Genomic DNA, 71191 nt, shown 5'->3' on the forward strand with positions numbered 1-71191 from the left:
CCCTCGCTCCCTCTTTCACACTTTCTGTAACAGTTTGACTGAGATTTAAGTCATATACTACACAATTCACCCCTTTAGGTGTACCATTCAATGGTTTTTAGTATATTCACAGAGATGGGCAATAATCACAATTATGCTTAGAACGCTTCATCACCTCCAAATAAGAAGACAGCCATGTAAAGTCAGACGCACAGGGAGGATACCAGGTGATAACAAGGCGGAGATTGGAGGGATGTAGCCAAAAAACAAAGAACACCAAAGTTGGCCAGCAAACCACAGAAGCTGGGAACGGACAAGAAAGAATTCTTCTGTAGGTTTCAGAGGGAACATAACCCTGCTAACACCTTCACTTTGGATTTCTATCTTTCAGAACGGCGAGACAATAAATGGGAAAGTAGGGGCTGAGGGGCATAGAAATGAGAGACTTTTAGCATCTCGGTATTTTTTAAAAAAACAAACAGGTATTATTTTTATCATTAAAAAGAAAAAGGAATCCTATGCAGGTTGGAAAGTCAATAGCAAAAGAATTAGCGAATTCTTAAATTGTGTCTACATTTCATATGCCACTAAAATACTTTTTACACGGTAAGCTAGTCTTTGATAAAATGTGAACGTGTGTGATATAAGGCTCCAGAAACCATATATTCAGGTTGTGCCCATGTAATTATTAACTCCACACTCTTTCACTCTCAAAAGTGTTCCCATTCGGATGATAAATTGTCCGGCTACCTTACTAATGCCCTTTCAGATCCTGGTTTCCTGTTCAAGTCACCAAGAAGGATTTTCACATTCAAAGCTGAATATATCGACTGAGAACAGCTCAGCAAGCAGAGATGCCAGGGAAAGCTTTACTAGCAAAGAAAAGCAAACTTATAGTCACTGGGATTTTGAAAAGAATGAGCTATCACAATCTTGCAATTTCTGTGAAATTATGTTTTTTATCTATAAAATCATGAAAAGTTTGCATTCTCTACAATATTTATATTTTCGCTGCAATAGAAAAATAACACTTTTCCTCACTGTAGAATTAAATTAGTCAGCCCTCTCTATCCACCGTTTCCACATCTGCAGGTTCAACCAATCACAGATGGAAAACATTTGAAAAATAAAATTCCAGAAAGTTCTAAAAAGCCAAACTTGAATTCTCCCCATGAAAGCAACTCTTTACATAGCATTTACAGTGTATTAGGTATTATAAGTAATCTAGAAATGATTTAAAGTACAGTTAGCTCTTGAACAACACGGCTTTGAACTGCCTGAGTCTACTTAACATGTGAATTTTTTTCAATAAATGTATCGGAAAGTTTTCGGGACATTTGTGACAATTTGAAAAAACTTACAGGTGAAACTCATAGCCTGGAAATATCAAGAAAAATAAGAAAACGTTTACGTTATGAATTCATAAATTATATGTAGATACTAGTATATCCTTACATAGGCATAAGGTGAGTGATTTTTTTTTATTTATTTATTTTTGGCTCCCTTGGGTCTTTGTTGCTGTGTGTGGGCTTTCTCTAGTTGCCGCGAGTGGGGGCTACTCTTTGTCGTGGTGCGCAGGCTTCTTATTGTGGTGGCTTCTCTTGTTGCAGGAGCACGGGCTCTAGGCGTGCGGGCTTCAGTAGTTGTGGCACGGGGGCTCAGGCTCAGTAGTTGTGGCTCGCGGGCTTATTTGCTCTGCGGCATGTGGGATCTTCCCGGACCAGGGCTCGAACCTGTGTCCTTTGCACTGGCAGGCGGATTCCTAACCACTGCACCACCAGGGAAGCCCTAGAAGCTATCTACTTAAGAAACTAAAAGCTTCTTTTAAAATCATATTCTCTTTTAGTTAATCTTTATGAGTAGGTTGTAGAAACCAGGGAATCAAGGTTGGCATGATGTTCTGTGACATACAATCGACGAAAATATGAAAATTGATCATCTGACAAGCCAGTTGTTAAATATATTCAATGTGCTCATTATATAAACTCCTGCTCCAGAAGTTCAAGCCAGGAGGCCTTTGGTGAATTAGAGCCTGGGTATCAGCTGCCCATCCCAAACACTCACTAAAATTCACTCTTAGAATTCGTTGGGATTTATAATGGACAAATACGACTGCCAAAGTATGTCTCATGGTTATATTATGCAGGGAGATCAACTGTTCCCATGCAGTTTCACAGAAATGATGATAAACTGTTTCCCCAGTTCATTGGTATCTAGGAGGTCATCCCCTGTCAACCTTTAAAGCAATCGCTCAGGCCGTTCTATTCAGATCGGCGGAGCCCCTTATCCCTTCCCTGAATCTGTCTATCTCAGGTTGTTCAAGAATCCCAGGCACAGGCTTCTGCCAGCGGACGGTCTGGTCAACCGACACCGGGAGAAAGAACTGAGGGAATCTCATCAATTCTGACGACACAGGCCTCCCTTCCGCGGATGCTGTTTCTATTATGGCCACACGGGGTCACTGTTGGAAACTGGTGATTTCAAGCAGTGCAGCTCAGACCCCTCCAAAGCTGGCGTGAAGCCCTGCTTACTGTTGGGGTCTCAACGTCCCAGCAAAATAGCTTACCTTCATTTTTAACTTACTCTGGGCCCGTATTGTATGCTGTCTAATTGCATCGTTTAATTTAAACCTCACAATATGCCTGTGTTAAAAAAACAAAATTCCACCGAGTGTATTTGAAGCTCTGATTAGTTTCATTCAACGGTTCCTGAACAGGGCAGCACCCAACCTTGCAACTAAGAGGCACCCCAGGGGGTTATACAAAATGGAGAGTTATTATGGAGAGACGGGCGGGACAAGGGAGCTATTAACAAGAGAAAGGAAAGGATTATTTTCAGGCCAGGACAATTTTTTGGGGGGGCAGTGTGGGAAGGGAATAGCAGGGATTTTATCAAACAGCTGGCCTCTTCCTCTGGGGGGCCGCGGGGGGAATGGACAGGGCCCACGTGATAGAGGATGTCACTGGTGCTGACCGGGAAATTCCAGACTGGTTGATTAAGATTACATTTCCAGGGGAGGTCGAAACTGCAAACAGGTGAGGTATTAAGTCGAGGCTTGATATCTTGGGCTTTAGCCCAAGTGATGCCATTCTGGGCCTGTAGTTTTTCTCTGTAACACCCGTGGATTTTATTATTATCCCCATTTGATACCTGCAAAACTTGAGATGTAGAAAGATTACATAAAATGACTAAGATCCTTTGGTGATCCTAACCCAGGTTTGACTGACTTTAAGTCCGTCCTTTCAATACGTCCTTGCTTTCTGACCTGGTAATTCCATTTCTAGGAATCTGTCCTAATTAGAGGTGCACTTAAAGGTTTACATACAAAGATATTTGATGCAGAGTATAATGGTAGGAATAGTGGAGACAATCCAAAGGGCCACCAAGGAGGGACTAGTTAATTTATAATCCATCCATGGGTGAGAATATTAAGATTATATTTATCAAGTGATTAATTATTAGCGAGTCACAGTTCTAAGCATTTTGTTTTTTGACTCAGTTAACCCTCGCAAAACCTTAGGATATCCATATTATTATCATATTTCATCTAACCTAAGACATCCTCATTATAAGACACTCCATTATTTTATGCACCTCTAAGAAAAATCTGCCAATTAATGTAGGACACAATGCTTTTTAAAAAATTGTCAATGGAGAGGTGCACTCTGATTTCAGCAATATCAAAATATGGGGAAAGTGTTCATCTTAGAATTGATAAAATAAACTATTACCATCCTCATTTTATGGGTGAGGAAACTGAAGCATAGATTAAATAATTTGCCCAAGGTAAAAGAAAAAAAAAAGGCTGTGAGTAAAGGTAGAATAGTAATTAGGGTAACCAACAGTCCCTGCCTGGTCAATATCTCTTTCTTTCTCAAGAAAAAGTATGATATTTTAACAGTACTTTTTAAAAACAACAACAGAAGACCCTTAAAGAAAGAGTAGTTCAGGCACCTCCAGACACATAGAGGGCTTTTGTACAGACCTCAAATCACGGGAAATATTTCTATTAGGACCACAAGAATCTCTTCTATTAAGTGAACTAAGCAGAGCTCTGAGCTACAAAGTTGCCTTAATGGAAAGTGCTTCGTATCTTCATTCCCCCTGAGATGCTTTCTATAAAGCAGTGGCACTGACAGCTTTTCTCTTTCTCCTGTGACTTTTTTTTTAAGTGGCTGCTGCTGTCTGGGGAACATGAAGATGGAACATTAGGTTGAGAGTCCTGTACAAATGCTTATAATCAAATGTTTTCAGATGTGAACATAGGCTTTGGAAATGTGATACCAATGTTCCTGCAGTTTTACTTCGTATATTTCACACTAAGTGTTCTTTCTCTTCGGGGATGCTAGGATTTCTGAAGTTGGTCCAGGGACCTGATTCTTGCATCAGAAGCATTTGGTGAGCTTGCTAAAATAGAGAGTTCTGGGTTGTACCCCCAGACTTACTTAATCAGACTATCCAGGGGTGGGATTCAGGAATCTGCATTTTTTTACGAGCTGTTAGTGTTAGGTATGCTTGAGAATCACTGCTGTGTGTGCCTCTGGGTGTGTGTGTGTGTGTGTGTGTGTAGAATCCCATGGAATTCTACACTTTTCTGAAGAAGTTGTTTACCCCAGGAAAAAACACCTCATCTAATCTAGTCATTGCTAGAGTTACTATGTACTTTTCTCCACGGAGATGCTGTTTGCCATATTTGTAATGCAGGGGAGGAAAACTTCTCCTCTTTCCTTCTAAGTTCTTTGGCTGATCTAATCATTAAATTGACACAAGACACACCGAACAGAAGAAAAGCAAACTGAATTTTTGTATGGAAGGGAGTCCATAAATATATGAGACTCAAAGAAGTGACTAAAGCAAGCAGCTTTTTTTTTTTTTTTTCTTTTTTTTGCGGTACGCGGGCCTCTCACTGCTGTGGCCTCTCCCGTTGCGGAGCACAGGCTCCAGACGCGCAGGCTCAGCGGCCATGGCTCACGGGCCCAGCCGCTCCGCGGCATGTGGGATCTTCCCGGACCGGGGCACGAACCCGTGTCCCCTGCATCGGCAGGCGGACTCTCAACCACTGCGCCACCAGGGAAGCCCAAGCAAACAGCTTTTATACCTTTTAGACAGAGAAACAGTAATTTGTGAAGAATCCACAACACGAAGAAGTGTGGGCTTGGGGCAGTAAATTAGTGAGCAAGTGAGGTTTGTTTCCACAGCCTTCTCAGCCTTGAATTCCCTGTCTCTGGTGATAAGGATGTCTTTCTACCCTCCTGGTACAGGGAGGGTAACTTCACATGGGACACTTATTTCCTGCTTCCAGGGGGAAAAAGGAGGGTCAGTGTGTCTTGTACCAGCTGTTTTTCAAGTGAACTTAATTCAGTATAATCAATACACTAAACTGGTATATTTTGAGGTGGCCTATTTTACTTCCTCTTAATAGTAATAATAATAATGGCTATATTTGCCTATACTATTTTTTTTTTTTTCTGTGTTGGGTCTTCATTGCTGCACATGGGCTTTCTCTAGTTGCAGCGTGCGGGGACTACTCTTCGTTGTGGTGCGCGGGCTTCTCATTGAGGTGGCTTCTCTTGTTGTGGAGCACGGGTTCTAGGCGTGTGGGCTTCAGTAGTTGTGGCACACAGGCTCAGTAGTTGTGGCTCACGGGATTAGTTGCTCCGCGGCATGTGGAATCTCCCCGGACCGGGGATGGAACCCGTGTCCCCTGCACTGGCAGGCGGATTCTTAACCACTGCACCACCAGGGAAGTCCATGCTTATGCTATTTTTTTTTTTTACTTAGATTACAAAGAGTTCTACTGATTCACTTATAGGTGAGTTTTCATTGTGATCCTGTCTTTAATGATGAGGTCCATGACCTTAGATGCCAACAAACCCATGAACTCAGACACGTAGTCACCAGCACAGAAATATTCATTTTTATTCTTGCCACATTTAATGCTAACTCATATCTTATTTTCTTAAAAAAAAAAAAAAAAGGAAAGGAAAGAAAGAAGAAAGAAAATTTCTTTGAAGGGGCAAGAGGGAAGTGAGATGGCAGTACCAGGTTTCTTTCCTCTGCAGGCCGGTGTCCCTTCTCTGGGCCATCTGTCACTGGCTGCATTGCCCACACATCTGGAAATGTTGCTGCCAGCAAGCCACAAGAATGCCTTTTTCTGGGCAGAAATGCCTGCCAGGGGCTGCAGAGCAGAGGAGAGCAGCCTTGAGCTGGAGGGGGCTGGTATCTGGGAAGAGTGTGATTCCCATCCTTGGGATGCAGCCGCATCTTCTCCCCGGATCCTTCTCCCACTCCTGCTTGGTCTGTGGGATATCGCCAGCTGGGATAGGAAAAGAGCAGCCTGCCTGAGGAGCCTCAGAGCTAAAGGCTCAAACACATTAAAATTCGGCTTCTTCCTGTCTGTTTCAGTGTTCTAAAAAAATGAGCATTCCACGGAGATCTCTGAGACCTAAACATGGACCTTTAAATTGACCTTTCTAAAGAGATTCTTAAGATCTTCCTAACACCTCTGCAAACTCTGTAGAACAGTGGATGGTTTCTTAGTTGGGTATTTCCTTCAAAATGCCCTGGCTGTGATCAATTTCAGATAATTTTCCAAGAACCCCAGGGAGATTTGCAGAGGGATAATCCAGTTCACTGGTAAGAATGATACCACTACCACACAGCTGATGATGCAGTAAATAAAGCAAGTGTTAGAAACCAGGCACCAAAGAAAACCGGAAGGTTTGGTTACTTAAAGAGAAAAACCACAGCGATACAGCTTCGAACTGCTGGATTGGTTACCAGGTTTCTCCACACACTGACCCAGGGTTTCTGTTACTAACCTGAGCCCTACTCAGTTGCAAGAAAAACCCAACCACTGGCAAGCTTGACTCTATTTCCCCCGTGTAGAAGATGTTAACTTTTATCATTCTACGTATGCTATATTTTCCCCTTATAACCTCTCACTGTTTTCTCCATTTAAACATTGGAATAAAAACCACATTTATGATGCATCCTGGTTTCATAAGTAAGGACACTAAAGCCCAGAAGATTAAGTAGCTTTTCCAAATCACACAGCTAGGGAATGACAAGGAAGAAAAAAAAGAAAAGAGAGAGAGAAAGAAAGGAAGGAAGAAAGAAAGAAAGAAAGAAAAAAAAAAAAAGAAAAAGAAAAGGCATCCGGATGTTATGTAACTGACACTAAAACCCTTGTTCTTTCTTTCACCCCAGACTTTGCATCAGGGAAAAAAAAAAAGATACCAGATACTATGTCATTGATTATATTTGATTACAGTGTATTTATGGGAACAATATAGAGCAACATTTCTTTATATTATGCTTCTCTAAAAGGAGATGCATCTTATAGTAATAATAGATGGGATTTGTGGGTGACAAAAGTTAGCCTCTAGACATATTTCTTCTCTTTGCTAGTAACATGATTTTGGCTAAGTCACCGCCCTGACATCATCTTTATCATTTATAAAAGTGAAGGTGTTAAATTAAATCACCTCCAAGATCTTTGCTGACTTTGAGACTTGATCGACATCAGCTCATAACAAAATTGAAGCATGGATTTAAGAGATTAACAGCTACACCTACACGGTGACTTCTGACCTACATCAGGCTGCTGTCATCTACATCGTCATCTTTATGTGAGGGGCACATTCTCAGAAAGGTCCTCTCTGAGCTTCGCAAGATCCAGTTCATAAGCATCTTTCACTTCCCTTTACTTCCTCCACCTTGTTCATTTCCGTCATGGTACTTGTCAGAAGTTGACCTCTTATATGTGTTTGTTTCTTCAGTGTTCTGCTGTCCCCAGGCTACAGGTTCCTTGAAGGCCATTGAGTTTGTCCACTGCTGTTTCCCAGCACCTGGAGCTGTGCCTGCCGTACAGTACTCGCTCAAGTGTTTGGTGAATAAACAAATGAGTGAGCAAATTGCCTTCTGAATAGTGTGGTGGTTACTCTTTGCTTCTCACTTGCAAAGCTAATTTTAGAAGCAGTCGCCAGGGGTAAAGGCAACAAAATCTTAATTTCTGTGCATTACAAAAAAAAAAAATCAGAATGACGTTCCCTACAGTGTTGACAGTAGTCATGGCTGACCTGAGTATTGGGACAGGGGGCACATTCCATCATCTCTATTTACCAGAATGTCTTTACTGAACATAACTTGTCTTGCCATCAGATTGAAATTTTTACGAAGTACAGATTCTTGGTGTGATCTCTAATTTGGAGTTCTTTGGGGGGCAGTTAAAGCTACAACCTGAGCACCGGGAACAGGGGCGCCTACATGTGGTGTGTCTGGAGCTTCTCCGACTTTATTATCTACGGCTAAGGACAGGCATCTTACTTTACCAGCCCCTCTCAGAGGTCTGTGCCCTGGAATATGATCATGAATCTTGGATCTGGTGGGTGAAGCCCAGGTTGTTGACTCTCCTGCAGTTCAATTAGCTAGAACCACCCATAGTGGCAGGTTTCAAGCAACCAAGATGGGGTTTGGGGGAGGCTGGTGTGGCCTCTGAGAGCAGGGCTGCAGGCAGAAGTAGGGAGGACTGGCCAGCGGCTTCACGGACAATAAATAAAGAGCAGCAGATGCACGGTGAGGTTTGTCCCTGGAGTCTACTAATCCCCATAAGTGGCTCTTGAATGAATGACTTGTAGCCCCCGCTATGTCAAAGAATATCATAAATCTAATGGCTGCATGGGCTTTTGTTTTTTTAGTTTGTTTATTTGTTTATTTACTTATGTCATTTTTAAATTTATTTTTAAATTTTTATTTTATATTGGAGTATAGTTGACGCAGCGTTTTGAAAGTAGCAAGTGTGGGTTAGAATTATGGCTCTGTGTATTATCTGAGTAATCTCAGATAAATGACTTACTGTAAATTTCAGATCCCTCAAATGTCAGACAGGCCTAATGACAGTCACTTTCAAGGTTATTGTATGAATGATAAGAACTGACAAATATATGAAAGTATTGTGTTTTTCCTAAGTATTTTAGTATAAAGACACATAATAATGGATTTCACTTTGCTCCTGGTGTCAAAGCTGTGAGTTTTTGATAGCACTTGATGTTATTTTAAAAAAAAAAGGAAAGTGTAAAAAGCAAAATGAAAACAAAGTAATTTTTATTTGTTTCCCTTTCTGTAAAGAAAGAAAGAAACTAAAGCTCCATGAATTTATTGATTTGCCCACAGTCACACGGACAGAAAGTGGCAAAGCACAGGTGTGAATGCAGGACATGTTCTTTTTGCTTGCCCCATACTCCCCTTCCCTTGGAGCTTTCTGAAATTCATATCTCAGGGGCCCAAGCCCCTTTATACTGAACCAGAATTCCCCAGGGGATTCCTAAGAGGCAGTGGGCAACCCTGGTCGTAAACCCAGCCAGCATCAGCTTGGGAGTTTGGATTAGGAAGGAAAGTGTCCGCTGCCACCGCTCCCGAGGGGTCAGCCCAGGCTGCAGCCTCGCTCTCAGGACAGACCCTCCAGGCCCTTCTCCCCTTCCCATGGCTCTACTGTTAGAACAGAGATGGAGCTCCAGGAATGACAGAGAGATGGGGGCCCACGGTCACCCTTCATTGTTGGAGGTTTTGCTACTTGGGTAGAAATAAAAGTTATTCCGATGAATCATTGAGTGCTAGAAAGGGAGGGTAGGGCACAAACACGAATAACCTAGTGTGTCAGAAGTGCCCAAAAAGGGCGCCACAAGTACCTGGATGCAGCTCTGTGCCGGCAACGGTTTAACAGCCAACTTTGTGAAAGCCCTGCCCTGGTGTGTAGCATTTGCTGGTTTCTGTGGTGTAAATACTCCCACGATGGCCTCTTTTCAGTTGCTAACTCGAGGCCACCTAGTGCAGAGTTGGAAAGAGACATACAGGAACCCCTCACGGTGCAGTATTTCCGCCAGGTGGATGTAATAGACATGAGTGAGAGCCTGGACAGCAATAAAATGCAACAAAATAGTCGGGAAGTGGTAAGGTTTTCATATTTATTACATTGTCTTTAATATATATTTCATTTACTTGTAATTTTATATAATTTTAGTTTTAGTCATGACTCTAGTTAACAACCAGCTGTCACAGTTCCTGAAGAGTTTATCCCCGGCTCTGTGAGCTGATAGAAATAGGTTCCGTCCATCCTCCGTAGGGCTTTGGGTGAGGACCCTTGTTTTGGGGAGGGCCTTGGCCTCGGGGGGCTGTGCTCTGTGCCAGAGCTGGGTGGGTGAGTGGGAAAAACTGCCGGTCCATCCGCCCTCAGCATCTGTGAGAACATTTCAGGACGCTCTTAAGCCCCAGCAGTGCCTCTAAGCACACATCATCCCACCCAGAACCGGGCTGAGAGGGGGCAGGAAGTCCCTCTGGGCTCCCACAGACCCCAAGAGACATTAAAGCTGGTTTCCCTTAAGCCTAAGCAAAACTAGCGTTCTATTTCTGAGTTTTCCTGGGCTCAGCCCTCTTCCACATCTCTACCCCCTGGGAGACAGCTGAAATGCTTTCAGAACCTCTCCTCCCGTGGTTAGAGATAATAGATTGTCCAGCTGAAGACCCAGTAGAGGTATGTCTGACATTTATTCATATGTGGCAGAAGGGAGCCAGAGGCTAGAGCCTGAAAAGGGAGACCAACCTCCCGCAAAGGAGAGGCCAGATGGGAAAGCAGTGGGGGGCCTTTCCCAACGGGCTGAGGTTCAGTCCTGTTCTCCTCCGAGTGGCACCAGCAGACCCAGCCATGCACCCTGGCGCTTCTGCGTCCATCTAACCCCGTGCTGGTAGATGCAAGACATCGCTTCTTTGAACTTGGGATCAGACGTGGATTAGCGTCTGGTTTCCTTGGACACATTAGTTAGCCTCTTTAAAGTCATGTAAATCCTACTGGCAAAAAAGAGAGACTAGTGCCCGTCTCAGGAAAGCAATGGGCACAGTGCTCGGGACGCAGCTAGTGCCTAAAAGACGACAGCTACTCGCATTATTTTCAATACGGTCGGAACGTATCAGGATGCTTCATTATTATGCAGTCCATCCATCGAAGCATCTTGATACTTAGAAAAATGTTCTCATGAACATTAATCCCGGGCTTTGGTTAAGAAGGGGGAGAAGTCTCCCCAAGACACGCTGCGAGGAAACTGTTGGCAATTGTTCTTAGTGTTGTAACTGCAACGGCAAACCCCCAGATGTGTTTAACTCACTTGGTTTCAACTAATCACGTGAGAATAAGCATGAAACACCTTTTTTTAAAGGCTGTTGAAATACTAATCCGGCCAATTTCCTAACATGTAATGTGTGAAGAACACCGTTTCAAAGGAGGTCAGTAATGATTGTTTTTGGAGAGGATGCTCTTCTGGTGTTTGTTTTTTTTTTTCTACCTCTACATTTACACTTGCAGATCAGCCTGTGCTTAATTTTTTAAAACAATTCCTTGCCTCACCCAAGCAATAAGTTGCCGGTAGTCCCTCACATCGTGTTTGCAGGTGATGTGTGGTCCTGGGATGAGGGGACTCTGGCTAATAAGGAGTCGTGGGAGATGCTTAGGAGATAATTTCCACAAACCCATCAGGGACTGCTCCAACATTTGGCCCCATGCAGTTTGGGGGAGCCTCACTGCTGAGCCCTTTTCCCCCCCTCTAAAAATGGGAAAAATGAAAGTTATTGCACTGGCCGGAGGAGAGAGCCTTGAACAGTTCCTGGGGGCATCCCAACCCATGTGGTAATCTCGGAAGCTCGAGATTAAGAAATGCTGTACCAGGAGTTTCCATTTGGGGGGTGGAGGAGAGAAGCACAGGGCAGTAGTTTCTGTTTTCAAAGTGCGGTTCATGGACCTCACATTTGGGGAAGTCAAAGCACAAAGCAACGAACAAAAAAACATAATACATTTCATACAGAACGGCGTGATGTAGGTTCTTTGAGAGACCCGAGTTTTAGCTCTCTGCACATGAGAACAAAAGGTGTCTGACTCACACCTAGGCCCAGTTTAAACACGGCCTTCAGAGATAAACAACGGCCACAGCTGAGAGCATCTGGAAGCAGGGGATTTCTCCCCCCATCTCCCCCACGTGAGGTCTCCATCTCTACTCCGGGCCTCACTGCCCTCCTTCCTTGCTGTTCCCGCTTTGCACGGTGATGGCAGAAGTTGTGAGTACAGAAGGTGAGGAGAGACACAGGAGGGATGAGGACAGAGGGGACTGTCCCTTTCATCCTTGTCCGCCCTCTGGGTGGTCTGCAGGGGAAAGCCTTGCATGGCGACGTGGCAGGAATATAGATACCCCCGGATTCCTTAAGGCATTCAGGTGCCCCTGCAATCTTCTCTGGGATGCCGTAGGGTGGCCAGGGCGGCGGGGACGGCAGAGCAGAATGTAATGTTGCACACGTGGTGGTCCCCACAGCTCTGCTGGAATCCTAATCCACCTCAAGATGCTGCGAGAGGCCAGCAGGTTCATCGCCAGCAGCTGCAGGGGGCCCCGGCCGGGCTGGAGGAAGCAGTTTGTGTTTCAGGTACCAGAGGAGCAGGGCCAAAGTCCAAGGAGCATCAGCCTTGGGAGTGGGGGGACAGGGTGGGTCTGGCGGTCCTGAATCTCCTCCCCTGGGTGCTTCATCCTTCCATCTGCTGTGTCTTTTTAGTGGCATCCAAGCTAAATTCTCTGCCAGTGCATATGCAAGTTTTGCAAATTACAGCTTTGTAACTTAGAAAGACTTAATATGAAAAAGTTCAATTATCACTGAAATCCACTCACATTATCATAAGAAACTTACCTCCGTCAATGAAAAAAATAAGACCTACTGGACTTCTAAAATACAATTTCAACGGTTCAAAAAAGTTAAAGATTGTAATAGTGGTTTTAAATTGATTACTCACGTGTCTGTACAGTTTCTCATCTGAAGGTTATTGTCAGAAGTTTAAAGAGGTCATTGTTTAAACCTCTTGATGGGTAAATATGTATAGCTGTAACAAAAGCCAGACAGAAAAAAGTTATGCTCATGAAATCAGGCTCAAGTTCCTCTTAACTTTAAAAATATCTTTGGCTTCCCTGGTGGGCCGGTGGTTGAGAGTCCGCCTGCCGATGCAGGGGACACGGGTTCGTGCCCCGGTCCGGGAAGATCCCACATGCCGCGGAGCGGCTGGGCCCGTGAGCCATGGCCGCTGAGCCTGCGCGTCTGGAGCCTGTGCTCCGCAACGGGAGAGGCCACAGCAGTGAGAGCCCCAAATCTTATTTAAAGCTTAACTGAAATTCAGTATTTAATGATCTTCCTCAAACCCTTTTGTATTTTACTGTTATTATAATTTAAGAAAAAGAAATACATTTTTTCACCAAGCCACATATGGGTATCCCCTACTTTTTTCCAGTTTATCCTAGTATTCTCTAAAAATATTATAGTTTTTGAATATGAAGAAGACTGGAAAGCAGTGTCCAGTATTCTATTTATTAGTCTAGAGCCCATTAAGGTTACGTAGGCTGAGGCACTGACTGGGTCACCTACTACTGTACATCGTTTTGGTTCTGTTGAGTAAATGAGCTCTGATTTCCAAACTACAGATGACAAACCTATTATTGTCCCAAACTGCCAGTGGAGAAAGCCTCTTCAAGTACACTGCAACCTTGCAACTCAATTTTCAAGTGCATTTTGTTGGGCGCAAACAGCTTCCAGAGCTGTTTTGTCACGTGCTCTCATCAGCCACCTCCGGCTGTGCACACTCCCGCTCGGGGGTTTCTCCTTGGCAAGTTTAAACCTCACCGCTCTAGCATGCTGAGCAGTATTGCTTTCGCAAGCCTGTGTAACAAAGTCTTGACGGAGAAAAATGCAAGTAGTCTGCAAACTGTTTCTCTCTCTTCAATTGTCCTCTCTCTCTGGTAATCCGGGTCGCCAGATCCAATCTCTGCTCCACTTTAAAAATGTATTTGAGTAACATCTCTTAATCCACCCCACCAGATGAACTCTGCTACTGCATAAGCAATGAACAGCCAGAGAGAACCCCGCTGCAGCAGCCATTTCACCAGCTCCCTAAAATGCAACTATATTTGGAAGACCTCTGTGTAGGAAGTAAGACTAATACTTAGTTCCCAGAAGATTAGGTGTGGTTTTCATTAGCTCATCAACGGGGTGGTTCCATGTTTCTATTTTTAAAATTGCTTATAAAGATCATCCTTCGTTGGTCAGAGACAACAGATAGAGGAGAGACGTCTCTCACGTTATGATCAGAGGCAACAACCAGGCCAATCTGGTTCCCAGAGAAAAGGCGAAGGGAGCTGATGCTACAGTTTCAGCCGAGACTGGGATAATCTGCTTTTGAGTGCCGGCCAAATTCCACGGAGTCCGCGGCCAGGCCAGCCGGGCTTCTCCCCGCCTGGGCGCGGGCTGCATCTGCCCAGTCAGGGCAGCAGGGTCGGTCCAGGCAGCGCGCCCTCCTGCAAGAGCAGAAGCAGCCCAGTCCCCTGGACCAGGGTCGGGGGGTGGTCCAGCCCTGAGACCACTTGGAAATGGTACTCGCCCCGCGTCATTCATGCCGCTGCACTCTAGTACTTAAAATAATTGGGGGGATGGCTCAGTGTCTCCAATCAGTCGTCAGCGTTTAATTTGCTAGTTGGGCTCGCTTTTACTAAAGTCTCGGGCGTCTGTCAATCCCCTTGTTATCACCAACGCCGCGGGCCCAGAAGCACAAAGAAGTGATGGGCGTTAAGGTCCCACAGCGAGGGCCTTGCTTTTCATCTCAGCTAGCCTCTGTCCGCCGGCAATTCTCAGATGACTTCCTTGGGTGGGAATAACAATTCACTTTCCGTAGGAGAAACGCGGAGAGTCTTCGAGCGGCTCCGCTGCAGTCTTGCCCTTGTGTGCGTGTGAGGGTGCGTGGGCCCGAGACGAGCTTGGGGACAGGAAAGGGCCGGACGCGGACTCAGCGAGGACGTTGGAATCTGGGCTCCACCTGGCACGTCCAACGTCCGGGTCGCCGAGATGGAGAGGGTCGGTGCGTTACAGCGTCTCTCCCTCTCGGGGCTGTCTTGCAAAATGTCCCGATACTCAAGAAGTACTGGCAGGGGCGCGGGGCAGGGGGGAGCGTGTGCCGCCTCTCGGTGGGTATCGGCAATGTCCAGCAGAGAGGATTTCGCGGAGAGAGGCGCTGTTTCCCTAGAACTTCCTTCCGGCTTCGCCGCGAGAAAACGCTTTCCACTAGAGAAGGAAGATCGCTCTAGACGCATTTGGACCTTCTTCCCCAGCGGGACAGAGAATCCCAGACTCGAAGCTGGGGGTTATAGGAAGAGACGGGGCAGATACACTTTGTAACCGGGCGGTGCCACCTAACCAGTTCCGATAAAGGCTGCAAAGAGCGAAACCAGGTTTTCCTGGCGGGGACCCCGGCCCTCGTCCAGCGCCCCGTCACCTCCCACGGCAGCCTCTCCCAAGCCCTTAAACTGGGTCCGTGCTGGGGGCCACGCATCACCGCCCTGCGTGTGTGACCTGGACCGAAACCTGAGCGGGGCGGGCCGCGGTTCCGGGAAGCTCCCTGCGCCTCCTGTAGCGCGGCGGGGGCAGCACGCGGCGCCCCTGTTCGCTACTCCCCCCCCACGAGCACACAGACACACCCTCCGGCATGGGGTGCGCGGGAAAGGGCCGGGGACCCCACAGCAGCGCCGAGGGCGCCGGCACCTTAGGAAATACGAGCTTCCCTCGGCGGCCGGGGGCGGAGGCAGGGTCGCCCTTTCCAGCTCCGCGTCGGGGCGCCCTCTACCCCCGGCTGCCGGGTCCCCAGGTCGGAGGGAACTCGGGGGTGTTTTTCCACGCTGAGGGCCGGGGCCGCGCAGCCGGCGATGGCCCCCGGGAGGCGTGGCGAGACCTACCCCGCTCCCGGCGCGCCCCACCCCCGTCCCACCTCCAGCTCCGCCCAGCGCCCCGAGGGCAAGCGGGGGGAGGCCGGAATTTCCCCTCGCGGGGGCTCGGGCAGCCTTGCAAGCCGGCGGGCTCTTTCTGTTTACGGAGAGAAAGGGGAAATGGAAGAGGCGGGGAGGCGGCGGCTGGAGTCCGCTGCGCCGCCCCTCGGCCGGCCCAGAAGCTGTGAGTCAGGGGCCGACGAGGGCAGCCCGGGCGCGCGGGAGGCGCGGGGCTCACTCGACCGCTCGGGCCCGGACAGCGCGCCAACGCTCCGGGGCCGGTAGCCCTGGTTCCCGCTCCTGCCGACGCCGGACCTGGGGACCCCGGCGCGCCCGACTCCTGGGGGCCGCCCGCCAGCTGCGCCGCGAGCCGTCGGGGGACGGCGGCGGGGCCGCGCGGAGGCCGCAGGTAAGAGTTCCGGGGCTCGGGGCTATCGTTCGATCGCAGCCCTGTTGGGTGCCCCGGCGGTTCGCACCCTGAGGTCCGGGGCGTCCCGGCATCCGGGAGGGCTCCGGGGCCCTGGGGGGGGGGGCGTGCCCGTCTCCGGCTGCGGCGCTTCGGGGCTGCGCGCGGGTCGCGGCTGCAGCCGGCGCAGCTGGAAAGCACCTTGCGCAAGGGTCCCACGGGGCACCGGCCGCGACTCCTCCCCTTTCCTCCTCCTTCCCGGATCCCTAGCGCGCGAGCAGGGCAGGTCCCGGCTTCCCGCCGCGGGCGCCACCCGCAAGGCTGCGCCCTCCCTGCTCAGACCCGGTGAGTGTGCCCCGGAGGCGCGGGGCCCGGCTGCCGCTGGCCCTGGCGATGGGTGCTCTTCTCATGTGCAAGTCCTTTAACGCTCCCTTCATCTTAAGGACCGGGAGGAATGGAGGGGAGGGGGTTTAGCAGGGTCGAGAGCCTCCGAGCAACTTCACGCTTGCATCCCGGATCCCATTCTGCGACCAGTAGGGTGGTTATAGCAGAACACGAATGCTGGGCTTTTGGCCTAAGAAAGAATGTTAAGGGGAAAAATGTTATTTCACAGATGTTTCCCCGTGGAAATGCAGTATCAGGATTCCGAAGTTCTAGTTCTAGGAGGGGAACCACGTTGAAAAAGGAAGCGCAGCGTCCAGATCGTCCCAAAAGTTAACGGGGAAGGCCGCGAGCTATCTTTAAGAAAACATTGCAACGTCTGTTTCACTTTTGGAAAGACGTATTTTGGCCCAGAATAAAGGACTGCTCCCGACAAAAACAGGGAAGGAAGCAGTAATACAGTTGCTTTGCGTACCTGTGGCCTGAGTTTTAGGTACTTGCCAAGTAGAAGGTAATTTGGATCGGCAGACGCCCCCGGATCTGATGGCGTGAGGTTGGTGTGCGGTATTTCTGGCAGACGTCCTATAAGGAGAATCGGATGGTTGAGGCATCTAGAGATTTTGAAGTGGCTGTGCTTCTAATACAGCTAGAATGTCTTCATTCTCGGTTTCTTTTAAAAAATAAATTTGTTTATTTATTTATTATTTATGTTTGGCTGTGTTGGGTCTTCGTTGCTGCGCGGGCTTTCTCTGGTTGCAGCGAGCAGGGGGTGCTGAGGTGCGCGGGCTTCTCCTTGCTGTGGCTTCTCTTGTGGCGGAGCACTCGCGCTCTAGGTGCAGGGGCTTCAATAGTTGTGGCTTGCGGGCTCAAGAGCGCAGGCTCAGTAGTTGTGGCACACGGGCTCTAGAGCGCAGGCTCAGTGGTTGTGGCGCGCGGGCTCTAGAGCGCAGGCTCAGTGGTTGTGGCGCGCGGGCTCTAGAGCGCAGGCTCAGTGGTTGTGGCGCGCGGGCTCTAGAGCGCAGGCTCAGTGGTTGTGGCGCGCAGGCTCAGTGGTTGTGGCGCGCGGGCTCTAGAGCGCAGGCTCAGTGGTTGTGGTGTGCGGGCTCTAGAGCGCAGGCTCAGTGGTTGTGGCGCGCAGGCTCTAGAGCGCAGGCTCAGTGGTTGTGGCTCACGGGCTTAGTTGCTTCGCCTCATGTGGGATCTTCCCAGACCAGGGATTGAACCCGTGTGCCCTGCATTGGCAGGCGGATTCTTAACCACTGCGCCACCAGGGAAGTCCCAATTCTCGGGCTTTTTGAGAAAAAAATATTATTAGAAGTCTTATTGGAGGTGTGCCCTGAGGGGCAATGTACTATTTTGGCAGAAAAATCTTTTAAATGTGAAGTAACGTGAGGTATAATCATCCTTTGTAAGGTAGGAGCCTACACCAGTAATCTTGGCCATTTTCATGCGCACTTGCCAGGAAACGCTCACCTTTTGTCTATGGAGATGGAAGTAGCTAAGAGTATGCCATTCTGTTTAGGAGAGTATCTCCTCTTGGCTTTACTGCCAATTTCAGAAATTATTTGAAGCAGATCATTTTGACTGTATCTGCCCATTTGTCCATTTCTAAAATTGGTATAGTCCCCTCCTGCGTTAACAAGTGGGGATTTAATGCAGATTTTTATTGAACACTGTGTGGGGAAGGGTGCTTGCTGCTAAAGTGAAATACAGATCCCTTCATCATTCACTTTTCTAGACGTCTGCTGGTGGTGAGTAACGCAGAAATCATTAGCATCTTGTCTGCTTAATTAAGGCCTGAAAACGCTGAGGCTTCTGCCGGCACCTTGAGCGGGCGGTTGTCAGGGTTTTCTGGGGCGCACACGGGTTTGCACACGGGTTTGCAGGAGTGGAGGTTGGCGTTGCTAGGGGATTAGTGGCACCGAAGACACACGCCTCCACCTCCCTGCCCTCCCCCAGCAGATTACGGGCGTGTGTGTTTCCGCCTCTCAGGTTTTACATACAAATGTTCCAGACTTTCTGCAGGATTTAAAAACCAAAACCTGCCTTTCCTCTCTGGATCAGCTAACCGACTTGTAAACTGTATGGACCTTTTCCTCTCTTTCTATAGCCCTGTTACTACTGGGAACTTTACTTTCTCTCTGGCCAGCCATTCGCTAAGTAAATCCAGCAGGTTTGGAACTTTTCAGCCAGTGGGGTCCTAAATTGAGCTGTTGTTGTTTCAATTCCATTTTTTTCCCTGTAAATTCTACAAGTAGAAACTGCAACTAAATGGCCCCGTGAAACCTAGTCCAATGTTCCTCCGTTAACCTAAAAAATTCCTTTCATAAGTCAAGAGACTCCAAGAGCCTGAATCAGTCTTCCTCAAAGACCAGCCAGGTCTCAGAGAGGGGGCTTTCCTTTGCTCTCCAGATGTAACTGTAATGATAACAGCCATCAAAACATTTCATTGGTTTCTGCCTTTATTTTTTTTCTTTCTTTGTCTCTTATTTTAGAAACAGTCTTTAGAACCTTACTGTGAAGAAGGGGGAGGATGGGGGGTTGGAGGGGAATAGGTAGCCGCAGCCCGTTTGCAGTTAAGAAAGGCGGCCTAATGCAGTACCTGCAAAGCCAGGGATCCGACCCAGTCCTTCGATTTCATGCGCATCGTAGCAGCTTCAAAAGACATAGTTTATGTACTGTGCACCAGACTCTGCGCCCTTATGCTCTGGAACTCCTTTGACCCTCACAACCACCTACAAGGGACATGCTGTTATTACTTGCATTTTGCAGGTGGGGGACATCGACATGAAGTGAGGTTAAAGTACAAAACTTGACCAAGATCATGCAAACACTAAAGGAGGGGCTGAGATTGGCCCCCCGCAGCCTGAGTCTAGATGCCGTGTCATAACTGCGTAATCCTACACTTCTTTCCCCATACACAATTTGTAGTGGCACAGGGGTTAAGACTACACGCTCCCAATGCTGGGGGCCAGGGTCCGACCCCTAGTCAGGGAACTAGATCCCACAGTGCATGCCACAACTAAGACTTCACATGCCACAACTAAGGAGACTGTGAGCCACAACTAAGGAGCCCGCTGGCCACAACTAAGACCTGGCCCAACCAAATAAAACAAATATTTTAAAAAAAGAGCATTAAAAAAAAAAAAAAAGAAAGAAATGGATCGTCCAGTAACTTAATAACGACACTAAATTGCATGGTTCTTTTCTCAAGTGAAATTCACCAAGAGGCCTATGTCTGGGTCTTGTGGGCAGGTGGCCCCAAGGTGGAATATTTCCTAGAGTTTGGTGCTTGTGCTCCATCCAGGTTGATGGGAGCCTGTGGCTTTTGTTTAGCCCTGTGTGTTGAACGCATTGAAGGCTTGTGCTTTCAAGAACCTGAAAGACTTGGCAGAGAGAGGCTGCTTCCAGGAGCACAGTAGTTTAGGTAGACATACATACCTTTTCATTTTCTTAGGTCTCTTAAGTCCTTTTACCTTTAATCCTCTGGAATGGTGTTGTTCCCAGATCCTGAGTAACAGCATCACTGTTTACCCTTGACTTACCTTCTTCTTCTCATTTACAGATCCCCAAGGCTCCTGATTTGTATAGAAGAGCTGAAATACGGTTTTGGCTAATCAGAGTTAGTCAGTCTTGCCCATGTCTTGCTTATGATAGGTTTGGCTTCCCTGGCTTCTTTATAAAACCACAACTTCTAGAGAGTCATTGATCTAGATATTAAGTTAACTTTCTTGAGTCTTTGAGATGCATGCTTTGTACTGTTAAAGAATCCTGGTCACAGGAGGGGACAGCTGATTACAGGTTAAAGGAATCTTCTCCTTTCTCATACCCGTCCTCAGCAGAAAGAAGTTTGAGATTTGCCGTCTCCTTTCTAAATGAGCTGTTATTTGTGTCAGAATTATTCCTGAAACTTGACTTACCATCATCACATTTGCTCAGATTAGAATCCGTGTGACATGCTTCTGGCTTCAGGGCCTGAATTTTATTTGCAAAGTTAGCTCCTGAATTTGGTAAAGGAGTTTTTTGTTTTTAAGTAAATTTCCATTTTCATTTTATTTATTTATTTATTTTTCGGCCGTGCCGCGTGGCTTGCGGGATCCTAGTTCCCCGACCAGGGATTGAACCCGGGCCACCACAGTGAAAGTGCTGAGTCCTAACCCCTGGACTGCCAGGGAAGTCCCAAGGAGTTTCTTTTTTTTTTAAAAAAAAGCCACCCACGGCCTAAAAGCCACAGAGATCATGCAGGGAAGATTGTCCCCTGCGGCAGGGTTGGAAACGGTCAAGTGAGCGCTGGACTAAAGGTTATCTAAGGTCCCTTTCTTCACCGTCTGTGCATTTGACCTCACACACACTGTGGCCAGAGCCCTTATTTTATTTGTTTGTTTGTTTTTGTGGTACGCGGGCCTCTCACTGCTGGGCCTCTCACTGCTGAGACCCCTCCCGTTGCGAGGCTCCGGACGCGCAGGCTCAGCAGCCATGGCTCACGGGCCCAGCCGCTCCGCGGCATGTGGGATCTTCCCGGACCGGGGCACGAACCCGTGTCTCCTGCATCGGCAGGCGGACTCTCAACCACTGCGCCACCAGGGAAACCCGCCCTTATTTTATAAACAAAGTCGTATAGAAGCCTGTTCCCAATCCTTTCATGTCAGTTTCCCATTGATCTCAAATGCAAATACAAATACAGTGAACTAAGTAGTTGAGGTTTCTTTTGCAGACTCTCTGGAGAGCCTGACAGTGATGGAGTTCATGAGCACTGGAAGTGACAGCAAAGAAGAAATCGATTTATTAATGAAGCATTTGAACGTGTCTGATGTAATAGACATTATGGAAAATCTTTACGCGAGTGAAGAGCCTGTGGCCTACGAACCCAGTCTGATGACCGTGTGTCAGGACAGCAATCACGAGGAGGAGGGGCGTGCCGACTCCGTGCTGCTCAGCGGCCAGGAGGGGCCTTGGCTGTCATCGGTCCGATACGGAACCGTGGAGGACTTGCTTGCTTTTGCAAACCACATATCCAACACCGCCAAGCGTTTGTACGGACACCGACCGCAAGAATCTGGAATTTTATTAAATATGGTATGTTTTTTCCTGATCAGTTGAGTGCCGTGTGTTCAGCTTACTACTGCTGCTGCACTTACTGCTGAGTAGGATGTGAACCTGGTTCAGGCTGGCTGCCAGGTATGGTGTTTAAAAATGGAATATCTGTAAGAATCACCTCCGTGTGAAAGGCGCAAAACACGGTCTTCGTTAAAAGTTCCATTTAAAGAATCTTTTCCATATTTTAGGAGTAGTTCTACAAATAGGTAATTAAGAAGAATGAATTTTAATTTAACAGTTCACTGAAGAGCTCATGCGTCAATTAGGCCCAAGAGAAAGGCTTCCTGAGATTCCTTCATCTGAGAGGGGAATAAAGGCTTTGTCTTTAATGAACATGTATTTTTTATGTAGTACTGTTGATGTATAATTTTTTATAAGTTATAGGTGTACAATATAGTGATTCACAATTTTTGGAGGTTATACTCCATTTATATTATTATGAAATATTGGCTGTATTCCATGTGTTACACGGTATATCCTTGCAGGTTATTTTATACATAATAGTTTGTGTCTTTTAATCCTCTACTCCTTTCCTCTTCCCTCTCCCCACTGGTAACCACTAGTTTGTTCTCTATATCTATGGTCTGTTTCTTTTTTGTTATATTCACTAGTTTGTTTTATTTTTCAGATTCTACATATAAGGGATAGCATACAGTGTTGGTCTTTCTCTGTCTGACTTATTTCACTTAGCATAATACCCTCCAAGTCCATCCATGTTACTGCAAATGGCAAACTTTCATTCTTTTTTATGGCTGAGTAGTATTCCATTGTATGTATATGTGTGTGTGTATATATATATATATATATATATATAAAAAAAAAACACATCTTCTTTATCCATTCATCTGTTGAGGAACAGTTAGATTGCTTCCATTCCTTGGCAATTGTAAATAACGCTGCTATGAACATTGGGGTACATGTATCTTTTCAAATTTGTATTTCCATTTTTTCGGATATATGCCCAGGGGTGGAATTGCTGGATCATATGGTGGTTCTTTTTGGTTTTCTGAGGTGCCTCCATGCTGTTCTCCACAGTGGTTGCACCGGTTTACACTCCCAGCAACAGTGCAGGAGGGTTCCCTTTTCTCCATATCCTCTCCACATTTGTTATTTGTGTTTTTTGATGATGGCCGTTCTGACAGGTGTGAAGTGATGTCTCATTGTGGTCTTGATTTGCATTTCCCTGATGATTAGAGATGTTGAGCATCTTTTCATGGGCCTGTTGGCCATCTGCATGTCCTCTCTGGAAAAATGTCTCTTCAGGTCTTCTGCCCATTTTTTAATTGGGTTGTTGTTTTTTTGATGTTGAGTTATAGGAGCTGTTTACATATTTTCGATATTCATCCCTTCCTTATTGGTTGTATCATTTGCAAATATTTTCTCCTGTCCAGTAGGTTGTCTTTTTGTTTTGTCAATGGTTTCCTTTGCTGTGCAAAAGCTTTTAAGTTTAATTAAGTCCCATTTGTTTATTTTTGCTTTTATTTCCTTTGCTTTAGGAGACAGAGCCAAAAAATATTGCTACAATTTATGTCAAAGAATGTCTGTTGAATTTTTTTGAAGGCTGAATTTTTGTGCTCCTCTCTTGTCACATCTTGAAACGTCACGATATTAATACTGGCTACATTCAGTTCTTGCAGAAATGTAGTTTGTGGCAGTAAATAGTTATCCACAGATTCACTCTCTTTAATTGACAAAGTATGAATGACAAGGGCTATACTTGTTTAGTCACCCCAAGTATCCAAAAGATCCAAAATATTGTGACAACACTTAGTTGCCACAGTAGGGGATCAGGTGATGTGTTCGGGTGTGGTCAGTGTCTTAGTCTCTCAAAGGTGAATGTAGTTGCTGGCTAGAGGTGATGTTATTTTTTAAAAAGGACAATTCACAGAGGAGTGGGTGGGAACTTGCGAAACTCGCTTATTGATGAGAGTGCCTCCTTGCCTCTGGTGTGTCTAAATGGCAAGAAGGCTAATGTATGGGGGGTGGTGCTGAACAAGTAAAGATTCTGGACCGAGTACTTAATTACTATTATTATTGTTTGCATACCACATTCGTTCAGTTCAAAACAACACCGTGATTTAGGTCAGCCGTGTAGTGAATTGTTTTGTTAGAAGCCAGTTGTGTTCAGCTATAGCTCAATTTGCAGCAGAATTGCAAAATTACCTTCCCCCCCCCCACAAAAAAAGATTACCTTTGGCATCATTGTATGACTTGCTTTGGTCTGGATATACCAAACTGTGCTTGATAGTTAGCTTTGCCTTGAGAAGAGTACTTCTGTTTATAAATGGGAAGTCATAATTTGAATAAGGGTTAATACCTGTTTGTCTTAGCTAAAATATAGCTGGAGAATTCTGGTTCAAAATAATATATATATCTATAAGCAGAAACATAATTGTTTATGTATTTCTCTCTCTTTTCTTTTTACATATTTATTTGTTAAAATGGGTGTCTTAAAGGAAAACATGCAGAATAAACACATTATCTTTGCTTGCAAATATGTAGAGACTTGGGCTTACTTCCCCTGGACTACCAGCCTGGTGAGATGGGCCATAGAGTTGGGAACGTACAGAGGGAATTCAGGAAAAATATAAAGAGTACAAAGGAGTGGCTTCCTGAAGGTTTTGGAGTGAGGGGCAAAAAGAAGCTCACACGGCAAAAGAGAGAAATGAAGGCATTAAAAGGAGGTGAAAATATTATCAGCAACGCGTAAGAGTAGACTGTTGTTAGTCCTGTCATGGAGCCTGTGCTCCAGAAATGAATCAAGGCATATTTGGGAGAAAATCTGCAAATAGGACACATCAAAAAAGCAGGGAACTTTACAACTTTCAAAAAGCTTTTTGTTGGGCTTCCCAGGTGGCGCAGTGGTTGGGAGTCCGCCTGCTGATGCAGGGGACACGGGTTCGTGCCCCGGTCCGGGAAGATCCCACGTGCCGCGGAGCGGCTGGGCCCGTGAGCCATGGCCGCTGAGCCTGCGCGTCCGTAGCCTGTGCTCCACGACGGGAGAGGCCACGACAGTGAGAGGTCCGCGTACCGCAAAAAAAAAAAAAAGGCTTTTTGTTTTAAAAAGTGATTATAGCAAGAAGACCTAGCCTTAAAATCCACAGGAAAGTAGACCATGCCTTATTTGGCAAATCACCCTGTGACTGATGGCTCAGGGGGCTGTGATTGGCTTTCCTGTCACTGTCCTTAAGGATTAGATGCATCCCTGTGCCAGCTAGTAGCCTGTCACAGCTCCGTGTTTTATAAATAATGGCACAAGAACGGTGACTTGCCATCCCAGATCATAGCCAGTCTGAGACAAGCTGGTGAAGGAGGCCACGTTGGCTTCTGGCTTCCTTCAACCTTGCGTGTGTTCTCCTGGGAACCATCCCACCTTCAAGACCTTCCTCTTCCCATGGCCCTCCCCCTAAGACTCCATCAAAACTTTTCTCTCCTGGCCTTGCTGCTGTCTGTTTCTCTGCTTTACGAGGTGGCAGCTAATTATCTACCCAACAGATTGGTTCCAAGGTGAAGTCGACCTTCAAGTGTATCCACATACGGACCAAATGCTTTCCTTCCAGTATTCATCCATTCATTTGCTAGACAGAGCTCAAACTTCTGCAGGGGATGAGGTACTTCTCCAGGTGCTGGAGATACAGTTTGTGTCCCCTGGTAGCTTTCTGCCTGCTGGAGAGGGCAAGTAGACAGGTCATTGTAATGGACTGTAGGACTTCTCAATACAGCTAGCCCTGATCGCTGTGGGAACACTCAGGCGGGATACCTCACATAACCACGAGGCTGGGCAGGTGGAAAGGAGGAATGTCAGATAGGCTTCCAGGAGGAATTTAAAAAAATTCCTTTTTTGGCCGCACGACACAGCCTGTGGGATCTTAGTTCCCCGACCAGGGATTGAACCCAGGCCCTCGGCAGCGAAAGTGCTGCGTCCTAACCACTGGACCGCCAGGGAATTTCCCCGAGAGGAATTGATACCTAAATTACTGAGCTGGAATCAGCCAGATAAAGGGGCTGGAGAGCAGGGAATGTTTCAGATGGAGAGAATGGAGTCACAGACGCCCGGTGTATTACAGGCAACCTACCAGCACAGCGCCTGTGGAGTTAATTAGGGTGGGGGACCCAGGAGTTACAATCATATCCTGAAGCATAGGCGTGTAAAATGGTCGTCTGCATGTGTGTGCAAGTGGGTGCTATTTTCCTGAAAATAATATTTAAAAGATTCCACCAACATCCAGCAGGACCTGGGGAAGAAACTTTAGGAGACTAACCAGGGGTTGCTTTGTGTGAGGGTGCTACAAGTTACTTATAATCTAGACCAACTGTCACCCTCACCTGGGGATGAATAACCTAAAATGGGTTCTAAACACTCAACTCTTGGGTGATTGTTTGGGAAACTCACGAGCCCCAAAGAGCTTGCGCATAGATGTGGGTGTGAGATGCTGTCCTGCTCCACAGGCTGAGTCACGGATTCCTGGTTTCTCAGGGTTAAAAAAAACCTTAAAGATACTTGAGTCAAGCTCTCTGTCTGAAGCTTGAATCACCCCCTTTATCAGCTCCAATAATTGCTGGGCCATTTTGGTCTGTGCCTGGAAACCTGTGACGAAGCATGCATCATATTCTAGGGCATTTAATGTCATATCGGGCCAATGCTGATTGTAGGGAAGTCCTTCCTCAGAGGGGACTAAAAGCCATCTCTGACTTCCCTGACTCCTAAGCCCTACGTCTTGGCCATAAAAATGTGTATATACATATACGATGAGGAGTTGTGAAGACGGCAGGCCCTTGAATTAAAGTGCCCAGCATGTGTCTCAGCTCTGAAATGGACTAGCTGGGTGACATTGGGCCAGTCATTACAACCTCTATGCCTCTGTTTACTCATCTGTAAAATGGGCAAATGGCCACCTTCATTCCATACAATGAAGCACGTGACCTGTGTACACACAGTGCGTGTTGAAAGGATGCAAAGCCACCCTTGTAACGAGTGTTAATGTAAAATACCTTTGCTTAGCTCCCAGGAAGCATCCTGACCAGGCCCACCTGTGAATGGCTTCACGAAGGAAGAAATTAACATACCCCTTCCAGAGCATCACCAGAAAATAAACCAGTGCATCTAAGAAAAAAATGGAAAATTTTATTTGAGCCAAAATAGAGGCTTGTATCCTGGGAAGAGCATCTCAGGAAGCTCTGAGAACTGCTCTGCCTGTTATGATCCAGGGACTTTGCAGAACCACAAACTGGCCATCACTTGCATGTCACACCACACGTTCAGGGACTGTCGTCTGAGGTGGCCCGGGAGAACTTGCAGGGTGTTTGGAGGAGGGTCCCCAGAACGCTGGGGATGATAAACTGCAGTGAAGGAACTGTAGTATTTGATCTAAAGAGAAGACGGCCAAGCCGTGCTCAGTGATGTGTAAATGTAGACATTTAACAACTGTGTTCTGATCACAGCTCAGCTTGAATTACAGCCTCTGCAAGATCAAAGGCTCTTACCTAAGGAATAGGAGCTGCGCCTTTGGGGTCAGACAGACCCGAGTTTGAATCCTGACTCTTGCTGCCTAGTGAGTTCCTTAACCTCCTGAAGCCAGTTTCCTCATCTGTGAGTGGAGATAAAAAGAGCCCTTACGTCACAGGCCTGTTATGAGAAATTGCTGAGTTAATGTATGAAGTACTCAGCACAGTGCCTGGCCCAGAATTAACGCTCGGTAGCTGGCTGGCGTTACTACTCTCCATCCTGTCGGCTAAGAGCGCACCGCATCAGAGGGGGTTAGAGCAGATTTGGGTTGGACAAGAGTAAAACTTTCAAGTGAAGTAAGTCAGACAAAGACAAATGTTATATGACATCACTTATACGTGGAATCTAAAAACATGATACAAATGAACTTATTTACAAAATGGAAATAGACTCATAGACATAGAAAACAAACTTATGGTTTCCAAAGGGGAAAGGGAGGGGGGAGGGATAAATGAGGAGTTTGAGATTAACAGTTACACACTACTATATATAAATAGATAAACAGCCAGAACCTACTGGTTACAGCCCCAAACTTGAACCTGGCTGTCCCTTTGCTGTGGGACCAGCAGAGCAGGACAGAGCCAGATCCCACGGATCTAGAACAAACTTATATACAAAACAGAAATCAACCCACAGACATAGAAAACAAACTTACGGTTACGAAAGGGGATGGGGGGAGGATAAATTAGGAGTTTGGGATTAACATATACATACAGCTATATATAAAATAGATAACCACCAAGGACCTACTGTATAGCACAGGGAACTGTATTCAATATCTTGTAATAACCTATAATGGAAAAGAATCTGAAAAAGAATAGAGATGTATATGTATAACTGAATCACTGCCGTACACCTGAAACTAGCACAACATTGTAAATCAGCTATACTTCAATTAAAAAAAAATTTTTGTTTTAAGTAAAACTTTTTTTTTCCAAAGGTGAGTTAAGCCCTGAAGTGGATTCCTGGAGAATCGAATGAAATTGGGTCTGTAAATATTTAATAACAAGGAAGAGGCAATAAAGCGAGTGCAGCTGAGTGCCGTGAGCATGGTTCTGTCTGCATGTGGTTCCCAGCGTGCTGTAGAAGTGGCCTCCAGGAACTTGAGGTGACAATTCTTGAAAGGACGTCATATTTCAAACTTGGCAACGCCGCGGTCTGCACTTGGTCATTTTCCCTCTCGGGACCTGCGCAGAGGCTGCACTCAGTGAATACTGAAGTTTTTAGTGTAGTGACTTCACATTTCGAAGTATTAGCGTTCTTTGCTTCATTCCCTAATAGTGAGCACGCCTGTTCACGGGGTGTAGCTAAGATTAGCAATAGTAGGTCCTGAGTGAATAACGCTTACGGTCACCAGGATTATTCCCAGAGCAGGGCCCGTGTAAGGCCCCCTGCATCTGGAGATGACTCGGAGTCTACCCTTTACCCACGTGATCTGCACTCCCCTTCACCCTCTCCCATTCCTGAAATAACTTCATGTCACTTTGATAGTTTCATAATCCCCGAATTCATAATCTGAAGTCGTAATATTCCTAATGAAACGTAGGTAAAACCTGTATTTTTGAGACTCTAACCCTTGAAAGCATACCCAACACATTTTTTTTAGGAATGTGCTCCAGGTCATGTCTCCCACGGACTATCTTATTAATTTGTTTTCATTTGATTTGTAATTATTTCTCCTCTCAATTTTTCACTTTTGAAAAATTGACATAGACTTTATATGCAGTAAAATACACAGGGCTTTCATATCCAGTTTGATGGGTTTTGACAAGGGTACATACCTTATAACCCACACTGCTATCAGGATATCGCTCTCCTAATTTTTGTTAATTGTTATTTTTATTCATTTATTTAAAAATTGAAGTACAGTTGATTTACAATGTCGTGTTATTTTCAGGTGTACAGCAACGTGTTTCAGTTATACTATACTGTGTATATATATATATATATATTTTTTTTCAGATTCTTTTCCCTTATAGGTTATTGCAAAATATTGAGTATAGTCCCCTGTGCTATACAGTAGGTCCTTGTTGGTTATCTATTTTATACATAGCTGTATGTATATGTTAATCCCAAACTCCTAATTTATCCTCCCCCCGTCCCCTTTCGTAACCATAAGTTTGTTTTCTATGTCTGTGGGTTTATTTCTGTTTTGTATATAAGTTCATTTGTGTCATATTTTAGATTCCACATATAAGTGATATCATATGTATTTGCCTTTCTCTGTCTGACTTACTTCACTTAGTATGATCATCTCCAGGTCCATCCATGTTGCTGCAGATGGCGTTATTTCATTCCTTTTTATGGCTGAGCAGTATTCCACTGTGTATATGTGCCACATCTTCTTTGTCCATTCCTCTGTTGTTGGACACTTAGGTTGTCGCTCTCAGCTTTTGAGTCGGCTGGTGTTCAGACCTCTTGTTCAAAGTGTTTACTGACTCATGAACCCTCAGAGGTCAGGGGTCATCTGTCTCTTGTTCATCGCTGCCTGCTCAGAACCAAACACAGTGCCTGGCACATACCATGCACTCAGTAAATATTAAATGAGTGAATGGATGAGAAATGGTTCTGCCCTTACTTTGCTTACGTGGCGCTGTCAACTCATAGCTCTGGCATAACACATTGTTTTCCAGAATCCTCTGTGATCATCAGTTCATTTCCCTACTCTCTATGAGTGTGCGTCACCTCTGAGTAATAGGTATGCAGACTAACAGGTTAGCACATTTTAACTGGAAACGAGTCAGCCAGCAGGCACAGTTTACATGTCTGCAATGTTTATTTTCAGCCTTTTGGTCACAGCAGTCGTGGTGCATTCGGTAAATCATTTTTAAAGTTCTCTTTGGCAGTGAATTACTCACACGTAGATAGAAATATGATCAGGTCTGACCAGGGGTGTGTTTCTGTTACATGCTTTCTCTGTTGTGCTGAAGCTCTGGATAGGAGCTCTAAGAGGCTTCTGTACACTGTTATGGTTATATACGGTGACATTAATTTTGAACCCTGCGTGTAGGAATGCGGTCTAACGTAACCAGTTTCTAAAGGGCGGGTCTCAGAAAAGGACTTTGCTGAAATTCTTACCCTCCTGCACTTTTGTTTTGTTGTAGGTAATCACTCCCCAGAACGGACGCTATCAGATAGACTCTGATGTTCTTCTCATCCCTTGGAAGCTGACTTACAGGAATATTGGCTCTAATTTTATTCCTCGGGGGGCCTTTGGAAAAGTGTACTTAGCACAAGACATAAAAACTAAGAAAAGAATGGCGTGTAAACTGGTACGTACTTCATAAGCAACAGGGTGCCCTGCGTGCTCGGCATGGGGGCTTTTGCGTGCTCGTTTATTCACTTTACTCAAAGCTGGCTACCCCTTGACGGCCTCTTATCTAAGGGTGCTGAGTCCAAGAAAAGCATCTCTGTTTTATAGGTTTGCTTGCTACCTGGGGCCATTCAGCCCCCAAGTCTGCTTAAGGCCACAGTTGATTTTAATCAGTTTGCTCTGATAACAAAGAAAGTACCAGCTCCTTTAGCGCCAGTTTGGATAACTTCATCCCTCTTGGGGTGGCTGAAGGGGAGCTACCCTGCAAGAGCACATCTGTTTGCTGCTGCTTCAATGCCACCCACTGGGGAGGGGACCAGGCAGGGAAGCGGACCCTGGGAAAGCTGTAAGTCTCCTCAGGACTGTAGATTAAAGGGCTGAATTTCAGAGAAAAAACCCATCTCTTTTTTTTTTTTTTTTTTTAAGATGTTGGGGGTAGGAGTTTATTAATTAATTAATTTATTTTTGCTGCGTTGGGTCTTCGTTTCTGTGCGAGGGCTTTCTCTAGTTGTGGCAGGTGGGGGCCACTCTTCATCGCGGTGCGCGGGCCTCTCACTATCACAGCCTCTCTTGTTGCGGAGCACAGACTCCGGACGCGCAGGCTCAGTAGTTGTGGCTCACGGGCTTAGGTGCTCCGCGGCATGTGGGATCCTCCCAGACCAGGGCTCGAACCCATGTCCCCTGCATCGGCAGGCAGATTCTCAACAACTGCGCCACCAGGGAAGCCCCGCATCTCTTCTTATTGAGCAATCACTGCTGAGGTGCCCCACTTCGGAAAACCGTTTGGCACGACCTAGCAAAGTGAACGCGCACACGCCCTGTGACCCAGCAATTCCCACTCCTGCAGGTGCTCGCCCAGCAGGCATGCACACGTGGTCACTAGAGCCACGTGCTAGAGTGCTCATAGCAGCAGTATTTGTAATAGCCCCAAACTGGGAAGTTTCCAAGTGCTGAAATATGGTGTATTTACACACTGGGATGCTGTCCAGTGAAGAGAAGAAATGATTTACAACTTCCTATTGACGATGAGAAATCTACGTTAGGTTACGCCAGGGCAGCTGGACACAAAATAGGATCAACTGTATGAGATTCCTCTTACATAAGGGCCAAAAAAAGCTAAACAAACCCATGCTGTTGGAAGTCCCATGAGTGGCTGCCCATGAGGAGCAGGGACAGGCAGGGGGCAGCAGGGGGCTTCAGGGCGCTGGTGGGCTTCTGTTTCCTGATCTACATAGTGGTTACATGGGTGTGTTCAGTTGAAAATTTATTGAGTTTGATACTTAATCAGTTTTGCACTTTTGTGTATGTCTGTTGTACTTTAAAGTTTTGTGTTTTTTAAAGTGCAATAAAACAAACTCACTGGGCTTCCCTGGTGGCGCAGTGGTTGAGAGTCCGCCTGCCGATGCTGGGCACGGGTTCGTGCCCCGATCCGGGAGGATCCCACATGCCGCGGAGCGGCTGGGCCCGTGAGCCATGGCCGCTGAGCCTGCGCGTCCGGAACCTGTGCTCCGCAATGGGAGAGGCCACGGCAGTGGGAGGCCCACGTACCGCAAAAAACAAACAAACTCACTTTTGATTTAACGAAAACAAAACATAAAATAATTACTGAATATCATCTCAGTCTCTCTTATTGTCATGTGGGCCTTGTTTGTTCCCCCTTAAAGGGTGGCCAGAGCAGCTGTTATTAAAAGGAAGAGGGCTTCCCTGGTGGCGCAGTGGTTGAGAGTCCGCCTGCTGATGCAGGGGACACGGGTTCATGCCCAGATCTGGGAAGATCCCACATGCTGCGGAGTGGCTGACCCCGTGAGCCATGGCCGCTGAGCCTGCGCGTCCGGAGCCTGTGCTCCGCAACGGGAGAGGCCGCAACAGTGAGAGGCCCGCGTACTGCAAAAAAAAAAAAAAAAAAAAAAAAAAGGAAGAAAAGGAGGTGATATAGTAAGTTACCTGAAGGTTCATTTAGGAGATACGTCCAAGTTAAAAAAAAAAAATCTGGAGACATTATTTATAGCTCTTAGAACCAAAGTGTTCTGTTTTTCAGTTTCATCGCAAAAGGCGTGGGAAATAGATTTGTGGGTTTGTTTTCCTTGCAGTCCTGATATTTAATATTGAAGCCATATTTTTTCTTAAAAAACAGAAACATATAAGATGATTAACAACCCCAAACAGGTCCAAAAGGATGCAGGCTAAAGAATGAGATCCCTTTCCTTAAAGTAACTACTATTAACGGGTTCTTACATGTCCTTCCAGAGAATTTCCATGGACATGTGTATGGCTGAAGAGTTTATTACAAGTGGGAATAGAATATATGTACTCCTGCATCTTGATTGTTTTCAGTCTATCAGTATATTTTGGAGACATTCCATCTCTCTCTGCACTGAAAGAGCTACTTCTTTCTTTATTAATGACTTCCGATTTTCTGTAGAGTGGATGGCCAGTGCTTATTTAAATGCATTGTTAGAACACAAACTGAGAGACCAGAGACATTATGTTATTCCGTGACAAGGAATATTGAAAATATGGCCTAAAATCTAGGTACCATAGAAATTACATGTATAAAAGATGGGAAATTACCTCCTTTGTTTCAGTCATCATGAAAAATTCTTCGGTTGGGTACCTATACTCTAAATGAAAGCAGTATTTCATTATTTTGTTTTTTCTTTTTTTTTTTTACCTTAAGCGGACATGAATGTAAAGGTACATCTCAAGTAAACATTATCGTAACTCAGGAGTAAATTTCACAACACGTCTCTGAGGGCGTTTACTTGCCTTCTGGTTTGTGAGCTGACCTGGGCTGTGTATTCTTTTCTTTATCTCGGGGTTGTTTAGAATCTTGTGTTTTGTGTTCTAGATCCCAGTAGACCAATTTAAGCCGTCTGACGTGGAAATCCAGGCTTGCTTCCGGCACGAGAACATCGCTGAGTTATACGGCGCGGTTCTATGGGGCGAAACCGTCCATCTCTTTATGGAAGCAGGCGAGGGAGGGTCTGTCCTGGAGAAACTGGAGAGCTGTGGACCCATGAGAGAATTTGAGATTATTTGGGTGACAAAGCATGTTCTCAAGGGACTTGATTTTCTGCACTCGAAGAAAGTGATTCACCATGACATTAAACGTGAGTTCTCCTTGGACGTGTCCCTTTTTGGCTTAAAAAGGACTAGATAGACCTTAGGCACATGGCTCCTCCTTCAATCTGAAGGTCCTCGGTGGCAGGGAAGACACCCCTCCCCCGCTTTCTCCCTGGGTCCCTGAGATACATTTTAGAGTCCAGTGGGGTCACGAGAGCTTTCAAAGTCATAAGAAAGGATGATTTTCCAATTGTTGTGGAAGAGATTATAGCCACATATCATTAACCACTGCCTTGTTACTAGGCTTTAAAAATGGTAACATACTTAAAAACACAGTCAACGTTTTTGAAAAACAAATTGCTTTTTAATTTTGAATACAAATTTGGCAATAGTCCATTAAAGAAGCTTTCACTGACTGCTTTCTAGGAATAAAGAGATTGTGGGGAAATACACAAGAGAGACCTGCTGTGAACCCCTAATATCTAAGGGCAAATTGGACTGGCAAAACTTGTCCTGACAGAAATTGGATATTTCACTTTTTTGTTTTAGGAAGTGGCTTGATAATACTATGCTTATGTCTTAGAATTTGAAACTCAATATATAAAATATAAGAAATATTTTTTCCAGCTTTACTGAGAAATAATTGACATGTAATATTGTGTGAGTTTAAGGTGTACAAGGGAATGATTTGATATATGTATATATTGCAAACTTATCACCACAATAGGGTTAGTTAACATCTATCCATCTCATGTATTTATAATTTTTTTGTGTGGTGGGAACTTTTAAAATCTATTCTCTTAGCAACTCTCCAATACGCCATTCGGTATTATGGACTATAGTCACCATGCTGTACGTCACAGCCCCAGAACTTTTTCATCTTATTATTGGAAGATGAAATAATATTCATCTTATTATTATTTTTCATCTTATTATTTGTAACCTTTGACCACCTTCCCGAAGTCCCCCCACCTCAACCCGAGGCAACCACTCTGTTCTCTGTTTCTATGTTTGTTTGTTTGTTTCTTTTTTAGATTCCGCATATGTTAGATCATACGGTATTTGTCTTTTCCTGTCTGACTTATTTCGCATAATGCCGTCACGGTTCATCCATATTGTCACAAATAGCAGAGTTTCCTTCTTTTTTATGGCTGAATAATTTTCCATTCTATATACCACACAATTTATATGTATATATTATGTATCACAAAAATGTATATATATATATACAAGTCTTCTTTATCCATTCATCCGTCAGTGGACACTTCGGTTGTTTCTGTGTCTTGGCTGTTGTATCTTGAGGATTATTAATGGCTACGTCCACCTTGGCTGAATTCTTGACAAATCTGAAGTGATTTTTACCTAAACTCTCACCCAGATTCATCCTTCTCTTTTGAACATAATAAGCCCCCTTTGGTAGGGGAAGCATTTCAATCTATCTTTATATGGAACTCGTTGTTTTAAATAATGTTTTCATTTTATTTAGGGATAGATGCGCAATTTTTTCACTGAAAGGTGTCCTCTCTTTGTAGCTAGCAACATTGTTTTCATGTCCACGAAAGCTGTTCTGGTGGATTTTGGTCTAAGTGTCCAAATGACTGAAGAGATCTATCGTCCTAAGGAGCTGCGAGGGACAGAGGTAATTGCATTCACGCCAGAGTGGGCAGTCTCTTACCAAGAGTAAAAGTAAGATGCGCCAGCATTACTGCAGAAAGGGCAAAGAAGGGGAAGAAAGCCATTACGTGAAATCCTTGTTATCACTGGACCATGTTTAATGAGCATTTACTCTGTGCCATACACTCTTTGGCCCTTGAAATAAATTATATTGTTTAATCCTCACAACACTATTATTATAGGCAAATACTATTATTCCCATTTTAAAATAAGAAAATAAGCTCGAAGAGGTTAAAATAAAGTGCGCCAAGTTACTCAGCTACTGATAGATCAGGGCCTCGAAATCTAGTTCTTTCTGAGTCTAAAGTCTAAGGTGTAACGGCTATGTAACTTTTTGATATAACTAATATATGTGGTTTTAGCATAACTAATATTACTGTTTTGGTTCAGTTACAGCCATAATTGTCATGGTCCTTAAGAACATTTACTGAGAGAACTGACGGCATTTCAGGCCTCTCTTGAATCCTGGAAATCTTAAAAGAAGTCTCATTTACTGGAGTACAAATGAATCTTATTTGAAGATACAAACTTGCTATACTATTTAGCTCATTTGTGAAGCAGGAACAACAAAAACAAAACTTTCCTGAATCTAAGTGGGATTCAGAGGAATGCGTTCCCGGGCTGTCAAATAATATATTTAGTGCTCACCTTATTAGGCTGAGCAGTTGGCCTGTGTAGTGAGTGTCTATCCGGCACCTGCTGTGTGAAGACTGCTGTAGGTGCCAGGGATGGAGCACAGGGCAAAGCCAGTAGGAAGGAGGGAGGACCCATTTTAAATTTACCTGAATTATGAACGTTTAACCGTTTAGTTCACGGTTGGTTATGATGGGTGTGGGGTTGGATGCATCTGGGAAGGTACGTGGGTGTAGAATCTGCCTTCCTGACCCATCTCCATGACTGTGAGATGATAAACTATCAGAGGGGAACCGTCAGAGCCTCCTAGCCCCATGCCCTTGCAGCTATAGAAAGTACCCTCAGGAAATGGAGAGGGGGCAGTTGCCTGGACGTTTGCCCCAAGATTATCAGGTCAGTCCCGGTGTTAATCGGACGATAACCTCTAGTTTAGCTAGTGAATGTATTGCACTGAACTCATTGCAGTGCTAAAGAAATTGTCTGCCTTTCAAACCAAGATTCTGTAAGGCTTTTCTTAACCCTCTGAAAGCAAAGACTCCCCCCGGGCAGCAGAAGAGGTCTTTGATTTTGCTGTTATCACTGAACTTATTCTGGAAAATACTTGGGAGAGGATTCTAGAGGGTTGTCTTCAAGCAGAATAATGTTCAGAAGAAAACATTATTTATTTACTATTTTTTTAAAGAATGTTTTAATCACCAGATCTTGGGAAAACTTTCCCAAAGCACAAAATCTAATAAGACAACACTTATGACATGTTTTTTTCGGAAAATACTTCAGCATGTTTGGCAGTCATCAGACATTCAGATATGTGACACTCTACCCTTTTTCCTGGAGCCGTTTGAGAAACAAGCTGTTTATGGTATTAAAGATGGAAAATACCTTTCTCTTCCCGGCAGGGTGATCAAATTGAACATTTTGCAATAGCCAGGGAAAGACATCTCCTTTCTGGGATTTTCTAGCAGAAACAGAGTGTGTGCTCGGGTATGAGATAGGAGCACAGCGTCTGTTCCTGGATAGTATTTGGATTGAGGTATTTTCACCAAATGTAAATTGCTTTCCATGACGGGATAAACTGGCCCTGGTGTTCCTAGTTATAAACTATTCTGATAACTCGTGTTTGTTCACCCTCTGTATGGCACTCACGATCGACAAGTGACGGTGAGAGTGATGGTGAGTGTGACGGTGAGAGCGATGGTGAATGTGACGGTGAGAGTGACGGTGAGAGTGATGGTGAGAGCGATGGTGAGTGTGATGGTGAGTGCGATGGTGATGGTGCGTGTGACGGTGATTGTGACGGTGAGAGTGACAGTGACGGTGTGACGGTGAGAGTGATGGTGAGTGTGACGGTGAGAGTGACGGTGAGTGTGATGGTGAGTGACGGTGAGTGTGACGGTGAGCGTGATGAACTGGGAAGGAAAGCTCTCGGCAACCTTGTTATGACTCCTCATCCTTAGAGAGCAAGAAGGTATAATTAGTCAAGGTCACCGGTGCAGATTCGCTTCCCGTTAGAACTTGATCACTTAGCTGCAGATGATTTCTGATCCCCCCAGCAGAGCTCCTTCAAATTCGGGACATGATCTTATAACCATGTATTGTTAATACAATGACAGGGTTCATCTGTCCTATCTTTAAGCTATTGTTTTTGAATTCCCTGCTACAGAGAAGGAAGGAAAAATCAACGTGCATAGCTAATTAGAATTCCTTTGATTGCATGCTTCCTTTTGTAAAGTTCTTATGTAAGGTCCCTCGTCATCCTCTCGTGCCGGGACACACACACACACACACACACACACACACAGTCTCTTTCCCTTTGTAATAAATGTTATCAGAGGTGAAGGCCTTGACCCCTGACCTCTAGGCTCCTTTGCTCCAGTGCCCACACCCTCGGGCGCACAAGCCCCACAGAGCCAGCCCTGAAAGGAAGTGCCCTTGACCCCCACGCCCTGCTGCTCTGGTGGCTTGAGGACCCAGGAATGTGAGCCGTGGGCCTCTGCCGGGTGACGGGGAACGGCCCGAGGGGCCGCAGCCAGGCCTCCTTGTGGGTAGGATGCTGCCGCCCCCGATGTGCCCAGTCCCTCCAGGGCCCTGAGCACATCGTGGTCCGTGGTGATGCCCGCAGTAACGGTTGCCTAATCCTTGCTTAGGGGAGCGGGCAAGGGTGGAGCAGGGTGGGCACTGCTGTTGGCAGCTGTCCTGACCACTGTGCATGGCGCTAAATCTTGTGATTTTATTTGGTAAGAAAGCCCTTCAGAGAGAGAGAGAGAGAGAGAGAGAGAGAATCAGCGAGGGAACCAAAGCCAGCCAGCCCGGAATTGTGTTGTAGCAAGTACTTGAGGCAAGTTAGGAGGGGGAAACTGGGCAATTTCCCCAGGTTTTGTAAGCCAGTTCTTTATTTATTTACTCTGAAATGTATTCTGGGAACACTCACCCGCGTTTCCGTATTCAGATGACAGGCAGCATCAAAACTTCTTAGAGCTAAATATTGACAATGAGGGTAGTAACCGCTCTCTGCCTGTACCCGCCGTAAAGACACGGGTCCCCAGGGTTTGCTCTTTTTTACGTTTAGAAACAAACGCTGCTTAGAGAAACTATCTCTAAAACTAGCCCTCCTTTTCCAGCATCGGCTCATAAAACCAGACAGAACTTACACAATGTGAACATGGCACGCCTTCAATATTTAGTCACTGGGCTCCCTGGTGTGTAGAAATAAGAAGTGGGTCGTAGAATTGACCAATTAGGATCACTTTCCCATCATTACACTTTAAATTCTTCTCTTCCGCGTAGTCGGTGTTGATACCATGGAGACTTCTGCTGCCTTTGATGACTGTAGATAATTAGTGGTTTGGCATTTTAATGACAAACATGAAATGAGGACATGTATTTCAGTGTCATTTAGATATGAAAGGAATTGATGTTTTAATAGAAACAGGAAGCGTCGATCTGTGCTTTGCAGAACTTGGATGGGTGGGACTCCCAGGTGGGCTCTCGGCTGCGGTTCCTTCGCTGCCTGGTCTGCCTTGTGTTCAGTCTGTGCGAAGAGGTGTTCTGAGGCTGCAGGGGCCCCTCGGCCAAGGCTGCCTGGGTCCCCGAGGGTCTGTGCTTCTCCTTCGCTGAAGGGAACACAGCAATGCCAGGCCCTTCTGAGGGGATGAAGTGTGCGGGGAATATGGTGAAACTTCCTGAACTGGATTAGGGAAGTGGTACCTAGACAGGTGAGGGGAGTCAGACTGAACTGTCCTGCTTCTCTTTCAGATTTACATGAGCCCGGAGGTGATCCTGTGCAGAGGCCATTCGACCAAAGCAGACATCTACAGCCTGGGGGCCACGCTCATCCACATGCAGACGGGCACCCCGCCCTGGGTGAAGCGCTACCCACGCTCCGCCTACCCCTCCTACCTGTACATAGTAAGCAGGGGCAGCGGGGCACCCCACCTGCTCAGGAGAGCTGCTCTTTCTCGGGTGACACACCTGAATGGGATGATGGTGAACTATGACCCATGAGGGGACGCTGAAAGTTCCTCCCACGTGGAGCGATGACCCGTTCCCGCAAAGAAGGCATCGCTGTTTGAGTGGGAACCTACCCCAATGTGCATGAGCAGAAATTATAGCTATGCTGGTATACAAGATGCCACTGAAGAGCATCAGAGTAGCATAAATCCTTGCGCCGAGGAAGTCGTATGTGTTCTTTGAACACGTTCCAAAATAAGAGGTTAGATTATAGATCCCCACGGCAGCCTGGAACGTAGTGAAACACGCAGGCCCCCTTTGACAGTGGAGAGGTTGAGAAGTAGACCCTTCCCCGTTACTGCACAGGGACCTTTGGCCACTGCTCTGCTGGAAAGCTGTTTATTCAAACCTCGCATGTATCTTTGACTGCATTCAACCAAAACATGGGTTTCACTCAGTTTCCTTAGGAAATGTTCCTGAAGGGTATGAGCTGTATTTGCTTCGAAACAAAAGACCGCGCAGGTCTTGTAACTAAAGCACTCGTGATGTCGAGGGTATATTTTCATACCAGTGACGCTAAGAGAGCTGGTTTGTTCATAGATCCACAAGCAAGCGCCTCCTTTGGAAGATATCGCTGAAGACTGCAGTCCTGGCATGAGAGAGCTGATGGAGGCCGCTCTGGAGAGGAACCCCAGTCACCGCCCCAGGGCAGCAGACCTGCTGAAACACGACGCCCTGAACCCCCCTAGGGAGGATCAGCCCCGCTGTCAGAGCCTGGACTCTGCCCTCTTTGAGCAGAAGCGGCTGCTGAGCCGCAAGGAGTTGGAGCTTCCTGAGAACATCGCCGGTATGGACGCCCTGCAGTGTGCAGCGCCCTTGCTTCCCTTCTTTTTCTGCCTCTGTCCAACTTCTAAGAATTAGAGCTCACAAAAGCACTTGGGACAAAAATGGAATTAGCAGATGCAAACTGGTATCTATAGGATGGATAAACAGCAAGGTCCTGCTGTAGAGCTCAGGGAACTATAGTCAATATCCTGTGATAAAACCAGGATGGAAAAGAAGATGAAAAAGAATATCTATGTGTATAACCGAGTCACTTTGCTGTACAGCAGAAATGAACACAACATTGTCAATCAACTAGACTTCAATAAAATTAAAAAAAATTGAAGTGACTTCCTGCATGCCATAAGTTGTTGGAGAAATTTCAGCAAGAATGTTAGCTAAAGCATATACAAAAAAAAAAAAAATTGGCTGGGAATCCCCTGGTGGTCCAGTGGTTAAGACTCTGTGCTTCCATTGCAGGGGGCACGGGTTCTATCCCTGGTCAGGGAACTAAGATATCACCTGTCGCGGGGCACGGCCAAAAAGAAAAAAATCACAATTAAGAAAAAAATTGGCTACTTTATCAGCAAAGTCTAACTGGTTTCCAGGCAAATGGAGATCATGCAGTCTTTGAGAATTGCTCTGCCTTGCTTTTCTGCAGCGGAGAATTAGCATTTGCTTTTAAAAACAGATCAAGCATGACAGTTTTGCTGTTAGCAAAGAGCCGGGTTCTTTTTAATGCAATTATGGTAAACCACACCAGCGCTGGTTTGGAAACATCACGGTGTTGATAAAATATTGAGTTTGAAGGCAACTTGCATTTCTGCTTCCTCTGCTCAAAATCTCTCTGCCAGCTGTGAAGCTTTCCCATTTAGGAAAGACAATACACATTCCAGGAGCATTGAATATGCACAGAGAGGGGTTTCCGTTTTTCTTATGAAAATCTGTCACATTCTCAATCTGTTTGGGTCCAAACCCAGACGTCAAGCCTGGAACTCTTGTTTGCATTTCTCGGCTTCTTGTCTGACTTTTCTGCATTTGAAAAGAATCATCTGGGATGTTGGAAGATGGGCCAGGATTTCTAGCTGATTTCTTGTGGTCGTTGACTCTTTTTTGCGTTCTTTTGTCTGTGTCGTATCACACAGACTAGCCAATAGTGTTCAACTCTGAGGCTCCTTAATAAAACCAGAGTTTGAATGCCGTCCCATTAGGCCCACAGTTTGCTGTTGTTTCTGTTTTTTTGCTGAAGAACCAGGCACTTGTCATTGAACATTCCCCTGGTCATTTATTTTATTTTTTCGATGTTTCCCTTTTCAGATTCTTCATGCACAGGGAGCACTGAGGAATCGGAGGTGCTGAAGAGACAGCGTTCTCTCTACATAGACCTTGGGGCCCTGGCTGGCTATTTCAACCTTGTCCGGGGTCCACCAACGCTAGAATACGGCTGATGGATGGCGGCATTTGCCCTAAATTAGGACTCAGCATTTGCTGGTCTCTGGGAAGCTGATTCTGCTGACTCCGCACAGGGGCTCTGTCAAGTGAATTGTGCGTTTATCGGCTGGGCTCCCACGACTCATGGACGTGACTCCACGTGGCTCCTGTGTGTTGATCTGTGAAGCTGCCCGGGGCCCCATCAGGCTGGAAGGTTCTCATTTCTCAGGTGGTACGTCTGACTCAAAGGAAGCTGAGAGTTCACCGAAGGATCATTTCCAGTGGCTGATTCCATTCACTGTGCACTTTGCTCAAAATTTTAAAAATACCAATCACAAGGATAATATATTAGCCTGAAATTACTGTTCTCGGTTCTAATTTAAGTATGGGAAGTTCATTGAACTCAGAATAGTTTGGTGTATATTAGTATGTATTCTATGATAACTCTTTGAGTCTTTGTCAGTAAACCCCAATATAAATGAAAATATTATAGCAATGAGCTGGACTAGTGTCTTAAAAATGGCTGATGAGTTAGGAGCCGTCTGGCGGCAGGCCACTAGAGATGGGTTCTGTTACGTTCCTATGGAAACATTTTGTACTGTACGTGCTATGCTTCAAACATTTAAAACGTGATGTTTTGAATGTGGATAAAACTGTGTTAAACCACATAATGTCTGTACATCCCAAAGGATGAGAATGTGACCTTTAAGAAAAATGGAACCATTTATAAATTCTTAATAATGTGACTTTTATAACTCTTATTTCTCTCTTTTCTTTAAAGCATTTGTATATTAAAATAGCATACTGTGTATGTTTTATATCAAATGCCTTCATGAATCTTTCTTATTATATATATTTTTTTAACACTGTAAAGTATGTGAGTATTCCTACTTCAAAGTACGTTTTTACATCATGCAAATAAAAATGACACTTTTATCCAACGTGACTGGTCAAACCAAGTGAATAAATTCAGTATTTTGCCTGAAGTCTTGTAAAGGGTGTGATTCCCAGCTGGCACGGGAATGGGTTTTAGGTGCTGGAATGGAACTCGGAGGAGATCAGGTATCACGAAGAGGCAGCAATACCGGAGAGCTTTGAAAACTGTGTGTGTGCTCCTCTTGCTGCCGTAGGAAGCCACTGCTGTCATCGTCTGGATTATGTTTTATCCCTTGGGTACACTGTGGTAGGAAAATAATTCTTGGCCGCCTGTTCAGGCTGTGTGATTCTGTTTTGCATCTTGTTTTTACGTATTTATGCTACCTCTGAATAACTGCTTGCATTCTCCATGCCGATATTGTCAAGTGAATAACCAACCTGCCTTTGTAGAAGGTAGATTTCAACCCAATCTACCAAACTCTAATCAACACTGTTGGATGGGAGTTTGGTCCATCATTCACTGAATGAACAGAATTAAACGCTCGTCTCCGTGTCACATAAACACGCCCTCCCTGTGATTCTCAATAGCGCATCCGTGAAAGAGGCATGGTTCCCTCTGTTTGTTTTCAGAGGAAGAAACTGAAGCAGAGGGAGGTTAGCTCGAGATCACAAAGCAAGGAAAGAGGCAGCTGGTGTTTGCACCCAGGCCCCTCTGGCTGGCATGCTTAATCTCTTCCTCACGTTGTCCTTATGATGGTGACAGACCAACACAAGTGATAGAACATCCGCGGCAGAGAAAGCACAGTGTCCCCGAGATTCAGGTCTCCAAATAAGGGCAGAGGTGGAATTACCATGAAGCCTCAGGGCTCCTCCCTCGCTTGGGCCCCTCCGTGGCCCTGGGTCTGCTTTCGTACTCTCCCAGACCAGGCCCAACAAACCTGGATCTGCACTAGTGTACAAGTGTCAAGGTGCACAATTTTGATGCTTTTCATAAAAAAAACCTAAAGAGCCCATGTGATTTGGGTTCCAGTTGAATTCCACTCGGAGAAGAACATTCCTCTTAAATGAACTAGAGCTCTCGTGGAAAGATCTGGGTTCCAGTGAAATTCCACTCGGGGAAGAACATTCCTCTTAAATGCACTAGAGCTCTCGTGGAAAGATCTAGAGCTCACGTGGAAAGATCTGGGGACGTTTGTTTGCCAAGAGGTGATCAGGGCTGGAGCGGCTGGGAAGGAGGACAGCCAGGGGAGTTCAGGGCTGGGACCTGTGCCCCACGCACTCGCAGAGCTGTCAACCCGGGAAGCCACAGGTGCAGCGAGATGGGCCACCAGACAGAGCATCAGCTTAAGAGAAGCGAGGAGGCCCCGAGACGGTTCGAGGGAATCCACTGCTCACCTCCTCCTGAGAAGGTGAGCAGTGGGGCTGTCAGGCCACGTGCAGCGAGGACAGAATGATCACATCCTGAAACCAACATCTGCCCACCCAGGTACTTCATGCTCCAGGCACCAAGGCTTCTGATGGTGCGGGTGCGTCGGAATGCATTACGGAAGATGGATGGGACCTTTCCAGCTTGGGCCTTGGAGATGGTCTTGTCTAAACCTCTCTGAGATGGCCTGTATGTAGACGTGCTCACTGGGGGTCACACAGGCAACGCTGGAGCCGGGTCTTCTCATGCTCACAATGCCCCTTGTGTTTGCCTTGAGGTCTGAAACAGATCACGAAGACTGCCTACCCGGAATGAGCTGGACCGAATGGGGGTTTGCACAGCCTCGGAGAGATGGCTCCCAGCTGGGGGGTCAACTGGTGCAGCTACACTCCTGGGGATGTTTCCACTGGACATGTGCCGTGTCACGACCCCGTAGGACCTGAAAGCAGAAGGGTGCTTTCTATCAGCCCCTGAGTTCCTCCACTATCTGAAAGACCAAAGCCAATCGATCTTGCCTTGATAGCAAATTTCTGTGGCGTAACTCAATAGAAAACAATGTTTTCTAGACAGCCTTGGGGCGTTTTTAGTAGGTCTGCAATGTGATTGGAAGTAAAGATTGGCCAGCCCCTAGGGGCAGCCAGGAAGGAACGTGCTGCCCAGTGGGTGAGCAGTTGAGTTGAAGCCTTAAGGGGACCTTCTCTGGGCAAAGAACTGGGCTGGCCCCTGCAGGGGACACAAGTAGCGGAGGGTCATAGCTCTCTCACACACCCAGTCCCTGCTGAAATGAAGCGCAGCCCATCTGGAATCGTTAGAAACTTCTTTGTTTTGATACATTACTTGCTGTTTCCAAAAACGCTTTTTTGGCCAAGCATTTATCTGCAGTTTCACCTTTTTGCCTGTGAGCTAGGTTTTCAGATGTCAGTTTAGTCTCAAGTGCACAAGAAAATGATAATCGCAGTGACACGGTTTCAGAACTTCACTCTGAGCCAGAGAGAGGAGACATGCAAGGTAGCTGCGCGCAAAGCACTTTTGTCCCGACCTCACGCATCCTCGCGGGGATTTTTGCTTGGCTCTCTGCGGGGTAGGCATTCAGGTGACAGTGTCAGAGGGAGGGGGCATCGTGCAATCACGGGCCCTGGAGTAGCAGCTGTCCCCCAACCTCTACAGCTGGAGCTGGGCTCCTCCCTCGGTAAGGACCACAATTTCTCCCCATTTTACCTATATTTCACCTAGATATGGGAAGACTGTTTTGTCCCGCTCCGAAATTGAAGTGACAGATGACCACTGCAAGCGATCACACGTGAGGACAGAGCGTGGGCTTCATTTATGATCAGTGCTGGGGGACGTTCTGAGTACTTAACCTTCAGACATCTGTTTCATCCGAAATTATGGAGATAGAAGTGATAAAACCTGGCTTATCTGGGTGCCCAGAGCATCAAAGCTGATGTCATGAGATCCTGTTAATTCTGGTGACCGTACAAGGGAAGGGAACTGGAGATACAAGCAGTGAGGAATCAGCCAGAGAAGAGAATAGTCTCTCATTACAGCCTTCCGTCCATGCAGAGGTGCCCTGAGTTGACCTGGTAATTCTATCATCCTAGGAATGACACTAGAGATTAAAAGAGATAGGGAACCACTCTACAAATGTTTGCTACTCTTATTATTTCCTTTAATAGATTCATGCTAATTTTTCTCTCTTTGAAGCTTCATGTACTTCCGGTCTCTCTTTCCCACGTGGATGTAGAATTCCAGAGAGCAGGAATTGCCTTGCGTTTCATCGGAACATGTCTCTGTAGTGGTCCATCAATAAACTGCAATAGACTCGATACTTCTGAGCCTAACTAACACTCTTCCAAGGCATCAGGGGGATGAAAAGGAAGAAGAAAACTCTCAGGAGCAAGAGAGTTAGTGCATGCCAGGGGTGGAGCTGATTTCTAGTTCAACACTGCTTCTCACCAAAGCACGTGTGTGGACTCCAGGGGCCGTGAGCCCACGGGCAGTGAGGAAAATGGAGAAGTTACAGGATGACAAGAGTTGGTGCCCACGAGGTCTTTGCCAACTCTGGGGCTCAGCAGAGCCTCCCCGCTCTCTGCCTGGGTATTTCTTCTGCTTGGAAATTCAGGTCTTGCCAAAGCTTTGCCCAATAGAAGAGGAGGCTGGGTGGGGACTCCGGGGTCCAGGAAACGCCCTGGACCTCTCACAACTTCTGGGTGTGGATTTATTTGTGAGTCCTCTCCAGGGCCAGCGAGCAAGAAAGTGCCAATAGCTTCTATCTTAATTAAGTTACAGAGGAAAGAGAGAAAGAGAACAGGGTAATTAACTCAGGTTTCCTCACTGAAACCCAAAGTTCCTTTTGTCGCCTGGCCAGCAGGCAAGAATGAACAGAAAGATTTGGTAAATACCTTCCTCATTCTCCTCCGCAGCCCCACCCAGTCCCCAGCCCACTGTCCAGAAGCAGTCGCTGCTCCCAAAGATATTCTGCACATGTACGTGATTATCCAACGCCCTTCCTTGGAAAACAATAACAACAAAATACATACACGGCAGCATAATGTGTACATAGTTTTACGTCTCGTCTTTTGACGGAATATTTCCCAGCGATGACAGAAGGAAGTGTTTTAATAAGAGCAATCACATTTAACATGTGTCTTGCATTTGTCTTAGACAAAGCCTTTCCCCAGCTGCTTCTGCCAGGAGGCGGGGGGCTCCAGTCTGGCGCCCCTGCTTTTCTTTCCTCTCGAAATGGAGGGCTGGGGCCAGAGGGCGTCTCGGTTTGCTCCCAGCCATTGACATCTTTAAGATTCATTGTACGTTGGACAGGCCAAGTTTACCAAGCCACCGAAGGTCCAAATTAAACTGTTCTCAGGACAGGGATGGGAACCAAAGCTTCTGACTTCTAACATCAGGGTCTTGCCCCCAGACCACGATGGGGCTCTCGAGGACCTGGGCAATCCCAGAGCAGAAGCAAGACAGCACTTTACACTCCTGTTAGCTTTGGGGTGCACCGAGTGGATAGGACTGAACTGGACCCGTCAAGTTTCCCTTCTGTGGGTACCAAGAGGCTGGATCCTGTCTCCAGCTGAGGTCATGAGATGTGACCTATGAGAACAGGCTCTGGGAGGAAGGATGCAGGAGGGAGAGACTCTGTACGTGGAGGAGCATCAAGGTGAAACTAAAGGAGAAGAATTGATGGTGTTTGATACAGAAACAAGGTCATGAGCTTCTCATTAACGTTAACAATGACAAAATATGTTGCTAGGTGCCCACTCTGTGCCCCAGAGCTGTGGGATGCAGTGCGGAGAGACGGTCCTATTCCAGTGAACGAACTCTATGGCATTCAAACTCCTTTTCATGCAAATTGTGTTGTAATTTTGATGTTGAATCAATTTCTAGTCAACAGTTCTGATGCAGGGGGTGGTTCTCCACATACCTGCAATTCTCAGGCACCAGCTGGCTGTCCTACAATTCAACACGATTCTGACACATTCTACCCAGAGCCGGTAACAGATCCCAAGGAGAAGGGCTCAGTCCTACAAGACTGCCCTCAGCCCCCACTCCAGATGCCAGTCCAGGTTGTCACCTGGGCTTCTCAGGTTCCCACGACCCCCTCCTGGGGTTCGATTAATCTGCTAGAGTGGCTCACAGAACTCAGAGAATCGTTTTCCTTACTAGATCCCCTGCTTATTACAAGGCATATTAAAGGCATTAACAGCCAGATGAAGAGATCCACAGGGCGAGGTCCTGAACCGAGGAACTTCTGTCCTTGTGGAGTTTGGGACCTCGCCTGGTGGCAACTGGAGAGGTCTGGTTGGAACCTGGAAGCTCTCTGAGGCCCTCCCTTTGGGTTTTTTTTTTTTTTTTCTCCCTTTGGGTTTTAATGGAGGCTTCATTACACAGACACGACTGATTGAATCATTGGCCATTGGTGACTGATTCAACCTCCAGCCCCTCTTCCCTCCCTGGAGGTTGGAGGGTGGTACAATCCGAGGGCAGTGAGAGTGAAAGAAGAGGGAGTGAGACGGAAAACGATGGGAAGCAAGTCAATATATTACTGAACTGGCCGCAGCTTCAGGAAAAAGCACAGGTGTCCTGTCTCACTGATCTAGGTTTGCCCATGAGTGTTGGCTCCCCTGCGCCACGGGGTTCAGTCTCCAGGCACCTTTGAGCGGTTGCTGGGAAACCAGTTTCCACGTGCTCCAGCGTGGCTTCACTCAAATCCGTACGTGAGGGAGGAACCAGAGCCTCCTGGGTCCCGTCAGGCCTGGGCGCCAGAGCGGCTGTGGTTCCCACCAGCGAGCGAGCGATGGAGGCCATGTTGGCACATGGCCGCCTCCCTCGGTGGAGACCTGGCGATAAGGTGGTGGCAGGTGTGGCAATGGCAGGGGGCTTGGTTAGCCATGAGTAAGCAGACAAGGACACAGGAGACTGGTGGGGTCACGTGATTCTGGGGAGGTGTGTGAATGGTATCCAATACAGAGCTCCAAGGGAACGAAGGCAGACATTCAAGAGACAGAGAACCTTCTAGAGGATCCTTTTCGAGGGGTAAGGCAATCAGAAAAACTGATTCTGTTTCTTGACTATTCCTCCCTTGTCTCTGCATCCCCACCCATCCCTGATTAGCAACTGTTTGAATCTGCCCTTCGGAACTCAGGGAAGGTCATGGAGGCTGGAGTCTATCCCCTACAAAGAAGAAATGGGGGACAGAAAGGCTTCCATACCCAGGAGCCCCACAGGGTCCTACTCGGTTTCAGATGGGGCCTTGGGAGCTGTCCTCCAGGGTTCAGGGGATGGCGGGGCACTGTCTACAGAGAACTCACAAACTATAATGAAATCAGCACAAGCTGCTGTGCTTTTGATCACTACTATGCCCTGACTGGTGCTAAAACGCTCCTTCCTGAAAAATGATCTCTTGACCTAAAGTCTAAGCAATTGCTGTGGTGACTGTTGACTTTTCAATACAGGTGTAAGCTAAAAGTTAGCACATTTTAATTACTTACCCTTTTTTTGTTTTTCAAAAGATTAGTTATTTTAAAAACTGTGGTAAAATAAGCTACATAAAACATACAACTTCCCATTTTCACCACTTTGAAGTGCACAGTTACGGGCCACTAAGCACATCCACGTTGTGACGCAGCCATCACCACCACCCATCCACAGAACCCTTTCCATCTGGCCCCACTAAACACTAACTTCCTGTCCCCCTCCCCTCAGCCCCTGGTGACCACCCTTCTACTTTCGGTCTCTGAATTGACTGCTCTAAGTACCTCATAAGAGTGGAGTCATTACTTATTTAACAAACGTATGGTGCTGACTTTGGGCGCTAATTACAAAGTTATCCCCACAGAGAACTCAGCTCCACATACTTGTTTCAAGAGTGAGTTTCCAATGTGACATAACTGTGGACCGTCGCTCAGTCATGGTTGGTGTCTGCAGCCCCTTGGTCTTTCGCATCCCCGTGCTTAAACCGATTCAAAATAAACAATGACTGATAGCCCAGTGGTTTGAGAGAAGAAGAAACAGATTTGATTCACTTCAATTCTGTCATTCTATGTGACCGCTTGGAGTTCCTATTCGTGTTTAAAATTTGAAATAGTAAAAAACAGCTAACCATGAGGTACAATATTTTTGTTTTGTAAGTGTAAAATTTACAAAATGTGAAATATTTTAAATTTGAAAAACATCTTTAAAATTGAAATTATTTTTTCTTTTTAAATGACTGATTGTTGTTTTCAAACTAAAATACGGACCAAGAAAATAAAACTTTTTTGTGTGTGGCCAATACCAGGTGCATATGACTTGAAGAGTAAGCTCATCAAGAAGGAAAATGAGTCTCTCACAATAATGATGGTCCCTACTCTACCGTTTAAAAGAAAGGAAAGAGAGAATAAAACAGGCAATATCATGATTTCATAAATGTCTACCGAGTACCAAAATTACAGAGAACATAGGTGGTTTATTAAAATTATTTCCTTCCAATTTTATTGAGACGTAATTGACATACAGCACTGTATAAGTTTAAGGTACCATGCCGGGGCCCACACCAGCCAGCAACAGACCAGCAACGTCCTCATGAGGCAGGGCCGGGCAGCCCAATGGACTGGGGGTCAGCCCCACCTACCAGCACGCCCACAGTAGTCAGCCCCACCCCGACAGAAGGGCCCCCACAGGACACACAGCGGCACCCCTAGAGCGTGCAGCTCTGGTGACCAGAGAGGAGTGTGCTGCAGGGTCCCACTGGAGTCTCCTACGTAAGGCCACAACTCCAAGATCAGAAAATGTAACCAACTTACCTAATGCATACAAATAAAGAGTGTATTGCGCATGAATATGCAAAGAAGATCAGTCAAACCTCAGGCTGTCATTGACAGAGTCGCAGGTGTTATGGCTGGAAAACAGGAGCTATAATTTATTATTGTCTACTGCAACAGAAACAAGTACAGTTTTTACCTCTTTCAAAAAACAAATGAATGCAATTAAAAATATTAATCATTTGACATATTTTTTGAACTGTAATATTTATTTCATTCTTAATATTTTTACTAGCATGGTTATTAGATAGTTGAAGCTCAGTAAAAGAACATTGTGCTTCTTTTATGGTCATAACTATAATTTATTTCATTTCATACTTGTTTTGTCATATAGAGGAAGGAAGTGTTAAAACATGATACGCTCTGGGCATTATGTTAGGTGTGCCACTGTGATAGAGTCATCTTTGTAAGTTGTACAAAAACGTCTTTTTTTATTGAGGTATTCAGAACATTGAATATCTTCTTAACTCTTGATCAGAGTTTGAGATTAGACCTGGGAGCCGGGTCCCACTTTACATCACCCGGATCCTTGTATAGTAGAGTGTGTACCACAAAGCTCACTCACAGTGGGTTCTTTAATAAACATTTTTTGAATAAATGAATGAATAAGTGAATGAAAGACTTCTACCTGGCAATCTGCTTCTGCACAAAGAAGCATGTGGAATTTTAATAAGACTTAGAAGAGATTTAAAAATACACCCAAAAATGTACCAAGGATGGGATAGTTTATTAGTATAAGCTTTCTGGAAGTTCTATAAACTTTGGTGTGGTTTTTAATATCCCGGCCGTACAAAGCATAGTTTGCAAGAAATTGTGAACCATGAAAATGGTGTTTCCTTAATGAATAAAATTTAATTTGAGAGGAAGCTACGTGGTCAAGAAAGATGACACCATAACAAGAAGAGTTGCAACGAGTAGGAAATAACATGGAGAAGCAGGAACGCCACGTTACCTAAATAGTCATAGAACCACCAACACTTGTTTTGGCTTTTTGATACCCAAGCTGGTGAAATGAGGTTTAGTAATTTATGATACTGGTGAGAAGCTTCCTAGAACTTTTAGTTCAAATCTTCAATTGTGGATCCATGACATCTGACCTAAGATAGCCCAACAACTCCAGAAGGGTGGCATATGCTTCCCTCCTCTCCTGCACTCACTGATGGTAATTAAGAGGTAAGCTGGGGAAACTAAAAAAAGGTCCGAAGAAAAAGAAGAAGTGTGTGAAAAGGGTTGATGTGAGTTTTCAGTCCATTTTCGGTTAGTGCGTATGATGTCAATGCACCCCCATGCTCCCTACCCACTGGGACTCCCGGCTCCTTTCGGAAACACACGTGAACCTGTCCATTCCACGGGGCTTTCTTATGATGTGAAATGTGCGAGAGTCTCTGCTGCAATGCTGAGAGCTCCCGTGGAACTTTGGTAGTGGATGGAGAGGTGAGTAAACTCGGACAGTCAAGCCCGGGGGGGACCTCCTATCCAGCTGCTGGTCCTAATAGGCCCTGCTATATCTGTAGGCTGGTTAAGTGCTTGGATTGGAGGCATGAAATATGAACTAGAGTCGGAACAAAGAAAACATAGGGTTAAGTACGTAGAAGAGGCTGTTCAGTTCGCGTCCCAAAGGGTTTCAGTTTGTGCAGAGGAGAACCCAGGAGAAATATGTTTACTGCGACGTTATTTATAGCTGTGAGATATCAGGAACAGCAGGGAGAGGATTAAGTAAGTGATGGTACCTCCACTTATGAATCTCATGTTATCAGTAAAAAGTATATTAGGGAGAGTTAATAATTAGACAAAGGAGTTGATCCCTGCTTCATGACTGTAGCTACAGTTGTCTTACAGGAAAATCTAATCATGCTCAAAAGGAAGTGTCTGGTGCTCTTAAGATAAAATACACACTCAGTAACCTGGCTCACACCGTCCATTACCGCCTCTCTAGAATCAGCCTTTAAACTTCTCTTGCCCTTTCCCCTCTATGCTGCACACATGCTGTTTCCTGTGCCTAGAACAGTCTTTCCCTATTGCCAGGTAACCCCTGATAATTCTTTAGATCTTAGGTGGGACCTCGCTTCACTGCAGGGAGCCTTCCTGATCACCCCCTCCAAGACTGGACTTTATGCTTTCCACATAGTATCACGAGTGCCCTGTGACTTCCGACATTAGACCATAAACTCAAGGAGGGTGGAAAGCATTCTATCTCCAGGACCTGAAACACTCCTTCACACACAGATACACACAATGAATATCTGAGGAACGAGTCTTAATATTAAGTGAAAATGGGAAGATCTACAACTGTATATGTGATATGATTACAATTAAAACAAATGTACCTTTTAAACAGAAGAAAAGATATACTGGACAGCAAAAGTTAATATTTCAATTGACAATTTTCTGTTGAAACCATGTATTATTTTCACAACAACAAAGAATACCTTTGTTATTTTAAAAATACAACAGAAAAGAGGAAACACTCTGAATTCAACTGTGCCGTTGAGAATGGGGTTTTAAGCATAGTGCCTGTATCTGTGATTTGAGTTTCAAAAAACAAAAAGCCTGGGGTAATCTCTGGGTGGAAGGAAGTTACATTTATATAAACTACTCACATGCAGGCCACAGGAGAGGTGGGCCCAGAGCGAGAGGGGAAGTGAAACAGGGCTGGCAGGGGACCGCTAGGGCAAAGCTTGCAGGACAGGTTTGGGGCAGGAACAGGGGTGGATCAGGGCATGCTGAAGAAATTGAAGGGGTGCTGAAGAATTAGCTGGGAATAACCACGAGAAGAGTGAAGGACAGGCGGAAGCAGATAGTCCCCACTGGGGCAAGGATGGGCTTGTGTGGTTCAGATCCCTAAAGAGAAAGAGGGAAGGGGAGGCACCGAGGGAAAATCCACCAACTGGAGGTGATGGAGGTGGTGGTGGTGGGTGTATGTGTGTGGGTCTGTGGATCTAGGGCACATGGGCAACAAGGTCCTCGGAAAAGACCCCAAGAGAAATTTGAAGAAGGAGACACTCCACTTGACCAAAGGGAGCAACCATACTTTATCTGAAAAGAAGCTCAAGGTGCACAAAAGAAAGGTGTCAAAGGTGAAGGAAACTTGGGAGTTCAACTCAAATGAATCAATCTCCCACGTGATAAAACTCAGCTGAAAGTTGACAGGCATGTGACTAATCCAGGGAGCAGCAAGGGACACGGGGGAGGAAGTGGGGAGATGGGTGCGGGGGCAGAGATGAGAAGTTGTTTGTTGTGCTAGAACAACAGGGTGGAGGTGAGTGTCCCCGACAATTTCTGGCTTGTTGGGCGGTGGCTCGGGCAGTTATATAATGACAACTCCCAAGGACCTTCCTAAAATAACAACCTCACCAGCAGCTGATAATCACAAATAAAACAATAACAAAAAAGGAAAGTAGAGTGAGTTTAACTGATAGAGCGTTGCACACTAAGCAGGAGAAAGCACATCTCCCAGGGGTTAGGAGAAGAAACGGGGAAGATGATGGATGGCCCGTGGGGTCCAGGAGACACAGCGTCGAGGAATCTGTGGGACTCTCCACCAGCACCTCCCTCCTCCCGGAAAGCGCCGCTGCCTTTCTCGTTCTGGCTCCAGCTCGTCCACTTAGGGATGGAGAATCAGACGCGAGCTGGTTCCTGCCTGGAATTTTGGACTGGGGACCCAATGCCATGGGGTTAATTACCTCAGTGTCAAAAGCACTAAGGCATGTCAGACGTTCACCCAGCACACACCAGTTAAGCAAAATGAACTCTTCCTCACCCAGTCATCAACCCAAACTGGCCGAAGATCTGAGAATGTACCAGAAACCACCCGGGTACATAGATCACCAAGAAACCTGTTTCCTGCCTTAAGAACCAAGCGGTTGGGAGATCGCTCCCCTGTATCCAAACAGAGATCTCGTCAATGCTCCAGACAGGAGATAAGCCTCGACCCACTGTGCCCTCCCAGCCAGGTGTGACCTCAGGGACTCCTGGTGGTCCTACCCCAAGTTCATACCTAGAAATTGATGGAAATATGGCTATGGCTGTCCCCCGTCTCCCCAGCACGAAGCTGTAAAACTTGGGAGCACAGAAACCACATTTCCTGGCATGTGGTCACGCTAGGCATCAAGGGGGAAGACTCAAGCTGACGACGCAAATAGGTCAAGAGATGCAGACGGTCTGGGGCACTCATGTCTCTGGTTCCAGTCTTTCCTCAGGCTCAGCTGCATCACGTTATCAACATTTTTCTTAGCTCCTTGAGTCAATGACTTCCCCATTGGAGCTAAACTGGCTTGAGTTGGGGTTCTATCTCTTACCATCAAGACAATACAGAGAGGCTGGTGAAACCAGCGTGGGCACTTGCCCAAAGCACCTAGTTGCTGAGGAGGAAGAGCACAAACTTCACAGCAGAAGCAGGCTGGTGAGGGTTCGGGTGTTTAGGACCCAGAGGTTCTTGCTCTTGACTTTGGGGCTATGCTGGTGAATGCTGCTATAGGTGACTAAAAGAAAGACAATCAGATCGAGCCGGAAAGTTGGGACAGGGTGGATAAAGAAGGTACAAAAAAAAAAAAGCTGGGAAGTTGATGGGGGTAAGGCAAGGATGCAGATGCTACTGGTGTCTGAATGGCAACTCCAGTGACCATGACCGTGAACAGGACGGCAGGTTTAACCTCCATATTAGGGAGCTCATCATTTAGAGGAGAAATTCGCCTGATCTAGGGGATGGTCAGAGACAGATATGCAACGCATGTGACTCAAGAAAACATGCATCAGGAATAGTGCTTCTAATCTGCAGGATTAGGACAGAAATGCAACTCGAGAGAAAATTATATAAAATGTCAGCCGTATGGTAAATCATATGTCTGCACACAACGGGGTGACCATAAAACCCTGCCTGCAACAGTCCTGGTTTACACCTATTGTTTTGGCATAATTGTTAACCATACCCTCCTTCACACTCAAAAGTATCTCAGTCTGAAAGATCAATTCTACCGTCACCCTAGTGAATAGCTAACTTGCTACCATGTCACAATTGACGGGAGTGTTAGATTTCAAGGTCCCAACTGAGGAAGGGGAATGGTAAATTTTGCCCTGAAAAATACAGGGGAGCCACAGAGAGCAGTGAGAAGATGGGAAGGAGGGAAGTGGCAGTTTGAGGAAGAAAGAGAAGAAAAATGAAACTGCTATCCATAGTTGGTAGGAAAAAAGAGGAAGATATAAGGAATAAACAAAATGGTATGGAAAAAAAATCAGCAGCTAGAAGAAAAGTGCTGAGGACAGAATGGGTGGAGCTGCTGGTGAGGTCTGGTGAGCTCAGAACCACAGGACATGTGATCCCGGGCACAGCGGGATGACCTTGGGGAACCCTGGAGTGTCACAGATGGAGATGAGTAAGTCACAGAGGTAGAACCAGACTGGGCAGAATCCGAGGCTGTGTAATTTGCTGCAGGTACTCAGGTCAGCGTGCATCACTTCCAGGAACCAGAGCTGTGCAGAACTGATGATTAACCAGTTCAGGACTAAGGTCTGGGTCAAGGGGAGAAGATGGTCACCAGGGAGCCCTCCGAGGAAGCCGTTGCTCTGAGGTTCCCCCAAGGACTCGTGCTTTTTATCCTGAGAAATTCAAGGTTATCGGTCAACTTTGACTCTGGGGTGGACAACAAATCTTAAAAATATGAACATCGTAGATCAACCCCTTAACTCGGGCGTACAAGAAAGATGAGATCCAAGTGGGTTAAGTGGCTTGCAGTGTCCACAGAGCCCGGCAGTGGCAGACCTGCAGCTAGAATCACAGTAGCCTGATCCTCAGGGTGGCACCTGTGTGTATCATAAAGAACACAGTGGTCCATGAGATGCTCCCAAGAAGCCCTTCCTTTTGGAGATTAACTATGTATCCTAGAACAGTACAGGGCTTCAGAAACCTCGAAGTGAAAAATCAGCTTAACCCAGGATTTTCTGAACTTATTTGATTACAATACCTTTTTTTCATGGAACGTGGAATTTCGTTTTGAGAGGCACATCTAAGAACATACTTTGGAAATGCAATCTGTGGTCCTTGGGGGCTTAGAACACACCCGATTTCCCTGGGGTAGAGGGTGCTTCCTTGTCTCCCAGGAGCCTTTGCAATGTCTGAACATGTAGTCGTGCTCTTTTGGTCAGGAAGCGTCTCAACCGAAGTCCATATTTGTGGTGGGTTTTATCGGGTCCTAGGGTCCTTGTGTAGTGTGTCTTCCATTTGCCATTCCAGATCCGCTCTCCACCTTTTCTCCACCTTCTCTGTACCAAGAGGCTGACCTGTATGGACCACATGAACAGACTCCGGCTCCCTTGCCACTCTCCTCCCTGGTGTCCAGTTTGGGCAAAGGGAACCCAGAGGAGGTGAGGGCAAAACATGAGGTCAGCCACTCAGTTCCTTGGTTCCCTCCCTCAAGCCAAGATCCCAGGTGCTGCCAGGTGATGCTTGCTCTCTCTCCAGGCTCCGGTGATCACTCTCTCCATGTCCCTTGGGCCCTGGGGTGGTAACAGCATGCCCCCTGCCCTACACCTATGGTTTCTCTACACACTTCCCACACCAGGTCCTCAGGTGGGAAAGAGCTTGGCACGTTTAAAAACATGGCAGCAGCCGTGTCCAGAGCCACATGGTGGTGTGAGACAGAGCAGGACAGTGGCCGGGAGGAGCTGGGGTAGCTGAGGCCAGATCCCACAGGGCTGCTGGCTCCAGGGACGAGAGCCTTTGGTCTTCTCCTCCTGGAGACCCCCAAACAGGTATCTCCAGCCTGTTTATCCGAGTCCTAGTTACCTGCACCTGGGAGCCCCACATGGGAGCCAAGGGTGGGGCAAATGGAGACTTTTCTTCTTTTTGTCTAAGCCTGCTCTTCCTCTCACGTCTTAAGGAACCTCATTACAGACGAACCTCAGAGATACCTCAGGGTGGTTCTAGACTACCTCAATAGAGTGAATATTGCAATAAAGAGAGTCACACTGAATTTTTGGTCTCCCAATACATAGAAAAGTTATGTTTACACTCTACTGTAATACATTAAGTGTGCAATAGCATTATATCTAAAAAATGAATTTACATACCTTAATTTAACAAATGCTTCATTGCTAAGAAATGCTAATCATCATCTGAGCGTTCAGTGAGCCCTAATCTTTTTGCTGGTGGAAGGCCTGGATGTTGACGGCTGCTGATTTCGACCGGTAGCTGACAGTTGGGCTGGCCCTGGCGATTTCTTAAAATAAGACAACAGTGAAGTTTGCCGCATTGGTTGGCTCTTTCTTTCACAAGTGATTTCTTTCGCACACAATGCTGGTTGATAGCACTTTACCCACAGTACAACATCTTTCAACTTTGGGGTCAATGCTCTCAAACCCTGCTGCTTTATCAACTAAGTCTATTGAATATTCTAAACCCTTTGTTTTCATTTCAAACAATCTTCACCAGGAGTAGATTCCCTCTCAAGAAACCACCTTCTTTGCTTATCCATGAGAAGCAGTTCCTCATCTATTCAGGTTTTATCATGAGATTGCAGCAATTTGTCCCATCTTCAGCTCCACTTCTGGTCCGCTTGCTGTTTCCACCACGTCTGCAGTTCCTTCCTTCACTGAAGTCTTGAACCCCTCAAAGTCATCCGTGAGGGTTGGAATCAGCTTCTTCCAAACTCCTGTGAATGTTGATATTTTGACCTCTTACCATGAATCATGAATGTTCTTAATGGCATCTACAATGGTGAATCCTTTCCAGAGGGTTTTCAATTCACTTTACCTAGATCAGTCAGAAGACTCACTGTCTATGGCAACTATAGCCTTATGAAATGTATTTCTCAAAAAAGAACAGGAAGTTGAAGTGAGCCTTGATCCATGGGCTGCAGAATAGATGTTGTGTTAACAGGCATGGAAACAACACGAATCTTGTCCATCTCCATCAGAGTTCTTGAGTGACCAGGTGCATTGTCAGTGAGCTGTAATATTTTGAAAGGAAGCTTTTTTTCTTAGCAGTAGGTCTCAGCAGTGGGCTGAACATATTCAGTAAACCATGTTATAAACTGATGGGCTGTCATCCAGGCTTTGCTGTTCCTTTTACAGAGCACAGGCAGAGTAGATAGATTTAGCACAGAGTTCTTAAGGGCCCTGGGATTTTCAGATGGTAGATGAGCATTGGCTTCAGCTTCAAGTCACCAGCTGCCTTAGCCCCTGAGAGAGTCAGCCTGTGCTTTGAAGCTTTGAAGCCAGGCATTGACTTCTCCTCTCTAGCTATGAAAACCCTAGATGACATCTTCTTCCAATAGGAGGCTCTTTCATCTATATTGGAAATCTGTTGAGTGTAGGTACCTTCATGAGTGATCTTAGCTAGATCTCCTGGGTGACTTCCTGCAGCTTCTACACCAGCACTTGTGACTTCACCTTGCACTTTGATGTTCAGGATTTGTACCAAACTTTGTTCAAAGTTTTCCTGCTTGTAAAGCTGAAATTCCATTTCAAAAGGAGAGGAAGAGAGGAAAGAGAGAGAGAGAGAGAGAGAGAGAGAGAGAGAGAGAGAGACTCTTCCTGGCTACAATGTGATGCAACAAACCACCTGGTCAGTCAAGACCACAACTGGGTCCCAGCAGAGGGCCTCCCAGGGTACTTCCAGAAGAAGTGTCGGGGAATCACTCTAGCGTGCAACTCTATTTGCAGGGCCAGAGAGAGAAATTTCCCCAACCTGGCGCTGACCACTGTTTACCTCTTTGAGGGACTCTGGGCACCTTGCCCTCACCACTTCCTTCTCATGCCCTCCCTTGCCTTCTCTGCCAATCTAGAAACACTACAGTACTAACGCCTAAGTCTTGGAGAAATGAGTCATCCTCATCTAAAAAACAACTTTAATTCTAAACTGCTGCCTGTAGAATTGGTTACTTAGGACAAATAGCTGTTTAGACCTAAATAGGAGAGTTTAGCACCATCTTATGTATTTTTTTAGATTTTGTGGCCACCAATCCCTGAACAATGAATTGAGAATATGCTATAAGGTGAAGGGATCATAGCAGAAAGAGATCTTAGGGAAGATTTAGCAGGATTCTGCTAATTTAGAGCTGTAGGGATGATCTTCCCAGAAGGTAAGATGATGGTCCAAAAACCCCAGAGCTGCCAAGGGTCAAATCCAGAAGACCCCAGGTATCTCTGACAGCTGGCCCTGTCCTGTTTCTAGAACAACATGGTTCACAAGACACTGAAGAAAAGCCTGTTATATCACAGTTTAGAATGGAAGGCTGAGGCTGGATGGATTCAAATTACAGATATTTTTGAAAGCGAGATATAAGAAGTGTAATGTGATAGTAATTAGGGAAACTATGAAGATTTCAGCCTGGTGGATTTATCTTCAGAATTCAGCAGACTGCTTCAATGGCAACCCATTTGGGCAGAGACTATACATTCTCAGGGGACAAACCCTACCATCCAGGGGACTTGTGTGCAGTGCCCACCGTGGGGACTTGGACCACAGGGGCTCAAAAAGCAGCTGTCACAGTGCCCCACTGTCTAGGACACTCCAATGTCCAAATACAAAATTCTGGAAAGAGCACTCTGCTTGGATTTGAAGAAAATGGAAGACAATGTTGTACAGAATAAAGAATTCCAAACTTTAGAATTGGACAAAACTTACTACATTGTGAACTTAAACTGTCTGACTGAACAAGTGCTCACCTGGAAAGTGGGGTTCAGAGTTTTTACCCCATGGGTATGAGGATAAGATGGGATAATACATACAAAGTAACAGGAATGTAGGAAAGTCAATGTAAGATTATTCTCTACCCTTTTAACATTTTAAGGTGTAGAGTCCTAATCTAGACCCCCGTTAGATTAGGTTTTATATATTGGGTGGGGCTAGACTTGTCTTCAAAACAACTGGCCTTTCTATTTTTTTATTTGTAAAAACTATCATTTTGCTCGCAATGAGAGGAGAATAAGGCTTAACAAAGCTTTCAAAGCCAAACATTCCATGTTGATCCTTGGATACTTGAGATCCACTTTGAGTTGGTGAAAATGCTTTCAACAGATACTGCAGCTTAAGGAAGTGTTGCGATCGTAAAAAATCTGTTTACTTAAGGAAGTAAAGAAGGAAAAGGGGGCAAAGGAAGGAAGAGAGAAAGGAAGGAAAGGAGGGAGGGGGGGAGGAAGGAAGATGGCCTCTTCAATTTCCCCACGTGGAGTTAGTGAAGTGGTCAAAGGAGAAACACATGGAGAACAAAGCCCGAGGGAGGGAAATGGGAGGTGGAAGTTCAGAACAGGTAGGCTTTCCCTGGAACAGCTGCAGCCTGGAACTATCAGGGAATTCCTGAAGCTAGAAATGGAGTTCTAAAGGGACCCACATATTTCTAACTCCTTCCCCTAGGCAGAGTGTAGTTTAGTGTTTTTCAGATTGTGGTTTCGAGACCTCTTAGTCTGCTAGGGCGGCCAAAACAAAATACCATATACTGGGTACCTCAAACAGCAGAGATTTATTTCTCACAGGTTCTGGAGGCTGGAAGTCTGAGATGAGGGTGCCAGCACCGTTGGGCTCTGGTGAGAGCTCCCTCCCTGGCTTGCAGACGGCTGCCTTCTTACCTTCTAACTGTGTGATCACATGGCTTTTCCCGGGTGTGTGCGCACCTGGGGGAAGTGATGGAGAGAGTTCTTCCTCTTCTTATAAGGACACCAGTCCTATTGGATTAGGGCCCACCCTTATGACCTCATGTAACCTTAATTCTGTCCTAAACACCCTATCTCTAAATACACTCACATTGGGGGTTTGGGCTTCAACACCTGCATTTTGGTGGGGGAGACCCAATTCAGTCCAGAGCATGGGGTATGTAGTTAATTTAGTGGATTGCAGTGAACATTTGTAAGAAGTTGAATCCAAGTAAACAGAATGAAATGGCTTGCCCACAGGGCTGCTAGGTACAGATGTGCAGGTTGCGCACTGCACACTATGAATGTCATTTGCTTTAGAGTCTATGTGGATTTTTGTGCACCACTCATGGGACAGTGGAGGTGGGTCTTATGTGTGCTGTAAAATACGCTTCTTACAGTCATAGCCAAAACAGTTTGAAAGCTCTTATTGCCGTCGTGTGTCATCTTTTGGTTGCCCAGCATTGGAGCTCCCTTTCTGGCGTTGAGGAATGCCTACTTGTGGGCATCTTGATGGGGCCAGCGTCCTGCTTTCCTCTACAGACCCAAAGTGGGAAAAGTATTCTGTCCCTGCTCTCCCTGGGATACAGAGTATGAGCTCATTTGCAAGACAGGGCCAGTTGTTGCTTCTCAACTAAAGCTTGGAATCTGGATGGGGCGAAGGAGAGGCTCAGGCAGGTAGAGACTCCTCACGGTGGCAGAATGGGGTTGAGTTGCAGAAAAGCAACCAGTCGAAGGTGGACAGCAGCAAAGGCCAGTGGCAGCGTTCTAACTAGCATGACTCTGTGATGTGCTCAGATGCCCGACCACCTTTGGCTGTTTTCTGATGAGCCATTCAGTATGTTTCCAATAAATTGCTTTTTTTGCATACATTTGCTCAAGTCAATGTTTATTGTTTGCCACCAATAACTCTGACCAAGATACACTCATTTTCCTGGGGTGCTGAACTTCGGGTGTGATTCACCCATCCCCTGAGCCTAAATTATCGAGCAACCAAAATGTATCGTTGCAAATAAAGAAGTAAAGAAATAGACTTAAGAGGTACAAACAGCTAGGTTTAAAATAAATAAGCTACAAGGTTATGTTGTACAGCCCAGGGAATAGAGCCAATATTTTATAATAACTTTAAATGGAGTCTAATCTATGAAAATACTGAATCACTTTGTTATACACCTGAAACTAATATAATATTTTAAATCAACTATACTTCAATAAAATTTTAAAAAAAGAAATAGATGAAAAGAGAAAAATATACATTCTTTTAAGGTATTTTTTCAAAGGTATGGTTTAACAAGCTTTGTTTCAGGACAGGAGAAATGAAAGAAGTAAGCATTTCCTTTTATTGCAGTGGTGAAAACACCAACGACGGCCTACATGTCAAAACCACTGTTCTGTGATTTTCCTGATGCCCTATTTTGACTGCTACGAGTTAGTATTTATTAGCATTAACTCTTCTCCTGAGGCATTTACTATTTATATGACATTCACAGCAAGCAAGACAATATGCAGAATATATGCAGAAGATACCCAGAGGACCTTCCAAAGACCAGGAACTTCATTTATTTATTTTTTGCTAGAGTAAAAAATGATAACCCCTTCCTATCGTTTTTTTTTTTTTTTTTTGCGGTACGTGGGCCTCTCACTGTTGTAGTCTCTCCCGTTGCAGAGCACAGGCTCCGGACGCACAGGCTCAGCGGCCATGGCTCACGGGCCCAGCCACTCCGCGGCATGTGGGATCTTCCCGGACCGGGGCACGAACCCGTGTCCCCTGCATCGGCAGGCGGACTCTCAACCACTGCGCCACCAGGGAAGCCCCTCACTGGGTTTTCTGATGTTGCTTTATTGAGACAGTGTATAGAGGAAAAGAAGCAATTGATAAGATCATTTCAACAAAGGGGGCATTATTTTCAGGCTTTTAAAGCAGATGTCCCAGTTTGGCATAATTTTATTCAGTTACCCTTTCAAGAGGGCTTGTGTTTATATTTTGCACTTTACCTGAGTAGAAAAACATCTCATTTCTCGTACTTAGGAAGTGGTTTCAGCACTTGGAAAGACCTCAGTCACAGGGTGTGATAAGCAGGTCTGGCCAAGCCGGAGGTTCTGACAATACCTGCCCCAGGCAGCCCACTGAGAGGAAGAACCCTCCAGAAATGACACATGTCAGTGGGTAAGGTGTAGCCGTTTGAGAGTTTGCATCAATCTGCCCAAATGAATGACGAAAAGCCCAAGAACTCGCTCAATCTAGTGTTTATGCACCAAACGGTTTCTTATAAACCCGTTCGTTGGTTACAACCGTTTTTCACCTATTGAGACAGGTCTGAAAACTCCTGAAAGTTTAGCTAATTTCCAGTTTGTCACAATAGCATTTTTTTTCTTCCTCTCTGACTTTTCTGTATCCTTTGAGCCGTTGTCTCCTTGTGCCTCAGCCTTTGTGAGCAGCGTCACGCCTCTTTGGCACATACTTGCTGGGGACTCAGTGCCTCTTTTCTGTCAGTCTGCAGCCCCTGTGGCCATTTTTTGTTTGATGATTGCCTACCCTTGAGGCTCCTCTCTCTATGTAGCCAGACTCAAGTGATCCTGAGAGAGTTCCATTTGGATATCTGAATTGTGTGTCAAAACGGATTTTCAGCGCGAGAGTGTAGACACACACACACACACACACACACACACACACACACACACACTCCTCTAGACCACTAGCTTGAGTGATTTCTTTGGCTTTTCGTCATTCATTTGAACAGATTGATGCAAACTCTCAAATGACTTAATCTTAACCACGGACATGTGTCATTTCTCGGTGGTTCCTCCTCTCTGGCTGTTCCCTCTCTATTTCCTTTGCTGCTCAGTACTCAACCCTTAAGCTGTGGGCTTCCCTGGGGTTCTGCCCAAGGTCTGTCTTCTCCAAGCTCTCTTCCCAAACCACCTGTTCCCAGGGGGTTCAATTACCGATGTCTATGTGTTAATGATTGATATTTGCACGTCTAGGCCAGATCTTTCCGTTAAACCTATGAATCTAATTTCTTCCTTGACGTCTTGACCCAGAGGACTTTCAGACAAAGTCAACTATGGTCGCTAAAACAGAACACATTCACGTCTTTTGTTTCCACCCTCCACTGAGGTATGTGCTTTATCAAGATGCACAGCCATCCTTCAGGACCTCAGGATGCCGGCCAGCGTCCGGGACACCCCTCTTTCTCCCCCTCCGGCTCCCGGCCCCACCCCTCAAAAGTTCTCAGCATCCTAGACATGAATAGTAAACGTTAGTCTGAGACATCCTTGCACAGAGAACGATTCAGTCTTCCCATGGCTCCTAAGATGAAGCCCTGAGATGATGTGGCTCACAAGGTCATCCGTGTCCCCACTTGACTGTCCTGGCGCATCTGCGTCCTTGTCCTTACTGATCGCCGGGCTCCAGCCGTGCTCACCTTGCACAGCCTGGGGTCAGACATGTCCGCGATGCTCGGTCCAGCTCGTGTGCTCTGCCCTCAACTCGCACCCACCTAACTCTTCTCTCTCCTCCAAGGTCTCCTTGGGTCCTTCCTGTTTCTTCATACTTGGGTTCCTCCTATTGTATTCTTTTGTTCAGCAACATATTTTTATTTTTAAAATATTTATTTGGCTTCCCCGCATCTTAGTTGCGGCATGCATGTGGGATTTAGTTGCCCAACCAGGGTTGGGACCCGGGCCGCCTGCATTGGGAGCGCAGAGTCTTAACCACTGGACCACCAGGGAAGTCCCTGGCAATGTATTTTGAAACGAAAGCTTTAGTTGTGCATGTTTTAAGAGTTAGATTGTTCTTTATGGTTTTTAACCCCCAAATCCCAGTTGGCCGAACTACCCCCTCCATTTTCTGCTCCCTAAAAGGGCATCTAACACTTTCAAAAGTTTTAATTGACTCTTTTGGTAACAGTCACCTCATCACTAAATAAAATACTTACTACCTGATTTCCCTGCTTAGGCGTTATCTATTGATTTCTACATCTAAAAGGTGACAATTTAATTCTCCTTCCGCACCAGCTTCTATGACATCCTCCGACCCTTTCTGATTCCCTATTCTTCCAACATACGTCATAATTTCAGTTAGGTTACACAGTGTGGTGTTTCTATTATTATTATGCTTTTTAGAGCTGAGTCATGTAGCCATGGATCAAAAATGTCGCCTGCCATGTCAGTAATAAAGGATGTGTGGGCAGCAAGCCAGCAGCCACTGTAGCTGCCCTGACTGTGCACCTGGAAGAGACTCAGGATGGAGAAAGGCAGGATACTGGCCCTAGATAGCTAAGGTCCATATCAAAGGAATGAATGCAATGAGGCCAGACTCTTGCATCTTCCCATACACAGAAAAGTACTAAATTCATTAACTTGAGGTGTCTGGTTTTCTTTAATTAAGTGTCATCTTTTGATGTTCTGACTACCTGATCTTTGTTGCAGAACCCCCTTTATATCCTGACTCTTCCCTCACTTCGTCACGATGGTCCCCAGAGGCTGCCTCCCAGGCTTAAGTCCTCAGTATAAAACATAATTCTTTAGTCCACAGAATAAAACATAATTCTCGACTTCTAGGTTGTTAATTTTTCAGTTGACATGGTAAACTAGGCTTTTCCCCACTGGAGTTAACCATTGCCTTTACTGGGGACAGGCAGGGAGATAATTGTCTATGTATTTATCACTACTCATCCTCAACTCTCTTCCACTTGTGTTAATATCGCTCAATAAAGTCAAACATATTGGGTGTTCTAATATTTTGTCTTCTTGAAGAATCTTTTCCAGGAATCTTCTAACCTAATTTGTTTTGCATTTGTGCCAGTTCGGGTCCTCCAGGAAACAGACACCAAGATGGTATTTAAAGGGCAAGCAATTTACTGGGAGAAACACCTGGGGAAAGATGAAGGGCTGAGCTGGAAGAGGTAAGGAGAGCCTTCAGAGCAGAATGCCGGCCTGGCACCTGGGGAGGGAGAGGGGAAGGAAGGAAGGTGGGGGAGGAAGAGCCTCAGACTGCAGTGTGGCTCTGAGGAAATCTCAACACGGCAGCTCGAGTCCCCTTAGAGGGCTGCCAGGTCGGGGAGAAGTGGCTGGCTCTAGGGCCCCTGCTGTGGCAGGAAGGGGGACCCCTTCCAGGGACTGCGAGTGGGCTCCTGTCTAACGCTCAGGAATGAATCGTCCAAGGAGACACACGTGCTGACAAAGTAAAAGACTTTATTGGGAAGGGGCGCCCGGGCGGAGAGCCGCAGGGTGAGGGAACCCAGGGAATGGCTCTGCCGTGCGGTTCACAGCCTCGGGTTTTATGGTCATGGGGGCAGTTTCCGGGTCGTCTCTGGCCAGTCGTCTTGCTTGGTCCACGTCTGGTGACTCGGGATCCTTCCTGGTGAAGTGTGCATCTCTCAGCCAAGGTGGATTCTGGGAGATTGGCAGGATATATGATGGGCTGGGCTCTCCTCCCTCCTTTCGCGCCCCCCCCCCCCGATTCGCCCAGTTAGTTCTCAGCGGCAGCACTGTGGTCCTTACTGCGAGCTCCTCCTGTGAGACAGCTCATATTGTCACACCTGGCCAAGGCAGGAGATTTCAGCCAACGGTTCCCTAGCACTGCCGAGCTCAGGCATTGTCTGGGGGCAGCCTGCTGAGAGTAAGCCCAGCATGGCAGCCGGAGGCTGTCACTGGCTGCTTCCCTTCCAGCAGGTTCTCTCCTGAAGGAAGGGCTGAGGGGCTCACCCACGTCTTCACAGGTCGGCGGATCTCCTGGTCTTCTGGTCCCTAGAGCCACCAAATAAGGCTGGAGATCTTGAGAACGTTCACCACCACACGGTTTCCATCCTCTTTCTTACCTGTTTACATCTTCATCTCAGTATTTCTCTGTAGCTTCCTGAGAAAGAGTGCATGGGAGACAGTTTTTGAGAACTTGCATCTCTGAAAGTGTCTTTATTTTACTCTGTAGGGGAGCAAGATTTGCCACCCCAGAATGTCTCTTTGGGGACTTCCCTGGTGGTCCAGTGTTTAAGACTCCACACTCCCAATGCAGGGGGCCCGGGTTCCATCCCTGGTCAGAGAACTAGATCCCACATGCATGCCACGACCAAGAGTCTGCATGCCACAACTAAAAGATCCCGCATGCCGCAACTAAGACCCGGCACGGCCAAATAAATAAATATATATATTTTTAAAATGTCTCCTTGAAAGGCAGATTATTTTGAGCTGAAAACAATCAAGGCCAAAAAGACTCAGAAAGTAACTTTCACCTTGCTCCTTAGCTGCCTGAAGAATTTAAATAAAAGTCCTGTTTCCAGAATAGAGTTACTACCAGAGATGTCTGCAAAGATTATGTGCCAGGTGTAGTGGGGAAACCCCAGCCGGGCCTGGAGACCAGAGTCCACTCTGTGTCCCATTGTCTCCACGTGGCCCAGCAAACATCTGTTTACCAACGTTTGCTTTTCCATCCTCATGTCAACTGTCCTCTCCCCTTTGAAGTCCCAAACCCCTAGCCCAGCATCCTCTTTGGTCTTCAGTTGAAGACGGTACTTAAGGTGTGGGCTTCAGCCATTTTGGTGAGTTACTCAGTTTTTCTGGGTCTCTCCCATGTAGACATTTTATTAAACTTTTGTTTGATTTTCTCCTGTTGATCTGTTTCATGTCAATTTAATTCTTAGACCAGACAGAAGAACCTAGAAAGACAGAGGAAATTTCTTCTTCCCCAATGACTCTCACGCTTAATTGATAGTTAGCTGAGTATAGGTGTCTAGATAAGAAATAATTTCCCTTGAAAATTTTGTTCTGTTTTCTCCTGCCTTCCAGTATTGCTCTTGACAACTTTAAAGTCATTCAGATTCTTGACACTTAACTCCAGTGTTCTGAAACTTTGTGGTAATGTGTCTCGGCACATCATTCTGGCATCCTGGGACTCTTAACTTGGAAACTCAGGTTCAGACTTGGGGAAATTTATATCCATAATTCCTCTAATGTTATGCTCTCTTTTATTTTCTCAGGTAGCTTTCTCTGGACTCTTAATTACCTCCTATAAATTTCTTGTGATTTTTTTTTCCTCCTATTTTTCTTTTTAATTTCTGGGACATTTTCTCAATTTAACTTCCAAACTTCCAGAATTTTTTTCTCCTATTATATTTTAATTTTAAAGCACAATGTTTTTTCTCAGGAAAACTTCTTTTAAAACATTGTTCTTATTTTATGCATAGACTATCTTATTCTGTTCTGAGGAAATTGGTAGGTTTTTAACAAATGTTTCTTTTCTTTTTTCTTTACATTTTTATTCTTGCTTCGTTGCTTTGACCTCTGTTTTTCCTGTTAAAAGGCTTTTCTAATGTCTGCTGATCGTTGGCTGTTCACTTGTGTCTAACCGTTGGATGCTCAAAGCTGATTGGCTGTGCTGGACGTACAGGCATGGTTTTTAACTGTGGGATACACTATAGCATGATCTGGAAGTGCTCTTTCATTGGAAAAAACTCAATATTTGTATCAATATTTGTATCTTTACGTCTTTCCTTTTGGAGTAGGTTTTTTTTTTTTTTTTTTTTTTTTGCGCTATGCGGGCCTCTCACTGTTGTGGCCTCTCCCGTTGTGGAGCACAGGCTCCGGATGCGCAGGCTTGGAGTAGACTTTGAATTTTCTGGTCTCCTGTTGGGATGGTATAAGCCTGCGGACAAGAATGTCACCTGTCACATCAGCCACTACAGCTGCCCCTAACTGTGCACTCTGAGGGCATTCAGGATGGAAAAAAACAGGCTACTGGCCCTAGATAGTTAAGGTGCATATCAAAGAATGACTTCAATGAGCCCAGACTCCAGTGCCTTCCCATAAATACACAAGTGCTAAATTAATTAACTTGAGATGTCTGGTTTTCTTTAATTAACCAACAGTAATCTTTTGATGTTCTGACCACCTGGTCTTTGTTGCAAAAACTCCTATACATCCTGGCTCCTCCCTGACCTCTTCGGAACAGTGCCTCAGAGCTACCTGAGAGGCTGAAGTCCTCAGTGTGTCCACTGAATAAAACGTAATTCTCAACTTTTAGATTGTGCGTTATTTTTTGTTTCAGGTGACAAGCCTGGCTATCAGCCTTCTGGGAACCAAGCATGGAAGATGGTTGGAGTCTCAACTTTCAGTATGTCTTCAATTAATCCTTTTTTCTTGGAATCTAAGCATCACCCTTGATGATTATGCCTGGCTTCCCTCAGTCCAGAAGCCTTCTGTTTTCCTCTTTCCAGAGAATAACCCTCCAGTCTTGCACTAGGGCAGGGAGGGAAGTCTTAGGAGTAAAGGAGTGTGGGCCTCTCACTGCTGCGGCCTCTCCCGTTGCGGAGCACAGGCTCTGGACGCGCAGGCTCAGCGGCCATGGCTCACGGGCGCAGCCGCTCCGCGGCATGTGGGATCTTCCCGGACCGGGGCACGAACCCGCGTCCCCTGCGTCGGCAGGCGGACTCTCAACCACTGCGCCACCAGGGAAGCCCTTAAACAGACTTTTAACCAAATCTCCAGTCTTCAGTTCTTCAGAAGTACCCGATGATGTCACGTCTTCAACCTTTGGAGGTCTGTAGCTTATGTAAGGTACTTTCTCGACTTTTCCCAATCCTGGGTTAGTGTTCAATTTCTTTGTTCTGCTAAGTCAATTACCACCTACTTGTCTGCTTCCCAATTCCCCCCTCCCCATTTTTTCCTGGTCTTTATGCCTTTAGAAAATCCTTTGCTGTTATATTAGTGGTGATTTAGGAGAGCGTGGAGGCTAAGGCATGTGCTCAGCGCACCATCTTTAACTGGAAGTCAGCTGTACGAGCACGATGAGTGATTAAAAAAACTTTATTTCTAATTTCTCTCAAATCCAAAACATCCTTATGCATGAAAAAGTGTTTTGGATATGTGTGTAGGTTTTATTGTCTATCAGTTTCATTTTTCAGTAGGAAAGGAAGCCTTTGGTATAGTGTCGAGGACCACTGAACGGCAGAATGTAGAGTATGCAGTATTTATTACCTACATTCTGCCACTAAACGGTTACTCTTTATGCCAAGCTTTGATGAACACACAGATGATTCAGCAAGTAATTATTCGGAGCAACTTAATCTTCAGTCTGTAATCCTTAATTACAGAAAAGTAATGAAACTTTTACTTTTGAAAAGTAAAACTTTGAAGAGTAAAACTTCCATATTCCTGTGCTTCCTCATATGCTATCTGTTCTTGTTTCAGTTTTTAAATGGAGAACAGATATCACTGGAACAATCTATGTGCCTGGTGTTAGGTTACCTGAATGCACAAAGTTCTCCAAGCCCAGTGGGTTGTGATGGGTGCATTGGTTAAGAGCTGGGTTTTGTAGGAATAGACGTGGCTTCAAAAGTTGACTTAGCTCTCTGAGCAAGCTGGGGTCCTCAGAATTTCTTATGGAAAATGGGGATAATTATGGTGCTAATTCATAGGGCTGCTGAGGGGTTTCTGTGCGATAATGCATGTCAAGTACTCACCGTGGCCCCTGTGTAGATAATGCTAGCTGTCAGGGAGGAGCAGGTAACGATGTGGACCCTGGGATGGACAGCCCAGGTTTGAGTCCTGGCTGGACCACTCGTGACTCACTCTGTGACTTAGGCAGTTATTTAACCTCTCCATGGGTTGGTTTTATTTATCTGTAAAATGAGGATTATAATTTTGCTGCCTCAAAGAGTTATGAGGGTTCAATGAGGCAATGCACATAAAATGCTGGGGCTATGGCCCGACCTCGCTCACAGTTAGTTATCAGTATCCCAGAGGGTGTACCATCACCAGATCACTCCTTCATTTCCTTGCTGGGGAGTTTAAGGAGAGGTGGTTGGAAAATTGATTCTGGTTCCTTCGGAGCAGAGGTACATCTTGAATAAATGTTTTAGTTTAGTCATCAGAGCTCTGCTCTTCAAAACAAACAAAAGCTCTTCCTGAAGAGTGTATTTTTAAAATAAATTCGTGGTCAGCATCGTCTAAACTTCAGGATAGAATCTAAACTCCGAATCCACATTAACTGCCTATTGGCCCTTAAGAACTCTTTCAGACAAGAGGTCCCCAGCTGGTCCCACTGCTCAAGAGAACCAGAGGACAGCAGTAAGTGAGTGTTTACAAAGCTCATGTGAGAAAAAAAGTGTCTGGTTAGATTCCTTAGAACAACAAGAACCACAAAACTGAATCTAGGTTGTTAGTTTTTTGAGGGCGAGGGGGTGAAGTTGGGATGGCTTTGACATTCCATTTGAAGGAAATCAGCAGGGGATGACCCTCTGAGGACTGGAAGCTAGGATCAATGGTGCACACAAGGTGGTACCACCCAAACACAAGGTTCATTATCATTTAAAGACTTTCCCATAATGCCTTGCTGCTTTGATTCCCCCTTCCCCCATCATCTCCTCCTGGGCCCG

The 71191-nt window shown here is 45.8% G+C and overlaps 1 protein-coding gene and 1 long non-coding RNA gene across 7 annotated transcripts; one reads left to right on the top strand and one right to left on the bottom strand.

The window, feature by feature from the left end:
* Positions 1-9930: 9930 nt before the first annotated feature.
* LOC137206660 (uncharacterized) lies at positions 9931-16429 on the bottom strand. Of its 4 annotated transcripts, none has more exons than XR_010934792.1 (2): positions 16286-16429; positions 9931-12889 (listed from the first exon to the last, which is right to left on the bottom strand). It is a non-coding gene; the product is annotated as an uncharacterized lncRNA (long non-coding RNA). The 4 variants fall into 4 exon arrangements; XR_010934793.1 differs by lacking the exon at positions 16286-16429 and adding an exon at positions 15812-15915; XR_010934790.1 differs by lacking the exon at positions 16286-16429 and adding an exon at positions 15589-15797.
* Positions 14148-42523, top strand: MAP3K8 (mitogen-activated protein kinase kinase kinase 8). 3 transcript variants are annotated; one of them, XM_067705556.1, is made up of 8 exons: positions 14148-14426; positions 21311-21672; positions 30304-30471; positions 33361-33622; positions 35108-35214; positions 39135-39287; positions 39930-40176; positions 41469-42523. In XM_067705556.1, exons 2-8 carry the CDS (start codon positions 21334-21336, stop codon positions 41597-41599), a joined length of 1407 nt encoding a protein of 468 aa, XP_067561657.1. In that variant the 5' UTR covers positions 14148-14426; positions 21311-21333; the 3' UTR covers positions 41600-42523. The 3 variants fall into 3 exon arrangements, with proteins under 3 accessions (XP_067561657.1, XP_067561642.1, XP_067561647.1); XM_067705541.1 differs by lacking the exon at positions 14148-14426 and adding an exon at positions 15750-16218; XM_067705546.1 differs by lacking the exon at positions 14148-14426 and adding an exon at positions 16392-16560.
* The last annotated feature ends 28668 nt before the right edge of the window (positions 42524-71191 follow it).

Source organism: Pseudorca crassidens, chromosome 1 (assembly GCF_039906515.1).
Source record: "Pseudorca crassidens isolate mPseCra1 chromosome 1, mPseCra1.hap1, whole genome shotgun sequence".
Lineage (NCBI taxonomy): Eukaryota > Metazoa > Chordata > Mammalia > Artiodactyla > Delphinidae > Pseudorca > Pseudorca crassidens.

Coding starts and splice junctions, on each gene's coding strand:
- MAP3K8 (XM_067705556.1), top strand. CDS start 21,334: ATGGAGTTCATGAGCACTGGAAGTGACAGCAAAGAAGAAATCGATTTA. Junction 33,623..35,107: donor GATTCACCATGACATTAAAC/GTGAGTTCTCCT, acceptor CTCTCTTTGTAG/CTAGCAACATTGTTTTCATG. Junction 40,177..41,468: donor GCTTCCTGAGAACATCGCCG/GTATGGACGCCC, acceptor TTCCCTTTTCAG/ATTCTTCATGCACAGGGAGC.